Below are 72,089 nucleotides of genomic sequence, written 5' to 3' on the forward strand. Positions count from 1 at the left end.
ATATTATGCATGTTCGTTATTTCAAGTTTAAAACTGTTGTTTTTATTAATAAATAATTAAGTAATAAAAAAGGAAAGTGCATGCTGATGCAAACAAATTATCATTTTAAAACTTACTTTCTTGGGCATTAAGTCATAAATCCTGTCTCCATCCATTTCCAGTGTTTTTGGTTATACATGCTCTCAGAATACTTTTTTTTTCATAGTGATTGAGCAGACTAAAGACACAAGATTAAATTTTGAATACAAATCAAGAAACACAATGACATGGCCTTTGACCAGTAACCTGTAGCGATAGGGTTATATAATTAGCAAGCTACAAAAAAGCAGCAACTGAGTACAAAGGTTTTAACAAGAAGAGATACTTATTTGCTTTATTTACTGTTTATGTTTTCAGAAAAATAAATTTAAGAACATGTTTGTAAATAGTAATAATCTATATGCATATATAATATAATATAATAACCTAAATGTATCTATGCTTTACATAATATAATAGCCCACTAAAACACAGCTAAGACAGGTCACTTAGTAAAAACTAAAGGTGAGTTTTATATTATTGGATATGGTAACATGAGAGAATATGCATAGTGTTATTTTAAATTCTGTATTGTTAGCCAAACATGATTGGAAGGTCAATATAATAAAGAAATGTATATAAAATATTATGTTATGAGATTTAGACTGTTTAGACTAAAAATTTGTTGGTTGTAATTTGTAGTCATTTTAGAAAGAAAAAACATTATTTAGTAAGTTTTTTTATGGTGGTTACTAGTTTGGTCAAATTGAGAGACCCTCAATTAAGATATGAAAAATAACAAAAATTTAAAGTTTTACTGAAAACAAACATTCAAAATGTATTTAGGAGATTTTAGAGATTACACAAATAATATTTGAGATTTTTAGGAAGAGTAGCTTTTAACCATTGTATGAAAATCACTTTGCACTTAGAATAGTATCAAGACAGGCTCAGTGTTTTTACTAACCGATCTTTTAGTAAATATACTTCATTAAGAAAATCTGAATTTTTGTGTACAAATAACTTGGAGTCATTTCTAAAAATCTACCAACTTTTGTGAAGATACACCTACAGCATTAAAAGTTACAAATACCTAGTGTGTGAATGTGTATACATACATACTAGTGTATTTTATAACAATCTCATTGTGAAAGGGATAATACGTTAATCAAAATTGTTATAACATTGGTTATTGCCATAAAAATAATAAACTAACTTACATTAGTTTCCAGTTATTTCAACTATCCAAGCAAGTGAATAACTGCTATTGTGATTTATCATTATCATTTTGAAATAACTCAAGCTCAGCTGAGTTTGATTGGTTATTCACACATCATAAACAGAAGCAAGTGTAAGTAAACAAGTTTTACCAAAAATAGAGGGGGGGATTGTGTTTGCTTTACTAGATCTATGAACATTTCAGTAAATAGAAATGGTAGGAGATCCTTATTTTATATTCTAGTTTGTCAGAATCAGTAATTGCAAGAAACTATAGATTTTTTTTATTTGGACATCATACACATCTAATCTGACACAATGTTGCATTCAGCATACATCTTGAAATACAGAAATTGATATTTGTACGTTCTTTTTAACTTTTAAGAAATTAACTAATGTATAATACTAAAGTTTGAATTATCTACAGTTTGATTGCAGCTCATTGATATACATTCATAAAATAGTAAATCAATAAACAAAAATTTGAATGTAAGTCTACAAATGTGATGAATTATCCTTTGACCCTTGACCATAGGAAGTTCTGTCTTGGTAGGGTTAACTGAAATTACTGATTTAAAAATGTGAGTAAAATGGTGAACATTGCAGCATGACTTCATTACTTAACTGATCTCATAACTTTAATGTGATATATACTGATATGAATGGTCTCGCAAGAAACAAAACAAAAAGTACTTAGGCCTAATAAATAGCTTTTCTCACAGCTATTAATGAAATATCAGTGATGTGTAAATATTAAGTTTTTTAACAGTTAAGCTTATTGTAGACTAATTATTTAGTAAAAGACCGATTAGAATTATCTGTAAAGATTTAATGTTTGCTTTGGAAACAGAATTATGTTATAAATGGGTCAAGAGAGTTAATTAGTTACATTTGATTAGTTAGTGCAGTGTATTTCAAACCATATAAGCAAAAGAAAAAGGTGCAGGTCGGTACTGCCATAGGATTGCTTCCTCATTAGTAAGTAATTCAAAAGATAAAAATAAAAGTCATCACCTTCCCTCTAGCCAGCAGTATTATGAAGAAGAAAAACAATTCAAAATTAGTCCAATAAGTAGCTTATTTTTTGTTTGTTTAAAAACAAACATAATAGAAATATCTAAGTTACATGAATAAAATAGTAATAACGAAAAATCCTAATTTAAATTAGTTGATTATTTCTATAACTGTCAATTTATCTGTAATATAAATTCATCTGTTAAATTTTATGAGTTGATTTAATTGTAATTTTGATTAATTAGTTCATGGAAAGATCAAAAAACAATAATAGTTGGAAACATTAATTTTTTGTTCTGTTTTAATTTCTGCTCATATGTAACCAATCAGTTGCCCAGCTCTGCCATATAGCAAATGATTTAAGTTTTCATATTTCTGTGTAAAGTGATTCAAATGTGGGACACAATCAGAAAGGTAGAGAGATAAGTTGAAATCATTGCACTTGATGGTGAGTTTTTCTGGCCTGATGCTATTATGAATGGACGAAGGTGAAGTAAAGCTTTACCTTAGATTTGTAAATTAAAAGATAAGTATGATTAAGGTACTTGATATTATAGCTTAAAACACAATAATATTATGTGTGTGTGTGTGTATGTGTATGATGTTTATAGTGAGTTATAAGAGGCATGACTGTAACTGTTTGGTTTTTTGACCAAAATTATGCTAAAGAGACTTGAATAGGCAAAACTGCAATCCCCAGCAAAGGGTATGGTGAATAAAGGAATATATTAGGCCTCTATTTTCAGTTTTACTCTTGAAAGGTAATTTGTAATATAATATTATTACTTGTCTGAGACTAATGATGAATAAGCAAAATATATCTATTTCTGATTAAGTTAGTTTTGTGCTGAAGTGGCTAATAAAAGTTCAGTAAGTTAGTTTTTGATGTCACTTTCTAAAAGTGAAGTTGGTCATTGTAACATGGCACTGTAGGTATGTGTGTTCAGGTTGCACTAGAGGGAATATAGCAGTCTCAAAGTTTGTATAAACAGAATAGCTTCTGAAAGTCTGCTACCAAGTAGTATCTTTCACAAATTTTTTTGAGAGAAAACACAAATGAAGAAATAGTGCTTTGTTATCTGGTGGTCATGAATTCAAGTTTTGGTTGGAGAAGTACGTGTTCACTGATCACTTTTCACACAAAACATAATGATAAATATATTTTCTTGATGTTTTTAAAATAATGATTTTTATAAATCTGAACAAGAAGTTATACTGGAATTATTCATTTACATTAATTGCTATTGTACTAAAAATATGTTGACAGATGCCTTCTTAATACGTCTTCAGAAGTGATAATCTCTGTTTTTGCATTTTTAAATTTGATATATCATTAAATTTCAAGAGTGTTATTAAATAGGACATTCTGTTAAAGCCTTGATTGTTGGAAGTAGCATACATTTCTAAAATTAGAAAATTTGTGGAAGATGTGTTGAAAATTGTTAGTTAAATTGTCATGGTTTAATATACTTTTTAGACTTGTGTGCTGTTTTGATGTGTTGAAATTTTCTTTTGTTATTTAGGTTATGTGTTCAAACAGAAACTGTGTTACGTCAGGCTATTGGAGAACGAATTAAGCCTGTTTTATTTATGAACAAAGGAGACTTGGCCCTTCTGACATTACAGCTAGAGGCTGAGGAACTCTATCAAACATTCCAGAGAAATATTGAAAACATCAATGTTATTATTGCTACATATAGTGATGAAACAGAACCAATGGGGAGATATCAAGGTCTGTATTTAATATAACAAGGTTAAAAAATTAGTATTACAATTTGGATTATATTAGTCTAAGGGTACTAATGATAGTGTAAAAACTGGTATCCTTGTTTATTGTTTTGCAATTTGAAAAACATGTGAATGTAACATTTAAAAAATCCATTGCTTTTATGGTATGGGTGAGTGGTTTTTTTGTAGCCCATTTTAAATTATTTTAATGTTTTTAGTTTAATGAAAAGGCAATTGTTTCTCGAAGTTTGTTTTAAGAAGACAGTCAAGTCTGTCTTATTTCATCTGGCTGGAAGAACTGTGGTATTAGGTAAAAGTCTTGTGTTAGACGTTATTATGACATATTCTGCTTTGTTTCAACTTTTGGGTTTTTAGAATTGCATATATACTAAGTATTAAGTAAGCTTGTTATTTCCTACTTTTAATTTCTGAATTTCAGGTTGATCCAATGAAAGGAAGTGCTGGATTTGGTTCTGGTCTGCATGGTTGGGCTTTTACTCTTAAACAGTTTTCAGAACTCTATGCTGGAAAGTTTAAAATTGATAAGTTATGGGTAAACTGTGGGGAGGAAACTATTACAACCCACAGACAAAGAAATGGAGTAAAAAAGCTGGTGAAGGATACAAGAGAGCTTTCACAAATATTTGTACTGGACCCTATTTATAAGGTATGGATTTCAAGTATAAATGTTTTATTTACTTTCTGTATATGAACTTTATTCAAAATATTATAGTTTTGAATTGCTCCTTTGACTGTTTCCATTGAAATTATTAAGTTTGTTTCAGTAAAGATTAATTCAACCCCAATTCCACTTTATTACTGTTTGCAATATCTGTGGTTGTTTAAACTTTGATATTTAATATTTGAACAAAAATGGTCTACTGATATAGCTATTCACTTAACCAAAACATTTTCAGTATCTCAAAATTTTCAGTGTGTTCTTACTTAAGATTGCATTCTGTCCAACAGAATAAGTAACAGGATAGAAATGAAGCTAAAATATCTTATTAAGTAAGCCACCAAGAAGATCTTTAGAATCTTTCTCTAGGATTGGACTAAAACCTTGCTTCAAGATCTGAACTATTATCTATGGTTTTAAGAGGTTTTGTAATGCTGGAAGAGAATAAAGTTTTGCGTTTAGAAGTAACACAAATTTAGTGTTTCATAGATTAAATTTACTTTTCATATTGTTTTTATCTTAAGTAGAAACAGACATTTGTATTAAAAAACACTTCTACAGGAGCTAGGATGTAACATTGTCATTTCATAATGGCATTGTTTGGGTGGTTTGGTTGTAAGACAAGGATAATGATGATTGTGACTTAATGGCATAAGAAAGTTGCCTGATTTATGATACTGGTGCTTCTAAATTGTGATCTGAACATGATGACTATAAGTTGAAAATTGAACTTTATTCATTTTTGTCATTTACACTTTTTAATAAAAGTTGAAGGAGTAAATCATCAAATGTGAATTCACATTGGTATTCTTTTTTTCCTTTATTTGTTTAGGTGTTTGATGCCATTATGAATTACAAGAAAGAAGAAACAATTAAGTTAATAGAGAAACTGAATATTGTTTTGAAAGGAGAGGATAAAGATAAAGATGGAAAGAATCTTTTAAAAGTAATAAATTTACTGGTTCTCTAGTAGTGAAGTATTATAATAAACTTATGGCTATTACATAATAAACTTTAAAATATAGAACAAATAATTTTAATATTTTAAAATCACAAACTGCTTCAGTTTTCATGCATATATTTTGTGTTTGGTTGTTATATGTGAACAATGAACTGTTCAAAATATATTCCACAAAACAGAGTTAATGGAATTTGTATTATGACACAGTAAAATCACTGTTAGAGACTAATGTTAATTCCCCCTTTTATTGTCATGTAAAACAGATATCTTATGTTCTATAAGGTGATACGTAATCCATATTATTAAAATTCAGTCTTACTGTTTAAACATTTTGTAGCAATATTTTTACATTTCTACAATTTATTATGAAGCATAGTTACCATAAATACCTCTACATTAGCATTTTATGTTTAAAGTTACTGTTTGTAAAGTTCCCTAGTATCCTCTTCAACTGTTTTGAAAGAATCTGTTTTCGGACAACCTAAAATCCTGTTTGGTTTACCACTATCAAGAGTATACTGATTGGAATGGCTTTAGAGACTGATCAACAAAGATCTCTTTCCTTCATAACACTGTTAAGGTTATTCCCATTCAAATTTTGATTAGCCACATGCATTATTTTTCATTTATTGTAATTAAAACCCATCTGCTAGTTATTTTCTCAACTCAGTAAGTGATATAAATCCTTTTTTAAATCAACATCATCCTCTTCACAGCTAGAAACTTTAATATAATCTGCAAATTTTAGTAATTTATTGATCATTTCTTAATCTGTGTCATTGACATTAAGTCAAAATGAGCAAAGATCCTAAGAATGAGACCTGAAGTACCTCATTTATGACATTAATTCAGTTTGACTGAACTCCATTTGCATTAACTTTTTCTTCCATCCAGCACTTTTCTATCCAGTTATATAATTTATCCACACCTATAGAGTCAATATTTTACTTGCAGCAACCCTTTTCTTTCTATACGGAATATGTTTACATTGATTATTGTAATATAAAGTTTTCTTTAAAAAAATTTTGATAATTATATGAAAGCTACAGAGAGATGGCATGTGGAATTTAGCAATTTTCTCATGCATAAAAATATTTATAATCTTAAAATCAAAATTGCTTTGCATCTTAGATAGTCAGTATTTGAAAAGAAGAAATGCATAAACAAATTAATTTAAAAATTTGATATTTTATGAATGAAAGCCTTGTATTGTTTACTAATAATGTACAAAATTTTACAAGATGTGCATATATTTTAAAAAGTTACTGTTCAACTGCATTATGGTTACTTTGATAGATATGGGATGGATGAAATATACTCAGATTATAGTCAAAGTTAATTTTTGTAGGTCTCAAATATACATTTTAGAAAAACAAATTTATTAAATTACTACATTAGTACATATGAAACACCTGTAATTTATCTGGGTTTCAAATTAACAATATCAGGGTTACAGAAAAACATTGTTTCTGTTCAGAGCAAAGAAATAGTCATCACACTTCAACAGTTCAGGTTCTGACTTTCTCCTTCAAGCTATTTATAGACTGTCAAATTTGTGTAGAATGGAATGCACTCTTTTCTATTGGTTATAAACGTACTTAAGAAAATTATGTGGGATTAAACAGGAAGTTTCAAAGAAATAAAGTATTGGGAAGAGCCACTCCAGTAGATTTGCTAAATGTATTGATATCTCAGCAAATTAAAGAGATGGGAATTTGAGTTTCTAATATGTTAACGAGCGTACACGTTGTATGGTAGGCATAATATAAACTGAACAGTAAGGTATTCAGCATTTTTTTATTTCCTATTAAATTAAGGAATTTGAATTATAAACTACATTTTGATGCTAATTTTGTTGGTATGCAGTAATAGTAAATTAGTTAACATTGTGAATATAACTGAAGTTCTGTGACATGCTCTTTAACTTGTCTGTTGTGAAAGGGTTAAATGCTTATAGTAATTCAATTTTTATAGTGAAAAACTTTGTGAACTATAATTGGTGAAATATATATGTAAAAACGACTCATTTGGGTTGAGAAAATATTTTACGTAGAGGAGTGAACAAAGTTTCAACCTTCTTTGGTCATCGTCAGGTTCACAAAGAAAGAAAGAGGTAACTGACCAGAAGCTGACCACATATTTGAAATATTGTTGAGAAATATTTTCTCAACCCAAATGAGCCGTTTTACATATATATTTTTCTCTACAAGTGGGTTTTTTTGACATCACTGATTATTATTGTACAATTGTACGAGAAGTGTAAGTCTTTGTGTTTTCTTTGTGTATTTGTACTTATCTGTTACCATTATGTTTGAACTAGCATACCTTACACCACTATTAACAGTACCCCTTTCAAACATGTGGTCAACTTCCGGTCAGTTACCTCTTTCTTTCTTTGTGAACCTGACAATGACCGAAGAAGGTCGAAACGTTGTTCACTCCTCTACGTAAAATATTTTCTCAACCCAAATGAGCCATTTTTACATGTATATTTTTCTCTACAAGTGGGTTTTCTCAACATCACTGATTATAATTGGTCAGGAAATACACTATTTCAGTTAGAGTATCATATATTTAAGTAATTGTATGAAATAAACAGAAAATGTTTGTCTTCACTGGGATTTCTCCCTTTAATGCTTTTTCAAATATCCAGGTTCTACATGTAAAAAAATCAAATACTACAGTATTAATCATCTGTTCATGGACTTGGTTACATTGACTGACCCAAGATCTGCACACAAGCTGTACCTACTAATATATGCTATAACTCTGAATTTTAAAAGTATGTCTGCAAAAAGTTGGAAAGCTTTTAATAAACACTGCAAATCTTTTGTTTTTTTAACTCAAAATATCAAATATTTTAATTTAGTTGTTAGACGATTGATTTTTCTGTAAATTTGCAAAGCCTTTACTGATTCAGTTGGAGTGAAAGAGATTTTTATGCAAAGAGTGAATATATATTTCTTTTTAGTAGGTTTTACTTTCAAAACTGCTAGGGCTTTCCAAATGAAAATCAATTGTGTATTTTCAACAAGCACAACATAAATTGGAAGTGAGCACTGAAGTGCAAGATGTGCATTGCTTGTGAAATTTTAGACATTCTCTGATGAGCTTGATAAATTTATTGGTGTCTCAGCAAATAGAGAAACTAAGAGATTAAAATATTAAATTCATGATTATAATTAGTTTGAAACTACAACAGTATTTTTAAAGTTAATGTCTGAAGAGATAAAATTGAAGGTAAGACACTTTATGTGACACAGAACAAAGAAGTGATAATTTTGAAAATATTTTTGAAGCTCAAATATAGGTATTATAAATATATAAGAAATAAACAACATATTCATGCCAACATCACTGCCATACATTGATGATAGTTTAGAAAATGCAATTGTTAGTGGGTATAATCTCCATACTAGCTAGTACTATGATCTACCTATTTCTAGCAGATTCAGTATATATTAATAAAGCCACATTCTCAGAATCATTAATTAAGCAACTGCCCACCTTTTATGCTTCTGCTGTGACCTTTGTAAGATTAGTTTTCAACTGAGATACAAAAGACTTCACCTGTGATATGGTAGAGAAGGTCAAAACATCACAACAGTCAGCAAGAGGATGAGCAGATAGGAGCACTTTGAAAGCAACTTCAGGCATAATATTGTACTCGGATTGCTGCACAGCATCTGCTGAGGTAGTTCTAAATGGTTTCTGAATATCTTGCTTGTTATTTGGAGACTTCCATACTTCTTGTACTAGATTGTTAAGCTTGTGATGCACTGATGGACTTCAGTCACATTATCAATTCATTTTTTGCTGTTTCAATGCTAAAAGAGTGTGGAAATGCCATAAACATGTAAAATTAACATTCTGTTCAAATTAAGAAAGAAAGTAGATTGGGAATTTTTCCAATAAAACTTTCCTCCAGTGGCTCATGAGGAGCCTGTTGAATTGCGTATATAATTTTTAGTTTTAAGCTGATTGTGTGCAACATTTTAAGGCACATAAAAACAAGTTGTAAAACTTTCTTTCAACTATGTAAGAGTTGAGAGAATAAGCTGTTTACTTCACTATGTTCTCAAGCAATGAATGTTAAACATTAAGTTTAAATTTATTTTTTATTACAAAGAATCTCTTAAAAGTTCTTTTTTGTTGAAACATTATGCCAAAACGTTTAACACATACTGTTCCTTTGTATTTGTTATCCAAGTTTCAGTGGGGATAATTGTAGCAAATCTCTTGTTTTGTATATTTAAAATTGTGAAAGGATAAGGTTTTTTAATTTTTAAGGTCACTGATGCTATCATTGTTTTGTGGTTTAGTGAAAGATTTTGATGCAAAGTGATTTACAACTTGTGGGGCAGGATTATTAGTAAGAAAAGGTTCAAAGAGAAATGAAACAATAAAATTTCAATAGTTTCATGTTACAATTTGAAATTATTCTAGTAATTAAAAAAAGGAAAATTTAAATTTATGGTGGCTACAAAGTTGGTAAAATTGATGGACCTTGTATAGAGTTAATGTAGACAAAACATAAAACACAATTTTTTACATTTATTTAGGAGATTATAGAATTTATTTAAATGAAATTTTACAATTTTCACATGAAGTATTTTTAATTTTAACATAATCACTTTGCACTTGAAGAAGTCAACACTTTAATTTGTTTACAATCACTCGACAATTTTTAGGAAAAATACTTCAGTAAAAATTCTGAGTTTTTTATTTGCAGAAGACTTTTGCTAGATGACAGCTTGTAAATTTCTATGAAGATACACAAAACTTATTAGAAGTTATAGTATAGAGGGTATAAAAGTCAGTTTGGGTTCATGAACTTGGTCAATTTGACCTAACCTGTAGCAAGAGTGTTAGTTTGTATGTAAAAAAATGTTAAATGAAGATTGTAGCTTACACAATATGCTTACTGTATTAGAAATATTAATGTGGATTTTAATTATATAACATTTTTCCTACTTTCCATCAAAAATGTATGCTAACATCACAAATATGTTACATATTAGTGCTAAAATATATCTTTGATATTTTTTAATTCCTTTAGCCATTAAGAACTGTGATCCAAATGGACATCATCAAATGGTTCCAACTTCTGATAAAGGGCGTTTCTATACTTTTGGACATGTATTCTCTGGCACTGTAGCATCAGGCTTGAAGTGCTGTATCATGGGTCCAAATTTTGTACCCAGCAAGAAGGAAGATGTAGTTGAAAAATCTATCCAAAGGTGAGTTAAGCGAATAAGCATAAGTTAACCATATAAGTAAAGGGTTGGATCTTTTTGGCATGTCATGCAAATATCATGTTTTACAAAGATGAATTTAAAACTTAATTAATTCTATTGCTGTGGGTCATAGGTCAAAGATTATGTCATTGTGTTTGTTGATTTGCATTCAAAATTTTATTGAACTACTGATTTATGAATTTATGTCAGTGAGTTTGGTGTCAAACTTTAGATTATAATTCAAATCTTAGTATTATATATTACTCAGTTTCTTAATTTAAAAGTAAATATTAAAAACTTAAACATCAATTTTTATGGGTCATTTGGTATGTTGAATGCAGCAGTGGTTCAAATTAAATATTTGCAATGTCAAAATACAAAGTCTATACTTTCTTACAAATTAAAAAGTCAAACTGCTGTTATTAAAAGCAAGAATATAAAATAAGAACTTAGTATTATTTCTGTCTGTTGAGATATCATTCGTGTACTGAATCAAACACAGTGGTTTCACTTACCTCTTCTCATTTTTGGAAATGGTCCCTTATATACACTTTATTTGTGTATATGATGTGAATAATCAATCAACAACTCAGAATGTCCTCCTAGTGGCTTTCTTAGCCATTTTCATGTATTAGGATGCCATGGCATTCTTTCAAAACAAGATTTCAAGAAAGTATGTTGTGTCTTTCGTCTGCTTCAGAATTCCATATTTTTTAAGACTGAAATACAGCTTAGTTATTAAACTTGATAAATTATGGCAAATTTTTATGGTATTGATATAGTTATGCTTGTTTTGGTTATTCAGATGTGTATATAATACACCTAAAAATTATTTTGTTTCACATCCTCCACATGTGAAATTTCTCAATGTTTAGCAAGATACAAGAAGCAGCTATTGAGTATACAGGCTGTAAGAAGAAGAGAGAATTTTTTGTTTTAATTTTTCATCTCCTGTTCTATATTTCAAGAAAAATAAATTCAAGAACTTGTTTTTATTTATATGTGTAAAATATAATAATTGTAATGTGACTGTATTTTATAAAATACTAGTTGACTAAAACACAGCTAAAACAGGTCACTTAGTAAAGATGAAAGTTCAGTTTTATATTACTGGATTTAGTAACATAAGTGCATGTGTGCTGTGTTGTAACTGTATTTTCAGTCAGGTACAACTGTGAGGTCAACATATTAAATATATAATGTTATGAGATTTAAATTATTTAGACAAAACATTTGTGTTTTCATGTTATATAATTTATAGTCTTTTTAGAATGAATGAAACATAGTTTATACTTTTAAATTGTTTATGGTGGTTACGAGGTTGGTTTAGTTAATAGACTCTGTATAATTAGAGATAATAACAGACAAAATACAAAGTCTTACTGAAAACAAATGTTTGAAATGTATTTATGAAGTCTTAGAGATTACACAAACTCTATTTGAGATTTTTAGCAAGAAGAATAGTTTTTAAATATATCCAGAAAATCTCTTTGCATTCAGACCAGTAATGTAACAAACTCGATATTTTCACGAACCATTCTTTAGTAAAAATACTTTATTAGAAAATGATTTTTTTGTGTACAAGATTTGGATTGTTACTAACAGTCCACCAAATTTTGTGAAGATAAAGTTATAGTATAAGTACTTAATGTGCAAATGTGTATACAAACTTCCGTATTTTATTCTGAACCTGTTGGAAAAGGGTTAAACAACTTTTATTACCAATGTTTTGTCAGTACAATTAGCATCATAATTTAATGTATAATTAAAATTCTTATACTATCGAAGTTTTAATATTTCAATTTAAAAAAATAATTTTTAAAAGAATTTCCCTTTTTAATTTTATTATGATATGATGTGTAATGGCTCTCAGTTCTTACATTTACTTTATATAGTTTCAGTAATATAGCATCTATGCTGTTTAAGTAATGTAAACATAATCTATAATCAGTCAGGTGTACAGTTTTAGCGGCCTGACTTCTCTGTCAAGTGAAACATTGTACATATATCTTTAACATTCAATACCATAAGTTCTTATTTGAAGTACTTGTCTATTTCAAGCTTGCAACTGTCCTTTTGAATTTGGTGGGGGTAAATATTAATCCAGAAGTGATTGATATGTGTGTTGTAAGACAAGTTGATACTTATAACATTAATGTTTTTTAACATATGTATAGCTTATTCGGAAATTAAATTAAATTATAGTTGTTTATGGATATTCTGGTTTGGTTATTTACATTTTAAAACACATATTTGAAAAATACTTTTTTTTTTTGCCATGGAACTCTGAGAAAAACTAGGGCTAGCTTGCTACACATTTGAATTCAGAGCTTCATTCAACAAAATTGAAAATAATTATAAAAAGGTACACAACTAAAATTATGAATATGTGAAAACCAAAAATATAAAATAAAGTCATTATTGTAGGAAAAAAAAAAGAGTATTGACCATTTTATTTCATAATTTTTAAAGTTATATATATTTGTACCTTCATAATTCAGCTGGAACTAGTGTTAGGGTATAGAAAATAAATAAAATATAAACCTTTACTGTAAATAACATATATACATTTAGGAGGTTTTAGAGCTTATGAAAATAAAATATTAAAACTGTAAGATAAAGTATTTTTATTCTTAGCACCTATGGAAGATGTGCTATGTTTTTAGTAAAAACTGGTACCATTACAACGTTCAAAGAAGCCCACAACATGAGAGTAAGATAACACACCATCATTATCTTGTAGATGTAAACAGAAAATTATTGTGGAAGTGAAGAGTACATTAATAAGAGTAATAATTTGTTATACAAACTAACAATATTTGCGTTTTTGAGTATTTTAAGTGTAATAAATGTTTTTTAAACTAAGATGAATCATCCCTGTAAAATTTCAAGTCAAAGTGTGTATGTCACAACTTTTTAGTGAGTTATATTCAAAGTTAAACTACTTTTTATCATTGTATACAAAAAAGAACTTGGCATCAACACATTGTAAATTAATCAAATTTTAATATTATACAAGTTTTGAGTTGTTATAAAAATCCTCAATCTCCTCTGAAACAAGAATTATGACATTTGCTCTTCTATTAATTGATTAATCACCTGTACGTGAAGTACATAATTTAATGTAAATTACTAATAGATATTACGTGGTCACAGCATTACTTTTATAGCCTTCAATCTTGTTTGTTTATGGAGCTATAAACTAGAAAATCACACCAATTGTCATGTCCACCTGTTGCATTTTTCTTGATGTTTTATACTATACTAGACTCCCTGAGCAACCATCTCCCCAAGTATACCCCATCTAATGGCTGCCAAACATTACAGTTCTGACAATTTGCCCATCTTTACCATTATGAAATATTGCTCCAGGCTGACCAATCCTCTCTTCCACACTATGATCACTGAAATAAGTTCTGAGGTTTTTGTTGACTTTCCACATTGCAACTGCCTGCTTCTTGTTTTTTGTTAATATAAACATGAACAAATGTAGTCATTGTTATTGCAGTTTTTCTCAGTATTGGAGAACATTGAATGTCTTTCAGTTTTATATTACTCTGGTGTTTCTAATTAAATTTTATTGTTTTATTGCATTTTAGGACTTGATTTTTAAAATTCCTATTATAAAAAGTTTCAGAATAGATGGTTACATGAAACAAATGTTATACTAATCAAGTTATATAAAGCTACTATCCAGCTGTTACTCTTCTTGAGTGCACTTCACTGAAAAATTTTATTATCATTATTATTTATATTATCTAATTTAACCTTATCTGGTCTAAAATTTTCCAAGTTTTAATTACTTTTATTGTAGTAAATAAAAAAAAAGTTAAGAAAAACAAGAAATATAGCACTTAACTGTGTGACTTTTTTTTTGCTATTGATTGTTCTTTCATGTGAGCTGTAATACTTTTACCAATGCTATTAGTTTACAAACTAATGTTTTCTTTAGGTAAACAATGCACAGAAGAACACAGAATAATTAACAGCTGAGAAAGCTGGGTATCTGTCAGTATTTTTCTGGCTCTATCATCACGTGACTTGAGCATTTAGAAATTCATCGTATTTTTGTGGGAATTTTTTCTCATCAGATAAATTTTCGATCATTTGTATCATCACATGGCCTTCTGTTGGTTATAAATTTTATAGGAGGCAAACACAAAAGAAGCCACTTGAAAGAACAATGTTTTCACATACTCTTAGATAACATTACAGTGACGGATACACTGTGTATAAGTACTGTATCAGTCAATGAGAAAAACATCAGTTTATACGCTTTCAATTACACATGAGTTTATTGTAAAATGCTCCATACCATAGAAATTTCAAAATAATACCAAAGGCAAAGCCATCTGATTGTCTTGAGCTATCACTGGCAGATGAAATCAAAGTTATTCAGCCACATAATGCCAGATATAAAAGCCAGTGCAAATTAGTTGAAGAGTTCAATATTGATTAGATATAAATCCAGCAAAACTTAGGCTGAATATATGACAATGCTTAAAGAGGATCAGTTGTATTCACAAAAACACATTTGTTTTAGATTTGTGAATGACAACCTTGTAGCTTCAATATGACTTTGATATAAAAATAACTTGTGTGATAAAAATTCCAGTTTTTTGACCTACATTTTAAGAAAAAAGCACTTACAATAGCCACTACTCTGAGTCTTTTTTTATGTTAAACCATTGTCTAAATGGCTTGATAAGTTCAGTGCCAGACAAAACAATCACTGTTGAATGTGTTGATGTCAGTGTCATGACAGTTGATGAATGGAATGCCAAATTGCCTGCTGTTATAGAGGGATGTGAACCTAGAGACATCTACAATATGGATGAAACTGTGGTTTACCAGACAAAACATTATGTGTAAAAGGTGGGAGGAAGCAAGCAGAAGATAGACAAAGTATTGCATTATGTTGGAGTGATGTTGGTGAATTTGAACATGCTCTTGTGATCAGTACGAGCATAAAACCTAGGTGCTTCAAAATCTTAAAGTAACTTAACCAAGACTTTGTTACAGGCTTCAATAAGCACATGAAAGCACAGTATCTAAGTGCTATCTTGCTGCCACATTGCATAGTTAAGTGAATCTTAGCCATATCAAAATTGTGTTCTTGCTCCTTTGTTGATGACGGTGAAGACAGACTGCTACATCCCTTTGGCTCAACTGCTACAGCTCGTTAAAGACCATCTTCTCAATGTCTTTATTGACCCCAACAAATATGCCAATCAAGTGTGGTAGCCTTTTAACAGATTTAAATGGCTGAGGAAACCAAAAGGGGACATTCTGAGCTGTTGATTGGTTATTTTCATGTCATATATTGAAGTAAGTGTACATAAAGGATTGTTTCAAAAAAATGGTTATAAGTGAAATGGACCATTGTGTTTGATTCAGTGCATAAGCCATATCTCAGCAAAATAAAAAGATATAAGGTTCTTATTTTATATTCTAGTTTGTTAATATCAGTAATTTGAATTCCTACTTGGTAAGTTACTATAGACTTAGTATTTTTACATCAGAAATATCTAATTTTAACCAATGCTGCATTCAACACACCACACAACTCACTCAAATCTATATTTAGTTATGTTCTCTTAATATTTACTTTTAAATTAAGAAATTAACTCATATATAATATTAAAGTTTGAATTATAATATACAGCTTGATATCAAATTTATTGGTCCACTGCTGGGGTAGCAGTAAGTCTTCAGTTTTTTCAATGTTAAAATAAGAGGTTCACTTCCTCTGAGTGGACATAGCAGATAACCTGATGCAGCTTTGCTACAGGAAAACACTCAAACTTATTGATTCATAAAATTCATAAATTAGTAGTTTAGTGAAATTTTGAATGCAAGTCAACAAATGGAATGATAAGGCTTTTGACCCATGACCTGTTGTGAAAGGATTAAATAATATAGAAAAAAACAACAATCCAAAATCAGTTTTTTATGTAATAAAATATATGCACACATGCTCTGACTAAAATTTGTAAACTACTTTGAATAATGAAAATAAAGGCAATAAATTTAAAAATATTCAAAAATTATTGTTTGGAAGTACGTTGTGGAAAGACGTTTCACATATGACATTACAATTCAATATTCAAATATTTTACAGATAAACTGGTCAATCTCCAGTAAGACCACTTCCCTATTAAGACCACTTTTTTTCAGAGTCGCAGAATATGCTTGCCCTCTCAATTATGGGAGTGTTGTAATGTAACAGTTAATCCCTCTATTTTGTTGTTGGTGGATGTTGTTAACTAGCTGCCTTTCCTCTAGTTTATCATTGTTAAGTTCAGGATGGCCAGTGTAGATATTCTTCCTATAGGTTTGTGAGAAATTCTAAATTAATCATGTGCATATTTATTATTATAAAAGTAACTAAAATATAAACATTAAATAAACACTTATTAGGTTAGATTAAGTAAGATAAAGAAAAATTTTGATATTCTTCACAAGGTATGATTGTAAGCAGTTTCTGTGCTATGTCATTCAATACGTAAGGTGAGCTACTAGTTTACCTAGTGATTTACAACTTATTTGACAGGATTATTAGTTGGACATTATTCAAAGGAAAATAAAACAAAATTAAGTACAAAGAAATCTATACTTCTATGAGTATTAAGCTATTTAACACAAACAGTTTTAGTTTCATGTTACAATTTGCAGTTATTCTTGAAAAAAAGAAAGGCAGTGTAGATTTATTTTATGTTTCTATGTTGGTAACGATGTCATTCAAAGTGACCACAAATATTTTGAAGAATTCACAAATGAAACTTGACATTTTTCAGATGAATAAAAATATTTTTAATCTTACAATGAAAACCACTTTGCACATGGGGTAGTCAACATTCTGACTCCATGTACTCATGGATAAAGTTTTATAAAAATAGGTTATTAGAAGTTATAATTTTTTTGTCTACAGAAGACATTTAAAGTGCAATAAAAGTTTGCAAAATTTTAGGAGATACACAAAATGTTAAAAGTTATAGTGTGGGAATTTTAGTCATTTTGGAGTTACATGATTGGTGTAATAAACTGAGTCAGTATGGAGAAAATATACCTAAATCATAACCTGAAGCTTTCAATAAAATTATTTCATTCAAATAAATACTTTTTTCTAAAGCATAGCTTTAACTCACTTGACACGGGCTCAGTCAATTTGATCTACCACCAGACCTCTTTCTACGTGTTTAAAGTTGTTATAGATTTAATATTTATAACATTCAATATAGTTTGAATTCATAAATTCAACAGTTTTTAAGTTAAAATGATAAGTCTTTCACTATGAAAATCATGTTTTTAGCAAAGTATTGCAAAGTATTTGTAATAAACTACAATAAAGATTTGTCCACGAATATATTGAGTGTTTTGATAGTCTGTGTGCAAAGTGATTTTCATGCTAAGGTTAAAAATACTTCTCAAAAATCTCAAATTTCCTTTGTGTAATTCCTAAAACCTAAATACATTTCAGATATTTGCTTAAATTAAAACTTGGTTTTATTGGTATAACATAATAAAAAAGTTGTTTTATGAATGTTTTAATGTAAAACGCAAAAACTTTGTATTATTCACAGTAAAGGATACCCATGTCAATAGGGTTAAAATAAAGTGATACAAAGCCAGTTTTATTGTTATGGTTCTGAAAGTGTGGAATCTCCGTAACTTGTTTTAGATGAAACAGTTGCTTAAGAACAACTTGTTTTATAGAAATTATTATTGTTTTGGTACATTGACTAGTTTTTGCCATAGAATGTTTACTGACACTTCTGTTATAGTGTTACTAATATAAAAAATAAAGAGTGGAAGTCACCTAGTAGTATGAAAAGAAACTGTACTTTTAATACACTGTTTCAAGATTTGTATTCGCTTTTTAAGAAACCATTAAATTTTCAGTTAGTAATGCATCTTTTAAATTACAATATTTGGAATTTAAATATGTGAATTTATTTTGGTTTGAAAATTAGGTGATGAAGTTCTCTGTAAGTCCTGTTCAAGTTACTGTTGAACCACAGAATCCTGCTGATTTGCCCAAACTTGTAGAAGGCCTGAAGTGTTTAGCTAAGTCTGATCCAATGGTTTAGGTATTATTTATTTTATTTATTAAGGTTAACTTACAAAATAAGGTATGGTTTTTGCTATTGGGTATTTTGAGTTGAATTTTCAACCTATACATATATTGTTTTAATTTGATACTGAAATTTTCTTGTGTAAAGTTAATTACTTAAAGAAATCAAAGAAGAGTGAAATTTCTTTTAAGGATTTTACATAAATACAGAAAATTGTATTTACGTTTATGTCAAGGAGCGAAAAAATTAAATTAGAAATGCCAAGTTTTGATTTTATTAACAATAATTTAGCTGCTGCTTAATAAACTGGCATTTATGTAATTGCCATAAACTGTACTTCTGATTTGAATTCACTGAAGATGTATCTTCAGGAGTTGCAGAAATGTGTTAATTTGACTTTGTCACTGTGAGATGTTATTTTCATTCTGTATCTGTCATGGTAATCGAACTTTTAGTTTTTCCCTTATATCTTCATGGAGAGTGTATAATAATTGTTCTTAACACCTGATGTTAGTACTTTAGAGTTAATGTTTAATGTTTGTAATGTGATTTATTTTACACTGGGGTGTTTGGGAGTTGCATAAAGATATGTTTCAAAATAAAACTAATGTTGCTATAAAGTGTTTATGGATTTCATTAGAATGGATAACTCCTATTTTTATGGCTTTCTCCTAGTTTTCACACACTTGAAATGTGTGGTTGTTAAAAATTTGTGATCTACAAAAGAAAGTAGTATACTCACATGTCAATGATAGTAGTTTTGCTTCTTAAGTTTCGTACTCAACTCTTATTTGTAACTGAAAAAATTATAGAATTTAACAAAATTAGTATTAAAATTTTAAACAAATATGTAAATAAAAAATGTTTTCATTTATTTAACTGATTTTATTCATAGTGTATTATTGAAGAATCAGGGGAACATATTATTGCTGGATCTGGAGAATTGCACTTAGAAATCTGCTTGAAACAATTGGAGGAAGATCATGATAGAATTCCACTAAAAAAAACTGACCCAGTGGTGTCTTGTCGTGAAACTGTGTCTGAAGAATCCAAAATTATGTGTCTTTCAAAGTCTTCAAATAAGCACAACAGGTTGTTCATGAAGGTTATTCAACTGTCAGATGGTTTATCAGAAAACATTGATAGTGTAAGACTAATCTGTTTTATTCCAGTGTGTACTCTTATTATAAATATTGGGAATCAATAGTTTTGAAAACTTCTGATTATAATTTGTTTACTGGAAAAAGTGCAACTGGTTCAGAACTGACTTGTATCTTTAAGGTGTTGAGTACAGACTAGCATATCAGTTCTTGAAAAGATACGTGCTGTTGTGTGTTGGGGTTTTTTGAAACAGTTTTCAGTAGTGTTAAGGGATTGTTTCAGGTCTTTAGTGCCAAAGTGAATTAATTATCAGAAATTAGATGTGGAAACAGAAATGGTTATAACTAGTATTTCTTTTATTTATGCTCTGCTGATGGATTTTGAAAGGATTAGGTGTCTGTTAAGAAAAGTTAAGTGTTCATTTAGGTACTTGAGCAATGAATCACCTAGTTATTACCAGTTATAACCATTCACTTTAAACTCAAAAGCATTTCACACGTTTTGAAAAATATTTTCGTTTCCTACAAATGAATGATTGCTTTAAATAGATACTTCCTATAGTTTCTGTTGTTTCATTTTAAAAAAAGCAAAAGTCCAAAAATATCCGTGTTCGTGCAAAAGTGAATTACACCCCATCAAAGAATTATTGTCATCCATTTAATAAGGCTTCTTGTCAAACGTGCAAGTTCCTAAAAACTATTGACTCTTTTTATTGAAAAGCAAAACCAGAGGAACTTTAAAATGTTTAAAGAAATCTTTTGTTGAACACAGAATACCAATTACCTTTTTCAATGTAAAAAAATGCATACCAAAATGACTCTTGGAGAACATTTTTCCAACCAAGAATCTTCTATTAACACTGATAAAATATCTTTTTGTTGCCCAACACTTCAGTCAACCAGTCATTCTATTTACTCTCGTCAGCATTGAAACCTACTTTAAAACTGATAGAGAGATAAAAGAAGCTTAATGGATTGGTAACCTAAATAATGTTCAACTTGTTGGAATAAATCAAGAACCTGGAATCAGTAATATCCAATCATTAGCTTGTTCTTTGTCAGAAAAATACTTTTTTTTTGTGTAGTATAAATTCTCAATTTTTACAACTAATCTTTCTAAAAACTGTATAATAATTTTCCATGCTTGTCTTTAGAAGTTGATTTGTTTAACATTTCCTTTTTCAGTCAGTTTTTATGTGTCACCTTTATTTCAATTTAGCAACAGTTAAGTAGAGTTATTCTTGACCATTTTTAAAACATCTGTAACATGTTTTTACATACTTCCCTCATTTCTAGGTGTTTTGCACAAGAAATGAGGTACACTAACAATAGTACATTGTAAAAGATTCAAAACATTTGGAATCATAGGTGACCTTCATTACTTCACCCATCTTCCTTTATATATCACTCATTTGGTTATATCACCACTCCCAGTTTGTCCCTGAAGAAGGAAGATCTACCTTTTGAATGTGCTCAGGTTATAGAATTTTTATTATAAACAAAAAATATAATGTATATATCAAATAAATATAAGGTAATGTTGAAACATTTTTAGGAACAAAAAAAGTGCATTAAAAAAAAGTTAATGAAATTCACAGGTGTGAATATTTCCTATGTCTTCTTAGCTTTCTATTAGATTCCCTTGTTCATCTATGTGTGGTTCTTTGTAATTACTTTCTCTCTAATCTATAAATTACTGCTTTCACACCATTTTATGTATTCTACTAACATATGCCTGTTGGAAGAATTTATGGAAAAGTTCCTAGAAATAGTGATGAATAAATAAAAAATAGTGTAATTCACTCATTTGCTTGGATAATAGTATATGTGCCACAAAATTATCTAGTGGGCTCTTTACAACTGCATTTTGTCATTCCATTGAGGTACATAAACTGACATGAAAAAAATACAGATGTATAAATGGAACAACAAATGTACACCTAAACATGTTCCTCTCTCTCTGTGAATTTTTCACTTTCATGTTCCTATCTCCAAATATTTGTTTTTAATTGGTTAATTGAGGAAGTCTTTTGTGTATGTAAACTAGCCTATGTGGGAGGTTTTCTTTTTTCTTTCTCTACAGATTTAGAGCTTGTATTAAGTTAGTTAACTGGTGATACTTAATAACATACTTAGATAAGGATATCTCTGAGCTTTTCAAAATAGTTTATTACTCTTGAAGAAAGTTAAAAATCCATGTTGCAAAGTGAAGGATTTGTGGAAGTGTTAAGAGAGATAAATTGTATATGAGTTATTTGTTTCAGATGTTACAAGTTATGGGTTGGGTTAAAATTCCCTCACTAAAGGAAACATTTATACGAAGACTGTATCAATAATGAAAATGTCAAAAATGTCCTCTTAAAAAAGAAGCATTTTGATAAATAATTGTTTTTCCTAGGATTAACTATTCAGGAAACACAGAATAAAACAGACAGACAGACACACAGACACACACACACACACACACACACACACACACACATACATTGGCTGTTGCATGTATGAATATGAAGCTAAGAGTGTTATAATCTGATCTGTGTAGTGGTATTTTGTTTTGCCTCTAGATGTTATCAAATCTGTGTTCCATTAGTAATTGTTGAGACCACATGCTGTGACATAAAAAGTTGAAGGATTATAGTCAATAATAAAACCTCAAACAGAGAAGGTAAATTGTGAGAAGTAACACATGTGGCTAATTATATTCCCAAGCGATGATAGTTTCTTAACAACCATAAACTTGAGCTATGGAACAAGCATAAAAATATACAAACTCCAGTAAGTGTGTTATTGACAAATGAGACTTTTTGGAGTTTTACAGAATTTTGGGATTTTGATATAATTATTATTTGTACTTTGCACTAAAAAAATATTTAAAAATGACAATTTATCAATTTTTAGGTATTTTATGCTAAAATTATTTAAATAGTTAAATTTATATTTTTAATTAAATTTTGAAATTTGAATACAGGTGTACTTGCAGATTATGATAGAAGTAAGCAGTTATTAGATTTACATTCCAACCAAAACATAATTATTTTTGTATATTCAATGTTGGGTGAAACTGACCAGCAAAGGTTTAATACCTTTCTTACTACTTTGTTTCAAAATTTAATGGGCACTGGGCACATATTCATTCAATATCTTATTTGTCAATCTGTAAAATGTACAGTTAAGTGCTTTCTATAAATACGTGAATATTATTACATCAAGCAAATTGTAAGTTCAGTTTCATAAAACACTAGTTTTTTTTTATTCAGTTGTATTGTAGGTCAGTTTTAAAACTGTTTTCAAATATTTTGAAGTGATTAAAAAATTGTATATTTGAGGTTTATGTTTTGTCATTTCCTCTGTTTAGGGTAAGGTGACTCACAAAGATCACTTCAAAGCACGTGGTCATTATCTGACAGAAGAGTATGGCTGGGATGCCAGAGAAGCAAAAAAAATATGGGCTTTTGGGCCTGAGGGTAATGGACCAAACCTACTCATAGATTGTACCAGGGGAGTTCAGTACTTGAATGAAATCAAGGATTCTGTTGTTGCTGGCTTTCAGTGGGCAAACAAAGAGGCAAAGTATTTTTTTGAACTTTAAATTTATTTAATTCAAAGTTTATGTTGCTGAATATGGAAAATAAAAAAAAACATAGCTGGAGTCTCTCATTAGTGTTGAAGGTTTATAAAGTTTGAGCTTTCTTCGAGATTTGTTTGTACATGCTGTGTTCTCCTCAGTTCATTGGACTTATTTTTTGCATTTTAGTTGTTGGTATATAATTTATTCTTTGACTTTCAATAAAGCAATTATACTAAACTTTTAAGGTAATTGCTAGTAATTTTGTGTTTCTACCATATAACTTTTATAAATGTTCTTTTGGAGACTCATGAGAAAAAAATGGAATTTAATAACTTGACTTGTAGTGGGAGCTCAGTAGAACAGTCTTCAACTTTGACTACTTAAACACTGAGTTTTGAGTGAATTATTTACTTGTTCTGTTTCCTGACATAATTTTAAAATAGAGGATGGAGTATATTTTACTTTGCGCACGCACATACACACACTAAAGTCTTGTAAAATTACTATAATGACAAGCAAGCAAGTTTAGATTGTATCTACAATTGTCTTTGGTGTACACTTGTGGTAGTATGTGATAAGAAAGTATCGTTTAATATAATGTTATTTATGTAAAACAGTAATTTGTTCTTGTTTGGTTACTCTTTAAGTAGTTTACTTTTGCAATACCAAGTTCCTTTTCCCATAATATTTTCAAATTTAGACAGTTATGAGAAATTTCCTGATTGTTAACCTCTTGTTCATCAAATAGATGGCATGTGGGAATGACTTGGATTCTTCTATTCTTTATCTGCATGACATACCGTATTTTATTGACCAAATGTCAGTACCATGTGAATGATGTATGGGTGAGGACAATCAGTTGTTGGTAAAATGAAATTTCATTGGCTGTTACATGCAACAATATTTATTCGTTATAATTTTTTACAAATACAGTAGTAGATGCTTTCATTGTTTCAGTATGGTGTATGTTCAAGATGATGAGTTGAGAAAAAGGTATAAAAGACAATAAGGAAAAAACAAAAGAAACTGACATTGGGAACATATTAATGCTTATTATAAGCTGTTCATTTTTTGTTCTAATTCACTGATAGTGCAAGTTCCAGAGTTTTAAGAGGTTATGCTTCATGGATTTCAATCAATCCTGTGTGTTTGTCTCATGCAGAGTTTAGGTAGTTGACAGGTTGTAAATTACAGTATCACATCTGCATTGATCCAAAAGTATTTTCATGTTTTAGTTATTAGTAAATGCTTACTCTAAGAATAAAATTTTTTTGGTTGCTTATGGTTAAGAATTGTAAATTGTAACATTAAATAAAGTTGTTGTTTTTTTTAAAAACAAATTTTGAAAATTTTAAGAATGAAATTTTGTTGCTCCTCAGAACTGTACATTTGAAATGTCAACTCTTTTGCAAGAAAATGTTTTCCATTATTTCTTAGTGATTATTTTTTCATTTTTATATTGCTACTGAAATGAATTAATAATTAACATGATTCTTCATGTTCACGTAATTAAAAGTTTATTATAGCTGTCAACAGCTTACACTTAAAAACACTACATTACTTATTTTGAATCACTTCTACATCATTATGGAGTTAGGTGCAAAATAAATCTTTTGTTAACTTATAACATTTCAGTTACTTAGTGAAATGGCCATTATTTGCATTATGTCATGCTATATATCTCTAAGTGATTTTATCTTTTCATCTCAGTACGTTTTTTTAGTATTATTTCCAATGATTTAGAGATATTTCAAACTGTAATGTTATGAGGTTGAGCTGAGAATCCAGTTTTGTAATGTGATATGGTGTATTATTTTCCTAATAATTTGTTACTGCATACTTTGTGGATTGTCATCCATAGATAAATATGCAGATAAGATCTTTATAAATTATGTAGGATTATATCAGGTCATCCCTTAAGTGATTTCCAATTTTAGGTTCACAGAAAGAGAAAGGATTTCAAATGCTTTTAATGTTTTTTAATCAATAATGAATGTTTCATTATTATTAATTACTTCCTGCCAATGAGTCACAAGCTTCTGAATGCCACTTCTATAAAATTCTTAGGGTTTGAAGGAAAAGACATCTTCATGTTGGTTTTGACATCTTCATGTGTTCCAAGCTCTCTTCCATCAAGATACTTCTGTAAACTTTAGAATAGATGATAATTAGATGGGGTAAGGTCTGGAGAATGATGAGGATGTGGAAGTTTTCCTAGTTTAGCTCTTCAATCTTTGCATATATGATCCTTTCTGTAAGGGGTTGTGCATTATTGTGGTGTAACACAACACCTTCATGATTGATCAAAGTAGGCCTCTTTTCTTTCAGTGTGACATTCAGTCGCTCTAACTGTTGACAATAGAAGTCTGTTGTAATCCTTACATTGAGTGACAGCAACTCAAAGTGGATCACACAAACAATATTCCACCAGATGCTTAACAAGACTTTCCTTGGGTGGAGGTCCATTTTGGGCTATGCTTTAGCCAGTTTACCTGCACAGAGCCATTGTCTGTGACACTTAACATTTTTATAAAATATCTGTTTTTCATCTCGAGTCACTAATGTGTCCAAAAAAGGTGAGTTACATTTGCGAGAGTGTAACAAAGTGCAAATGTCCATTCTTGCTCTAAGGTTGGCTTCTGTCAAATCATGGGGGACCCATTTTCCAAGTTTTGACACTTTTCCAAGCTGTTGCAGATGACAATGAACTGTTGAATGGGTTAATTAAGCTTCTGTACTAGTTCTTCAACTGTTACAGCACAATCTTTATCAAGTGCAGCCAGCAGCAAGTCATCATTAAACTCAACAGGATGACCTGAATGCGGCACATCACTTACGCTGTAGGTACCCGATCTGAACTTCTGAAACGACATTCAACATTTCCTTTCATTGAGAGACTCCAAACCATAAACACCTTGAATGTTTTGTGCAGTATCTGCTGCACTATTGCCTTTTGTAAACTTGTAAAGCATTATATGCCTAATGTGTCCAAGGATCATCTTCATAATGATTTATTTGATTAATGATCTAAAAAAGTGGAGTTGGGTTAGTTTCTTTTATTTGTCTGAACATTTTTTTTACATGTTCTACTACATGTTATAGTCATTAAAGCCTCATACAAAGACAGAAATGATGAATCACTTTCTGTATTAAATTTTTGGGCATTACTTATGGGATGACTTGATATTTTATGCCTCTTCCTATTCTATATTTTTATTAAAACTGTGATAGGATGATAAGTGTTGTATTTACTGTACCCATCTACATACCTCACCTTCTCAAACTAGATGGTAAAAAAATAATATCTACATGTTTACAGTACTAAAGAAATTTAGTGGAGCCAAATAGTGATTTGAGAAAATAATGTAAACACTATTTTCAGCTTAATTTTTTTTTTTTTTTTTTTTTTTTGTTAGATGCTGTAGTTGTAGGCTTGAAAATGTCTTTGCGTTTTGATTCTTTCCATTTCTGTACTTTTTTATTGATTGTTATTTCCCTTTTTAAATTAACAATTTTTAATTAACTTGTTTTCTAAGCTTTTATTGTCCATTTTAGGAGAATAAAGTTTAAGCTATATGCATGCATATGCATTCAGTTGAACATTAAATGTTTTTCAACAGTTTACTGCTGCATTTTTTTTCACTTAACTGTTATTTACTGTGTCTTGTGGCTTTGTGTCTGAGGTTTTATGAAACAAATGTTTAACAAGCAAAGTCTAAAATTAGTAGAATAAAATATTAGATTAGAGAAGTATACTATGGTTTTCATATAGAAATCTCACTGAAATAGTTGCAAATGACCACTAGAAACAAAGTACAACAGCAAACTCAAGATATGATGATTTCTTAATGTGGCAATTTGCAATTAATGTGCTACAAGTTGCACTAATTGAAAAATTAGTGCACATTAGTAAAACACCAGCTTTTTTCATTGGTGGAGAGTGAAGGACTTAGAGAAATTCTTCAGAGAAAAAAAAAGGAAGGCATCTGAATTAATTTTAAAAGTAAGCTATAAAAACACTCTGTAGTACATTCATTACTCTTATCTAGGTTTCAGTACAATGTTCATTGCTGTTTTTCTGTTGCAGCTTCAATAAAATGAAGCATTTCTAACCAGTATAAAATGGTGTTTTAAATGGTTTCACCATTTCTTAGATGCTTGAATGGCTTTGAAAAGTGTATTTTGGTACCAAAGAAAAACTCAGAAAATTTAAAGGGTAGTAATCTTGACTTTCAAAAATGAACTTAAAATTGGCCTATAGCCTTTGTAGGAGTGTCTAGTACCTGTGCATAGATTTTCAGTGTGTGAATGGCTTCAAAGAAAACAATTGGTCTATAGCAATGAGAAACCTGGCTAAATCTCTCCTCCTTTTTCGAGAATCAATGTAAAAATAGTACTTTGACCTGTGCAGGGGATTTCTTTAGTAGGTTTATTCAGGTTTGAATAAAATATTCATAGCCATTTTTTTCTGCAGGCTTGTGAAACAACAATAATATGAATAATAACAATAATACAAAACACAAATGTATGGATTTTGAATATTGTCTTACAATTAGAAAGTCAACTTTTTTGCTTTTATCAATGTTTTAGCAGCTCCAGGAATTGAAATAGAAGGTGTTGAGTTCTGTTTCAAGAACAGATATACTTGTTATGATAGGTTTTGCTCATGTGTTTTATTAAAATTTTTGTGAACTTCTAAAGTGTTATGAAGCACTATCATAGTTCATGATATTAATGCAACTCTGCACTTTACAGAAAACTTTGTCTGTGTTTTGTATGTGACATCTTGCTAACAAATAACAAACTCATATGAAAAAGTAACTTTTCAAATAAAATTAATATAACTATTGAACAAAAGATAATTTACACCAGAAAAGGATATAAGTCTTTAGGTCTTCTTACAACAAGTAATCATTTGTGGGAATAATGTTTCATAACTATAATGTGCTATGATTGGTTTGTACCTGCTTACGCTTGACCTCACCAACTGCTGTAAAATGAGAGTCACCCACAATATAGAAATTATTATTAGTATAAATTATCATGACATTGATCACATCATGATAAGGCCAGCAACTAATAATAATCATCCAGATTGATGTTTTACTTCTCTCTTGTACTGAGAATTGTTAATGCAGCAGTCTGTAGGAAATTCTTTTTGTTGGTTTTACATTTGAAATTATTATTCTTAATTGCAGAGTGTCCTTTCTGAGGAAAACATGAGAAGAGTTCGTTTCAATATCTATAATGTGACTCTACATGCTGATGCTATCCATCGTGGTTGGGAGCAGATCATTCCTACAGCTCGTCGCTGTTTGTATGCATCTGTGCTTACAGCAGAACCCCGCCTCATGGAACCTGTCTACTTGGTGGAGATTCAGGTAAGAGTTTGGTACATTTTGAATGAACACAAAATTTATATCTGTGTAAAGAATATGTAGCCCATGGTTTTGGAGATTACCTGCATAATTTCAAGCAGTATTTTTTATAAATCTTTGGTTTACAACATATATGAGCAAATAGGAAATAAAATGATGAATGATTTATTACCTCATTTTCTCTTGAAAGTAAAAATATTATTTTTCAACTTCTGTGCATTGTTCAGGTTATCATTAAGATTTTTTTTTTATTTCACTTTAACTAAAATGTTTCTTCAGTGAGACCTGATTGGACTAAATTGCAACTAAATTTATTATCAGGCACTTAAGTAAATATTTCTCTAAAGATGTGAGAAGAAACAATCAGATAAATATTGATTAGTAGATACATTTAAATTAAATTGTTTCTTTCTAATGTTTTGAATGAAATACCCTTCCATCATTATAGAAAAGTTAGGTTTGAAAAGTTTTGACATTTCCTGACCAGTTTCTCTAATGCTGCAAATATGTATTGGCTTCAGGGAGACATCTTCCTGAAATATTGAAAATGTAGTTTTAATTTATGAATTTTTCTAATCATATCTGTGCTTTTGTTTATTAAGACTTGTCTTGAATGCGTGTGAGTTATTAAGGATGGTAGAATCTGGGAGAATCTTGAGTTATGCTAAATGGTTTGTAAAAATCAGTACTGATGGTAGCTTAGTAAGCTAAAGCAGTTGCATGGTTAAAACTTGTAGGTTCTTGTCAGCCCAGTTTCAGTTTTCATTTCTTCAGAAACATTTCTAATGTTACAAGATGATGTGCTGTTATTTAGTTCATATAATTAGTACTTGGAATCTGTGCTTCTAACTTATAGATTGCTGTTAGTGGATTTTAAACTTCATGTCAGAAAAAATTCTAACCAAAATGATAGTAATGGAAAGTACAGGGAATAATTAACCATTTTGATGTGAATTTTAATACCTGTTATTGACATGTATGAACTCTGGTAGCTGAAGTTGAAGCAAAATTTATAGTTATTTTGTTTAAAATCTGATACTCATTTCTGTTAATGGAAAGTTAAAAGTAAGTTTTATCACCATTAAGAAAGCCTTAGCAATCTAAATATCATGTAATCAAATTCTTTATTGTTTTTTTAATTTTCCAGATATTTTAGATTAATTTCTCTGTCAGTTTTTTTCTCTTTTTACTTTCCAGAATCTTATTTGTGGAAATAAAGCAAATTGTATTTAAAAATGTAATTACAGTATAAACAGATATCCAGTATTGAACAAATACAAGAGACAAAGTGAAGTGTAAATGTAGCATAGTAGCATCTCTCCCAAAGATAGGAATTGGAAATATTTCTTGAAAAACACATAAGGTGTGGTCTGTTTCTTTCATTGGTACAATTATAGGCAATTATCTGTTTCAAGTGTGTTTTGCATTTACAAAGAGGCATGAGCATGAAATAAATATTAAACTCAATAGTGAAAGTAGTTTTTTAAACATTAATTGTGTGAAAACACTACTTTTTTACTAAATGTTTTACACAATATAAAAACCTGTGATAGTTCAAGTTTAATCAAGTAAGATTTATTTTTAATGAGTACTTCCTAGTAAGTTTTCATAACTTTGTCAGCTATGTTCTTTTTTAAATTTTATAGTAAGGAAAAATAACTTTAAATTGTGTTGCTAGTTAGTTTTGTTTTTTTCATACAGCTTTGGAATGCTTTGTATGAAAGTAAATTTCTAAGACACTTCTAGTATTGCATAATATAGTGTGCTTTAAAGTATCAAAATAATTTCAGTTTTCATAGTATAATGTGAATTGCTGGTACTTTACTGTGGAAATATACCTTTATAGTGTCCTGAGGTAGCTGTTGGAGGTATCTATGGAGTACTAAATCACAGAAGAGGAATAGTGTTTGAAGAGTTCCATATTACAGGCACTCCCATGTTTATTGTTAAGGCATACCTACCAGTGAATGAGTCATTTGGTTAGTAGTCCTTAAATTTGACTCACTAGCTTGGCAAGCACAGAATGTTTGGTGAATCATTTACTACTTCTAGCTTAGCCAGTGTTTTAACTATCGATATTAGGATTTGCTTTACTTGACTGCATTCCATACAATTTCTGTGAAATGTTTCTACCAGTGAAAAAAAAAAAAATTCTTTGGTTAATATGATTTTAATTTAAGCACTCTTTCAACTTATATTGAAACCTGTAATATTTCAACCATTGCAAACATTGTGTTAATTTATCAGGACAGGTGAAAACCTTTCAGATATTTTGTGCATACCCGTGTATTAGATTCCCAAATTTAAATCAACATAATAATTTGTAACTATTTCAAAAGTTATATACCATATATTTATTGTAACTGCAAAGAAAAATGAAACGAATGTTAAAACTAGCATTTCTCACAGTTTCAAGGAGACTTGGTTGTAAACAAGAGACATTGATTTTTAGGCTTTTTTGAACATCTCAAAGCATAAGCTTATATTTGCTTAAAAAAAACAATCTTTACTTTAGAATCCAATTCCTCTGATTTTGTTTCATACATTACTTTTCATTCTCTTTCTTTAATTTTATTTGTAAAGTCTTTTGTCACATCATTTATGACGTGAATTGAACAGCTAATGAAGATGAGCTTTGAAAGCAAAGTTTAAACAGTACTGGGTAGAGCAAATTATAAAATAATTCCAATGAACTGTGGATAAACTAGTATAAAAAGAGATTTATAGTTTTGTGGGATAGTGATGTAGCTCCTGAAAAAAAAGTAGTTAAAGGAAAGTTTAAAAAATGTAATTTCCATGGATTAGGAAAATTATCAAATATTTTTTACATTCATATTTTGAAATATGAAATAGAACTTTCTAATTAACAAAAAAATAAATTCTAAGATGAAAATAAATATTTTTAGAATTTTCTACCTGGTGTTATTTCAGAAAGCAAGTAAAGAAGAAAATTAAATATTTTATTTTACAGGTTTTACAGCTGATCTTTGCTCCAACACAGGAGGTCAAGCCTTCCCTCAGTATGTATTTGACCACTGGCAGATCTTATCTGGTGATCTACTGGATGGCAAGTCCAGCCCTTGGCAAATAGTGATGGATACTAGAAAACAAAAAGGACTGAAGAAGGCTATTCCTGAACTCAATCAGTATTTGGATAAAGGCCCGGCATGGCCAAGCATGCTAAGGTGTGCAACTCGTAATCTGAAGGTCGTGGGTTCGCATCCCTGTCGCGCCAAACATGCCTGCCCTTTCAGCTGTGGGGGCGTTATAATGTGACGGTCAATCCCACTATTCATTGGTAAAAGAGTAGCCCAAGAGTTGGCAGTGGGTGGTGATGACTAGCTGCCTTCCCTCTAGTCTTACACTGCTAAATTAGGGACGGCTAGCACAGATAGCCATTGAGTAGCTTTGAGCGAAATTAAAAAAAAAAGTATTTGGATAAGCTATAAAGTTGCTGCAATTTAGTGTTTGTACTTTTTTTTTTTTCCAAAACATGATTTGCAAATAAAACATGCAGTTTAATTAGCAGAATGTACAACAGTGTAAAACCATGAAAAGGGGTGTCCCTGGCAGAGTGATTTTTTTAATTTTTTGTCTAATAAATCCACACTAATACTTCTCTTACAAATCCTCAAAATATGATATCCCTCTCTAAAATCTATAACGAAAACACAGCAAGTTAGTAGGATACATATGCCATAGTAAATTTATCAAGATAGTTTGTAATTGTGCATGTTATTAATTTTTCTTTTTATCTTTTTTTATGAGGACCAAATAGCACGATTAGTAATTACTAAAACAGCTAATAGGTCTAATGGAGCAATCAGGTAAAGGAAGTGTAGAACTTGTGGAATTTACAATTGGAGAACGATTTGATGTGTGTCGTAGCAGAGTTACAGGCATATATGGTTAAATGCCAATTGCAATTAAATTTTTGGACTTTCAAATTAAAAAAAACTCTAATGTCTGTTTTTTAAAAAATGCACATATCAGCCTGCAAAATGTTTCAGTTAGACAACAGATAGAAGGCTTTGGTATTGGTTCTTCGAGACTTAAAAGAAAATGTTGCAATTTCAAGTTTACTACGATGATTGTTAAACTGCAAATCTACTAAGTTGTTGAAAAAAGATCTGTGCTAGATCGCATTTCGGTTATTCTAAGAAACAGAATAATATGGAGATTTATGCTTTGATTGGATTAGTAGATATTTCCATGTATTGATCTAGGTTCTGTCACTGAGAAACTAAACTTTTGGAAATTGTTTCACTAAGAGAACCTACAATTAATTTTGTGTAATAAAGACGTGTGTAGATTTATGTAACAAATTGGTATAAAACCTTATATTGACATGAATTTTAGTGTTAAATAACTGTTTTTGCAGTATACATAATATGAGTTATAGCTCACATGCCAATATCTGCTGGAAAATTACATTTATCAGATAAATGTAAATAAAAGAAAAACTTAAGTCACAAGTAAGGTTGCTTGGGAAAAACTTCAAGCTGTTATAGATAACATGCTACTGGAAAAATTAAAAATTACGTTGATTTGAATTTAGTTGAGTAATTATTGAAACACTGAATAGATTATCGGAATCTTTACTTATTGCTGAAAAGTTAAATGCCACAGTTTATTCAGATATTTCCACAACAATATTTGTAAAGTGTTACGAAACTGAATATTACAAATTCTTATTTGTAAGTTATGATACCAGCTTTGAGATGACAGTTTTGAAAAAGCGCTAGTATCGTATTTCAAGAACATTACTTTTGAATAAACCAGTAATTGCTGTAATTATCTCTGTAAATGAGCAACTACATTATTTTTGGATTGAGGAGAAAACAATTTATTTTCTGTTTGATGGTCTAAAATATTCTTTTTATAAAGATCAGAAGCTACTGGATATTATACAACGCCATATTGTCATGTGGACATAATGTAAGTTTATAACCTGCTTTATTTGATGTGTATTGGTTTTGTTTCTGATCATAAGGTGTGCATAATACCCATTGTATAAATTTCCAGTTTTCTGTTTCTGTGATGAGCAAAGTGGCAGGAAAATACTCTACTGGTTAGTATGATGTTTAGTATACTTAACAAAACGCGTATACTAGACTTTGTGACGCAATTTAAAATTTACAGAAATACCAAGAAAGAAATCTGCTAATCAGTTGGAAGTGATACAGATATTAAAACAAAATGGTTAAATTTATTTGTAAGCAAAAAATTGTTTTTATAAATTCATGATTATATACAGCGTCCCTGCTATTCACTCTTGAATAAAAATACTTTCTTTGGGGGAGGAGGACTTTAAAGTTGTCACTTGTTTTAGAAATTATACTGTTCAGTTTTTTTGCAAATCTAATTGTACTTTTAGAAGTTCTCAAATATTTTATACTCGAAGAACTGTGAAGTGATAGTGGAATTAAGCAGGAACACTTTGCGTGCTTTATGATTATTTTTGTCATTCTAGAGTATTTTGTGAATGATATTCCTTTTACTTAAAATCTATTCCCCTTGTATCTAATAATTTGGATTACGGAAATTTGTAACTAGCTTTAAAAACATAGCATTGCTTGCGGTTCTTTTATGCGGATTTCCATTTTTCGTGTGACAATAAGATAAATTGGAGCAAAATCTGTATGATTCACAACCTCATCACATGTAAACGAATAAATATATATATATGACATTATACGAAGCATATATACGAACTTGTGGTTTATAAATGTATAGAGTTAGTTAACACAAAGTTGAATGAAAATAATTCCTATACATTTCACTATTAACACTCCAGGGCGTTTTTTTTTTCAACAGTGTGCAAGTGTTAAGAAAACAGCGATCGATGTCTCACTGTGCGAAATTTCAACAACGTACAGTATGCACACGTTACTAACAGTGTAAAAACCTAAAATTTTAGAAATTGCCAGTTTAACAGTGTAAGGTGTTGTTGTTCCAATTAAGCACAAAGCTACACAATGGGCTATCTGTTCTCTGCTCACCACGGGTATCGAAACCCGGTTTTTAGCGTTGTAAGTCCGCAGACATACCGCTGAGCCACTGGGGGCAACAGTGTAAGAGTGGAGCTACATGTCCACATTGCTTCTGTCCATTTTAACTCTATATTAGAGTTACCCTAAAAATGCTTTTAATTTTTTCTCGTTTATGGTTTATATTTCATTATTTGAATATTACCCCAGTTGAATAGTTAAGGCGTCAAACTTTATATCAAGAATTCCCAGGTTCGAAACCAAACTAAAACACAAAGATAGTGCTTCCCAGAACTTCATTGAAGGCAGTAGCAGATTACCAGCCGAAACGTAGATTAAAAAAAAAACAACAACAAATAAATTGATTAGTAATTAGAACTTAGCTGTAAAAGAATTGGTTAATGATTAATAACTAGGATTAAATAATCGTATATATTAGTAATCATGACAGTGATTTTTCATGATGATAGTTTGGTTTTGCATTTTGCGCAAAGCTACACGAGGGCTGTCTGCGTTAGCCGTCCCTAATTTAGCAGTGTAAGACTTGAGGGAAGGCAGCTAGTCGTCATCATCACCACTCACTATCAATTATTGGGCTACTTTTTTACCAACGAATAATGGGGTTGACCGTCACGTTATAACGCTCCCATGGCTGAAAGGGCGAGAATGTTTGGTGTGACGGGAATTATATTCCGCGACCCTCAGGTTACGAGTCGAGAGCCTTAACCATCTGGCCATGCCGGGTTGATAGTTTGGACAACTATAATTCAATTTGACTGTTTTTTGAAACTGTCCATGATTTGTCAAGTGTACTTGGTTGTCCATTTTTTGACATTACTCGTATGTGTTAGATGACACTCGCAATAACTTATTGACAGGAACGCTGTTAAATAAACCTATTTTTTAAACTGATATTGTGTCGTTTTCTTGCTCGTGTAAGCTTGTTTTGTTTTTGCTTTGTTTTTTGAATTTCGCGCAAAGTTACACGAGGGCTATCTGCGCTAGCCGTCTCTAATTTAGCAGTGTAAAACTAGAGGGGAGGCAGCCAGTCGTCACCACCCACCATCAACTCTTGGGCTACTCTTTTTACCAACGAAGAGTGGGTTTGATTGTCACTTTATAACGCCCCAATGCTGAAAGGGCGAGCACGTTTGGTATGACAGTGATTCAAACCCGCGACCCTCGGATTACGAATCTAACGCCTTAACCCAGCTGGCCATGCCGGGCCCCTCTTTTAAGCTTTGATCTCCTAAAGTTCCCTGGATGTCTCTTTGTTAGCTGAAATTGTTTTATTTTTGACAATGATTTACTGTTTGAATATGTTTCTGTCTCTTTTCTTCTGTTTCTAAATTTTCGTTTGGCTTTTTCTTTGTTGTTAACCATAAAGCCACACAAAGAATTATCTATATTTTGTCTACAACAGGTATCGAAATTCCACTTTTATCGTTATGTACTTCGCTACGTGGGGCATTTTTTTTAAAATGTCCTAATTTAATTCGAAATGAATCTCAATAGATAAACCTTGAAACTTAGCATTTTTTTTCATGAAAATGTAACTTTATAATGAGACGTGTAGTAAAATTACTGACTTAGAAATCCCCATTCATGGTGTGTTCTACTTCAACCCTCTACAACTGTGTAATTAGCATTTTATCATCGGTTATGTTTTTTTTAGACTTTCAGCTAAGAATGTTTGTGAAAGAAATCATAGAAACTATTCGTCGTTTTCCTCTTCCAATCTGAAATATTCATGTAACATGCTTTGAATTTGTGCTGCGTTTTAATTATCCAAGCAAACAAAACCTGCCGTTTCGTTTAAACTTTCGGTCGTATCTGATGGTAATTTTAATAAACGTTGCATTGTTTCGATTATCTTCTACCAGATACAAAGCTCCAGTAAGCAGCAAGTAGCAGTTTTCATCACTCAGTAATTCGTTTTGTGCACCGCTCTGTCGCATCAACCATGAGAATTTTTTTCTAAGAAAATCAAAACTCGTTAAAAAATACTTTATCCACGAACCCTCCTTTTCCATTAAAGACCTGTCATTTTAAAAATAAATGCCGATGTTAAAAGCAAAAAGCTCCCCCAGTGGCACAGCGGTATGTCTGCGGACTTACACCGAAAAAAACCGGGTTTCGATATCCGTGGTGGGCAGAGCACAGATAGACTTCAGTGAAGTTTTATGCTTAATTCTAAACAAACAGTTAAAAGAAAAATACTTGTTTTAACATGAAAGCTGTTATTACCTTTAATAAGTATCTTCTGTGGTTTAAAGACTGGGAGGCTTACGAACTAAAAGAGCTAACATTATGTAAAGAACAGATGCTTAAAACAACACTGAAATATTTTTATATGTATTAAGAAACAGTCAAAGTGATATAAACGTGAAACCTCAAATATTAAAATAAAAAAATAAAAAGTTTTTCTAATTTAACTATTTGATTGTAGTTAAGCGCAAAGTCACTTAATAGGCTATCTATGCTCTGAGTATCATGGGTATCGAAACTCGATTTCTACCGTTGTAATTCCGCAGACATACCCCTCGTTGTGGATTCCTTGGCCTTGAATTCCTGTAGACGGGCGACCTTGGGGTGGCCACCCTAGGATCAATCTGCGGGTCCACATGAGCTAGAGTCAACCAAGTACCAGTGTTGGATGTTCTCAACATATTTTGTGGACATTGTATCTGATGCTGGTGTTTCGGTATAACGCTCACAAAACCATGGCACTGCTGCAGTGTCCTTGTTTGGCATTGTAGTGCATCCCCTCGTAGGGCTCCATGGTGGGTGGAGTTAGTGGGCACTGAAATATTTTTTGAAATATTTCACATTCATAGGCATCGTGATCCTTACCACTGCAACGAGCACAAGTCAAGGAACCACAACGTGACGTCTTTGAGTAACCAAACCGCTGACACTGGAAACATCTGGGAGGGTTTGGAATGTATACCCTGCAATTAAGATAAACTGCTTTGATGGTGGCAAATGGACATGGTGGTGAAAATATCAGAATGAGGACATTGGTCGGCATCGTAATTCCATCCTTGCAAGTGAAGATACGCCTCACTGCAGAAACACCTTGGGTGGAGAAACCACCAAAAATCTCTGACTCGGGGGTGTTCTTCAAATCCTTCTCAACCGTAACTCCTCGTGATGAATTCAAAGTAGCATGAGGTGTAACTTCAAAACGTATATCCCCAATCGTCATTTGATGCAAGAGGGGTTCACTGTGTTGAAATGTGGATGTTTCCACCAATATATCACCAGGTCGAAGCTCCTTTACTGACTCTGGAGAGCCAGCAAATCCCTCTAGCCCATTCTGAATGAAAAATGGAGACGTTTGCCCGGAATGTTTGTCTGAAAGATAATGTAGTATAAGAAAATAAGGTACAACAGGTGTTACAGATGTTGAAGATTGCTGCTCAGAATCTTTAAGATGTGGCTGTTTACCTATGGACAGATTTTTTCACTATTTTATTTAAGTTTTCATTTGGAGGATCCACAATAAAGAAGAAATATTTCAGTGCCCACTGAAATGTTGTGGTTCCTTGACTTGTGCTTGATGCAGTGACAAGGACCACGATGCCTGTGAGTGTGAAATGGACTCTCATTGCGTTAGTTGCAATGGCTCTCACCTATCCTACTTTCGTTCTTGCCCTAAATGATTGAAAGAAAAAGAGCTGCAGCATTTGAAAACGATTGATAACATTACTTATCCCGAAGCTCAAAAGTTGCTGTTCACCACTTCATCTCGAATGTATGCTGCTGCACTTCGTTCCACTACTACAGTGGGAGTGCAGACAGATCTCTCTGTGCCTCCAGAAGAATCGTTCTCAAGCCAAATGAAAAGTCTTTTGACTTCCATGGTTAAAAAGTTGATGAGTCAACTTCAACACCCTTCTCTGTCTCTAACATTTATTCCAGCAAATCCTAAGATTCACTTCCTTTAGTTCCGGGTACAGGCATTTCCTCTGATACATCTTCTCCCACCCTGAGATGCAAAACGATCATTCGTTCATGTCCTCAGTCACTATAATCCTCTTCCAACAGCAAAGACCTGCTCAATCGACCCAGGACAAGATCCATGAAGATCGATAGGCTTCCCTCGAATAAAGACTGTTTGTTTGATTTTGAATTTCGCACAAAGCTGCTCGAGAGCTATCTGTGCTAGCCGTCCCTAATTTATCAGTGTAAGACTAGAGGGAAGGCAGCTAGTCATCACCACCCACCGCCAACTCTTGGGCTACTCTTTTATCAACGAATAGTGGGATTGACCGTCACATTATAAGCCCCCACGACTGAAAGGGCGAGCATGTTTGGTGCGACGGGGACGCGAACTCGCGACCCTCAGATAACGAGTCACACGCCTTAACACGCTTGGCCATGCCGGGCCCGAATAAAGACAGTAAAGAAAAAAGACGTGGTCGTAAACAGAATGGTTCTCTACCCAATTCGCCTACACATAAATAAAAATGATTATCTTGATATAATGGAACTGTCGAGGTTTACGTTCTAATCTGGATGACATCAAAACACTGATTGCTTCCTACCATCCTGTATGTCTTTCCTTACAGGAAACATTTCTGAAACCTGCCGATACAATCATCTTTCAGTAGTTTTCTTTGTACAGAATGACAGCCTGTGTGATAGACAAGTGCATGGAGGAGTGGCACTGTTAGTCGATCAGCATGTGTCTTTGCCACTCGACACACCCTTGGAGGCCGTAGCCATCCATGTTTCCTTGGGTTGTACCATCACAGTTTGTTCTCTATATCTGTCGCCTGAAGATACCTGTAATCAATCAGACCTTAATGCTCTCATTGAACAGTTGCTGTCTCCCTTTTTAATCCTGGAGGACTTTAGTGGACATCATCCCCTTTGGGGAAGTTCTGATATTGATAAAAGGGGTCGCTCTGTAGAGCGTATGCTCTCTGATCACAACCTTTCTCTTTTCAATAGCAGTTCTTCTACTTATTTTCATGCACCTAGTCAGTGTTTTACTGCTCTTGATCTCTCAGTTTGCTCACCTTTTACTCTTCTCCCATTTGTATGGAGGGTCGACAATAATCCATGATGCAGTGATCATTTTTCTATAATTTTGAGAGAAACTGGCCTTGGTCGATGCCACCCGACCCGTGTGCCCTGGTGAAAGCTGGATCAAGCAAACTGGATCTCTTTCACTGCTCTCACAGAATTTGATCCTGCCATCGTCTGTAAGCCATCAAGCTTACTGTGTGGTAGCAGTAACTGACTGTATTATACAAGCAGCTGTTTAATGTATTCCTAAAACCTCCACACGTTTTCCACAATGTCCTCGTCCGTCATGGAATACTGCCTCCCACATGGCATGGAAGGCTCAAAAACGGATCTGAGATACTTTTCGTAGATATCCCACACTCTAGTATCGCATCGCTTTCCAGCAGGCCCGTGCACATGTTTGGTGGGTAAGACGTCGAAGCCAGAAGAAATCCTGGATAAGTCCACAACCAGCATATTTTTTACCACCAGTTCCAAAGTCATGTGGGACAAGATTCAAAAGGTCAGTGGGCAGTATAATCCTGTCTCCCTCTCTTTCTTTCTCTCTGATGGCCAGGAAGTAATTGATACCTGGAGATTGCCGATATTCTAGGTTAAAGCTTTTTACTGGGTATTTAGCACTTCTGCTTCTTAGCCATCAAGACTCGGTTATAACAATCACCTCTTTCCTTTCGAGCTAATTGTTTCTCTGACTATAATCATCCCTTTACGCTGGTGGAACTCAAACTGGCCCTTCATCAGTCTAGCAGTACATCTGTTGCAGCTGATGATGTACACTATGACATGCTGCGACATCTATCTTCTGCTTCTCTTACTAATTCTTCTGATTGTTTTTAACTGGATCTGGCAGGGGAATGTTTTTCCTGATGCCTGGTGCTAGGCTATTGTCCTACCTTTCTCTAAGCCTACGAAGAATCCCAAGATTCCATCAAATTACCATTTGACGAGCTGTCTCTATAAGATCTTAGAAAGAATGGTTAATGCTCGTCTTGTTTGGTTCCTCGAATCAGATAACCTGCTCTCGCTCACCCAGTGTGGGTTCTGATGACAGTGCTCCACCATGGACCACCTGATTTGACTTGAAACGTCAATCAAAGAAGCCTTTCTCAAGTGACAACATCTTGTATCAATATTCTTTGACTTTGAGAAGGCTTATGACACAACATGGAGGTATGGCGTTTTGCGAGACCTCCATATATATGTGTTGTGTGGCCATTTGCCAAATTTTTGTTAAAACTTTTTAATGGACAGGAGATTCCAAGTTTGTGTGGGTTCGACACTTTCTCGTTCTTTTCTACAGGAACTTGGAAACCCTAAGAGCTGTGTTTCGAGCGTCACACTTTTCAGTATAAAGATTAATGTTATCACTGAACAACTCCCTCTCATTGTTGCAAACGAGCTCTATGTCGACGACTTTCACATCTCATGTCAGTCGTTGAACATAAGGTATATTGAGCAGCAGCTACAGACTGCCCTCAATCGCTTACTGATGTGGACCACAGCACACACCTTTAACTTCTCTCTCTCTAAAACCGTTTGCATGCACTTTTACCGCCAATGGGGTATTCACCCTGATCCTGGACTCTGCATTGGTGAAGTTGTGCTGCTTGTGGTTCCTGAGACCAAGTTCTTGGGGCTTACCTTTGACTGTAAGCTGACCTTTATACCACACATCAAGCAGCTACGAGTCAAATGTACAAGAGCACTGAACATCCTCTGTTTCCTCTCTTCCACCACTTGGGAAGCAGATTGATGTTCTATGCTAAAGATATATCGTGCTCTTATTCGATTGAAACTCGACTATGGATCATTGGTCTATGGCTTTCCAAACTTCCCCAGCTCAGAGCTTATACATAGAATCACATGAACCTTCTTTGCACCTTCGCTGTTTGCAACTGTCTTTGCTATATGCTTCGAAACTTCGTTCCTTACCAAAGCATCCCACCTGGAGTTGTGCTTTCCTTCCTCGGTGGGTCATACTTTTTCAGAACAGACAGTCAGCCATTGGGTCTGTCCTTGGATAACATTGCTGTATCCACTGATCAGCCCATCCCACCATGCCCTCTTACAGTCCCCAATTGTGACCTGTCTTTAAGTCATTTGAGAAAAGTAGACATTCCTGACTGGAAATACTGTTTGTTATTTGCTGAACATCTTTCGAACGGTCCTACCATTCCTATTTATACAGATGGTTCGAAATCAGGTAACTATATGGCATCTGTCTTGGTTTGTTGTGGTTTGGTGGTTGCACGCAGAAGCACCTCTACAACATCTGTGTTCACTGATGAACTGTATGCCATTTCTCTTGCCCCCGATCACATAGAAGCTAAGCAGTACTCTAACTGCACTATTTTATACACATTCGCTTTGTTCTCTTCTGGCTCTGAAATCGCTTATATTGGACTTTTGCCGTCTTGCTTCCGTAAGAATCGGAAAGAGGAAGTTGTTCTAACTGGACTACACATTGGTCACACTTTTTAACCCATTGTTTTCTTTTATCTGGGACTGTTGTACGAATGTGTTGTCTGCGTAACACTCAGGTCACAATAAGCCACATTTTTACTGTCTTGCCGTCGTTATGACTCTCAACGACGACACCATTTTAAACATGTTCTGATTCAAGGTTTAACTATAACGTTAGAAAGTGTTATTGGTGATGGTGACACTGCTCACCTTGGAAATGTTTTTAGTTTTTTAAAGGCCATTAATCTTTTCAATGCTATTTAAGTTTTGTAATTTATACATCAGACCTTTTTTAATGTGATTTTCTTATAAGAATCAAATTCCATCTAGCTTGATTTGAAATAAGAAAATGGCCGTAACGTCAAATAACTCGAAACCAGGACTGCAAAGGCCAACTTCAGGTGACTAACACTGCTGTTTGAACTGCCCGTTAGTCATCCTGGCGAGTTATAATTAAAGTTTGTTGCAATTCTTTTAAAACTTTACTTTCTGAAAACGGCCATAACGTCAAATAACTCACAACCGGTATTGAAAAGACCAATTTCAGGTGACTAACGGTGGTTTATGAACTTACCTGTTAGTAATCCTGGCGAGTTATGATAATTACAATTATGCTATAGAAAGTTCTTTACAATTTGTAATACTGTAGTTTTTCTCTTACCATTGGTTTTAATACTATTTATGTTTTTTTAACTTTGTTTTGTTTTACCTTAATTTCTTTTTATGAATTTTATTAAATTTATTTTAAGTTCTACTTTTTACCGGATGATAGCGCAGGTAGCCTAGGAGCTTTGTGCTATTAAACACCAAACCAACCAACCAACCAACCGCAGACATACCTTTGTTCCACGGGGAGGTATTAAATATTTTATACAGATTAGGTTGGTTTATGTTTACATGAACTTAGCTGGCAAAACTGTTATTAAGTGTTATGATAATGCTATATGAAAACGATAGGTTTCTAAAAGGCTCTATAGGTATTCTAACATTATAATTAATTACGTATTGGTGATATTTATGAAAGTTTTTTTGACAAAACATAACATATACATATATATATATTCTTTACACACTCTCCATATGTTGATTGAAAAATAAATCAAATGAGAACAAGGGAAGCAACATGTGGGAAATGACTGGTTAGTTTAAAGAAACGTGTTCATAACAGCTCGGATATTATGCAATAAGATAAAATATAGAAGAGGTGAGCTGTTAAGCCAGCTCTTGTTTCCAGTAAAATAATAATTTGATTGACACGCTTTATATAACTTAAGTTATTCAAATGTTCCTACCCATAATAAAACAAGGTATAACATATGGTGTTTCGTTTCTTGGAATATTTTTCCTACACTTCACATGTTTTCTTTTCGCTTCTCACATCGCATATACTTCCAGTTTTGAATTTTAGCGCAACTGTTAAGTGGGTGAAAACCCAAAGCAATATATGATGTTCAATACAAATATACTTATGCTGTATTTTTTCTTCTAAATCCTACGGTGAATACATGTAAAATTACTTTTCTTTATAATTGTTTATTTTTGCAGTTCGCGCAAAGCTACACGAGGGCTATCTGCCCTAGCCGTCCCTAATTTAGTAGTATAATACTAGAGGGAAGGCAGCTAGTTATCACCACCCACTACCAACTCTTGGGCTACTCATTTACCAATGAATAGTGGGATTGACCGTAACATTATAACAATCCCACAGCTTAAAGGGCGAGCATGTTTGGTGCACCGGGGATTCTAACCCGCGACCTCATATTATGAGTCAAGCGCCCTAACCACCTGGCCATGCTGGGCTTCGTTATAATGACAACACAATAGTTTGAGATTTGTTCAATGGTTCCTGTTAGTCCAAATGTTCAATATATTTTTAAAGTCAATAAATTACTAAATTTAGTTGCTTAATTTATAAAAATTACTAAGCTATTTACTGGTAATTGCGTTATTAACAAACATAAATGTTTGTACAATATTTTGAGATGCATTTTACTTACACATTGATCCTATATTTATATAGGAATTTCATAAATATGCATCATTGATACTAATAATTTGTTATTGTGAATTATTGAGCCGAAAAGTTCTTTAAAATAGTAAAATTAAATAAATAAATGTAAAGCCCACTGTATGGAGCCCAGCCTTATTCTTTCGATTTGCAGTTTTATTGATCACAGATGAGGTTAGAATGTCTCAAGCAGCAATAATTGAGTGACCAGTGGTAAATGGAATGGTAGACTGACTTTACATTTATTTTCTAATATTCATAAATATGAATGACAATTAGCTGAATTCAGTGTGAATGAACAAAATACTGGAAATGAAAATGAAAGAAGAAAACAATATTAGCAGAAATATATACTTGTACGGATTACATATGGCGAGTAATTCTATAAATATCTTGATCATTCTTTGGACAAGATAAGAACTAAAATATTCGATTGCAATTACTTGACCTTTTTTTCAATGAAGAGCCTTGTCTCATAGAATGAAATTGGTTAACAAAATTGAATCTCGTGAAGACTCTTAATCAGCGATTGAGTGCTTGTGTGATGTTTTTTTTCTTTATATTAGCTAATAGAGAAAAGAGTAATTGAAAAGAAACACTGCAAGGCGAGCCAAGTTAGGAAGCCAAAAACCATTTCCGGTGTTCTAACAGCAATCCAATAAACTCTTAGAAGGGGACACAACATTTAATTTGTTAAAGGAAAGGGAATTACAAAAAATAAAACACAAACGGAGTCTATCAGGTGCTATTACCTATGTCGTTAAAGCGCATTTCATTCCTTTTTCGTTTGCTTTAGTAATTTTATACTGGAGAAGCATTGACGATTAAACAGAACAAGAAATTTTTCACGTTCTGCTATTTTTGTAGTTGAGCAGTGTTTTAGAGCAGTTTGGTAATCTTTCAAAAATAGTCAATTAAACTTACATTAGACTTTTTTTTTTAAACTTAAGCACAGAGCTACACACTAGCTGCCCACTCCCAGTGGCTCAGCGGTATGTCTGCGGACTTACAACGCTAAAAACAGGGTTTTGATACCCGTGGTGGGCAGAGCACAAATAGCCCATTGTGTAGCTTTGTGCTTAATTCTAAACAACAACAATAAAATAGCTATCTGTACTGTGCCTATCACCGGTATTCTGAACCGCATTTTTAGCGTTATAAGCCTTACCGCCGAACCACCGGTGAACTGCATTAAACTTCCACTTTTTTCTTTCAGGTTTCTATTACAGACTCTAAACAAAAGTAGTTTTTATTGAGAGCCATATTTTGTCTCTGAACCCGAAGAGGCCTTTCTACTAATACCAGATGTCGACAATTGTTCTGTATGGTGAAAAAGAAATCTTCATCTCAAAAGCTATTTAATAATAAAAATAACAATAATATTTGAGTTATGATCAATTTATGCAACTCCTTCTTTTACACTTAGTGGCCGAATTAAGAGAGGGTCGAGGGTTCGAATTCCCTTCACATCAAACATGCTCAACCTTTCAGCTGTGGGGTCGTTGTAATGCCCCCATTAGTAATGGGTACTAATCCCATTAATCGTTGGTAAAAGAGTAGGCCAAGAGAATTGGTGGTGGATGGTGATGACTAGCTGCCTTTCCTCTTCTGTTACACTGTTAAATTAGGGACGGCTAGCGTAGATAGCCCTCGTGTAGCTTTGCGCGAAATTTAAAAACAAACAAACAAACAAACAAATATCAAGAGAGAGAAAAAAAAACCTGAATTTTAATTTGATTTTTATCAAAGTTTTAGAATATTGGATTACAATGTATTGCCAGGTTTTGGTTTTAAAGAAAATGATGTGAAAACTTTAAAGTTATGATTTCTCCAATAGAGTCCACTTAAGCTTTTGTAACAATAAACTATTCATTGAAACTTTGATAAAAAATACTTTTTAATCCCAATTTCCCCAACACTTTAGAAGTAAAGAATGCTTACTTGTAATTGGTTAAACTCAGAAATTGTTACAAAAATCTACTAAAAACTAAGTAGAAATGACTTATCGTATAGAACTCTTGAGATTTTGTTTACAAAGCGTATCTTGGAAAATACATATAACCTACCGACGCACTGAAAACAACAAAATCTGGCGTATATTGTTTATATATTTTTTATAACTTGCATGCAAGTCTAAACAAGGTTTATCAACTCGTAACCATTCCTAATATTGAATAGCAGAGAGCATGAAAGATAACTAGTTAACAGCACCCACCTCCAACACTTGAGGTACTCTTGTCAGACCAAATGGTAAGAATTGACCATTACACGTATAACGCACTTATGGCCCGAAAGGGCCAAGCTCATTTTCACAGTAACTAGACTAAAAACACCTCCGCTAACTCACAGTATTAGCATGCAACCAATAGGTTACGATCGTATCCTTGCTTAAACACTACTGTTAACAACACTTTGATATGATAGTGGATTTATTTTATATTTTGACAAGGATATCTTCTATAAGATTTTTAAAAAAAATATCTAATAACACGTTTTATGTTTGGTTCTGTATAATTACTGTAGTTATTTTGTATGTGGTTCTATATATCAACTTTCGTTAAAGAATTACTTCACAGAATGAACGAGTGTATACGTTTAATTACTAATCTGGTTACCCTGCCTCATTATAAACATTTGCAGGAGGAATTTATTACTAACCTAACCTCCAAATTACAGACCTATTTTTATACTCCTCACAACTACTGAATGGGGGGGTCTCTATATTGTATCATGTATATTAGCTCAAAATTACAAATTTCAGTGCGAGGTTGCTAGGCTAGACACGGAGATGTTATAATGACAGATTAAAAGCTCAATCTAGGGGGCTGCGGGCCATGCTCCTCCAGAAAATTAATATAATAATACAATTTACACTTTCTATACAAGTGAAATATGTAAAACTGTGGGTGCTACAGCACCTCTGGTTGCGATGCCGTTGAGCTTTATATGCATAATATGCATAGATAATGAACGATTTCACATAATAGAATAGCTTGCAATGAGATCATATTTCTGTTCACACATTTTGAGTAACTCCTATGTTAGTAATAACCTGATAACCTCTTAAGAAAGAGATAGAGTAGCATGCAGCATGAATAATTGGAAAAATATCTTCAAAGCGGTAATCATAGGGTTAGATAATCTACGATCTCTAGTTTTTATTTGAGAGTTTTATCCCGGAAGCTTGTTACCCTAAGACAATACCACACGAATTCAAAACGGAAATAATGTTTGTGTTACTTTATTCTTAGGTAAGTATTCTTTCCTGTAATAGTAGACTCTAGCAATTAGCCAAAGTTTTGAACCATGTATGATTGTTTGAGCCGCGATATAATGCTGAGCACGTTCCGCATGTTCAGCTAAATTGACGTTATAAGTGTTAACAGTCAGTCTCCCAGTCGCATACTGTTGATTGATTAATTTTCTTCTGGTTAGAAGTTCAAAGATTGAATCTTGGTGTCCCTGAACTGCACATTTAGCTCTCTTGTCGCATAAGATGTTGTTCATAGAGAAATACTAATTACCCTTACTGTATGTTTCGTGATGACAAGAAACTCACTTGAAGTAAAAGTGTATCTCCTGACGTCTGGTATGGGTATTAAAAGTTTTATTAACCTGAAGATCATCTAAGAAGGTCGAAACGCTGTTCTCTACTTTATTTTAATAAGCGTTTTAATACCCATATCAGCCGTCTTGAAATACGTTTTTACTGTATGCATATTCGTCTGTCTACTTTTTGGTTTGCTTGTTTTTACATCTTTTATTATCCATCCATATACTTCTCTCTCTATACCCTCTGCTTACTTATTCTTCTAATTTCTCTTATTTATGGTGAGACTATTTTGATCCTTCATTCTAGGTTTTCACCTTTCATTCGACTCTTTCTTTATATCATTCTTCGTTTTTCTGTTTCTCATTATTTTATCTGATAGGCTTTCTTTTCACTTTCTGTCTCCGTTTCTCGGTATTTATTGGGATAACCAGAAATTTTGTATGCATTTCATAGTGGATGGTATGCGACAATGTACTAAGGGTCTAGTGTTTATATAGTGCGAGTTATTTACTCCAAACATTCAATCAACTTTATTTTGAAACGAAATACATCAAGATACCTTTTGAAAAGGTGTTTTTGGACAATGATTGTTTTATGCATAGAGCTATTTGAAAATGGTTAATCAATTCCCTTCTATACAAAGAGAAATTATACAATACTTACTTTAAATCCCATGAGCAATACAACATCTCAAACTTTCATCCATTTAGTTTCAGTTTCAATTTGCTTCGCAATAAGAGGACTTTGTATAGTTTAAGCTAATGACAGGGTATTATAGCAAGCATTATAAGACTTTGGTGCATTAAATTTGATGATAAAATGTTGATGCGACATAACTGTAATTCAAGACAAGGCAATAAACTGATTAGGTATTTAATTAGATTTTGAGACAAAATACATTAGAAGTTATGTTGGGAAAAGCATGATAATTAGTAATAAACTTTGTATTTTATAAGAAAAGCTTTTTTTTTTTAATGAAACGTTAAAATATGTGCCACAACTAACACACGAAGTTACAAGATTTTTTTGTGCTAATGATGCAACATTTAGACAAATCTTGGTTGGTTCGTTACAAGGTTTTTTTGTGCTGATGATGCAACATTTAGATAAATCTTGGTTGGTTCGTTAAAGTAGAGTAGTTAATCCACACAAGTGTGCCTTTTCAAATCTATGTACACTCAGCATTCTTCTGAAATATAGTTTAAAACGCCTACATTTTAAAATGTTTAATATGTTACACGGTGAAACAAGATTTCTAAGAAGTACTACTACCTATAATATTTTATATGTTGTATCATACCACATTGACTAAAAACTTTAGGTTAGGATAGGAAACGTACTAAGCTACTGATATTACGGGGAATAAACAATTTGACGTACACTATACTACCTTATCTTCAGCCCACAGAGAAAACGAAGCTTTAACTCACAATGGTTTGTATCTCGATAACACTCATTGTTTTCTTGTTTAATTAGAGCTCAGTTCGATCGTTTGTGATGTAGTGAACCTAGAGAAGTTTTCAAACCATCACAAACTAAAACACAATGGGAAAAGTGACAACAAACCCCCAAGGGAGCTACGTGGAGGATATCGACGAAAACAGCATATAAGTTAGACAATGATCCTGCTACATTCATTATGTTTTGTTGTGAAACGAATATAGTGGCGACCTTTTTCAGTTTTAACAGTCAACCACTTTGTTTTAGGGAAGGAATAAGACTACAGCTCACACACCAGTGCAGAACAAAAATTGATCAATAAAATTATATGTTTCATGAATGACATCATATTAATGTCCGTATTAGGAACAGCATTTATATATTTCTACACAACTACACGATAACAGAAGTAATTTTCATAAATCATTTTGTCCTGATGTTGTAAAAAGAAAACATATATGAAAAAATAAACAAATTTATAAGCAACAACGTAAAAAAGTAAAGTTTACATTACAGAATCCATTACAAGGAGATTAACATAATTGTTTCTTACAGCTTCACGGTCGGTAATTTTAACTAATGTATCACGTGTCTAGTAGCAATAAATACAAACATACGTGCTGTCACATTAATCTTGTTTCTGGAAAGAAAGATGGAAAAATAATTGATTAAACAATTATTTCGGAATTATATTATATAAAAATGCTAATGTTACAGCGTAGTTCTTCTATTTGTTAGCTCAGTTCCTCAGGAGTTTTTTTCCGTTTTGAAATTATATAAGAAATAATAAGTAAACGATGGTTGGTTTGATTGTTTCAAATATTTGCAAAAAGTTACACAACGGCTAGTTACGTTAGTTGACCATGATTTTCAACTGACTACTTACATGCAGTAAAGCCAGCTACTCAACAGGATTCACTATTAACTCCTAGACAGCTCTAATAAAATAGTTGGATATAAAGCACACACAACTCCAAATTGGGAAGCAAAGATTTTATTGTAGCAAGTGGATACAAATCAGGAACCCTCGGATATTCAGTCAGGCACGTTATTCGCTAGGCTACTCCTGTCCTAACATTACTGAGAAAAATAATATTTTAAATCACGACTTCATTCATTTTCTACAACATTTATAATTATTAAACAATCTTACATCGTTCAGTTATTGAAAAAAAAAAAGTGTTGTAGATGTTATTACCGTTATTCAAGCCAGTGTGCTTGTTATTGGTATTTAATAGTAGAAGAAATAATAATAGTTTCAGTAAAGACATACATAATGAATTCTATACACACGTGAATGTATTTTAAATAAAAGATACATTTTTTTTTCACCACATTGCGTACACTGATGCCAAACTACGGCCATGTTGTCAGGTAATTATGCTATTTGAAATAACAATAAGTTATTGTGCGTTATCGTTACAACTCGTCAAAGCAAGCTACCTACGTAAAGTAGAACTAAAATTAATTCAGTAGATAATGTGATTTGTTTAGTATACCACTCTAACTAGGAGTATGCAGTGTTAATAAAATAAAATAAAAACTTAAAATCCTTAGAACGCATCAATTCAATATTGTTAACTCTATTATCGATGTAATCCCAATAGTATGTGATGAGGTGTGACCAACTTTGAAAATTTAGGTTACTTCGAAACTCGTAAACAAACAAAGCAAAATAAGTATCCATTTTTTATTTGTTATATGAGAACTGGAAAACAAAGAAATAAATATATAATGTATAAATCGAATATTTCAGGAAATAATCTTAAGGAAACTAAAATGATAAAAAGAATGTAATATAACTTTATTTATATAGAATCGTATTTAGGTAAAAACCACACACAATAAATTACATAATTACAAATTTGAGTGAAAAAGTTTCGATTTTGAAAAACATGACTAATATTGTTAATTTCAATCTTAAGAAGAAACATAACTTTCAATGAACTTCTTTTCAATGAATCAAACAAAAATGAGCTTATAAAATTGAAACGGAAGACAGGGCCGCCTGAAGAAGCGCGAAAATCAGCATTGCAATTCCTAATTCGTGTCAGTTTTACAGGGTCAGGGGCGACGAATAACTTGACCAAGGGCCGTCTTTGACAGAACAATAAATCAATATTTTAAAGTCTAAGTATAAGTAGGCCTTATTAAAATTGAGAATCTATTGACTTTGTCACCTTTTGTGTTTTTTAAATCTTATTTGAATAGTAATTGAGGTACTTAATGTATTTTTATTTATGATTACAAGTTTCTAAACGTGCTCGTTTCAACAACACATGTACCACTCCTGGTTTATAAATTACGAAACTTTTTTTTTTTTTTATTCTGGAGGAAATATCTATATTTCGACAAAACTTTTTTCATGTCATTTACTTGAAACGTGGTTAAACTGAAAACACTGTTTTAGTGTTAGAATATTTAATCTTAAAATGACACAGTTTTCAGAGTAAATTACGCTAAACATACGGCTTGTATATCTGATCTTTGTTGTTTGTATTTATTCACTGCAGAATTAGTACACAGAAATTAGTTGACAATACGATTTCTGTTTCAAGTTGTGAGTTTTGAACCTCCACGTTTGGCAAAAAACTGAGCATTAAAGTAGTTCTTACTTTAAATATGATATAAATACGATCGTTTTGTTGGAATTTCGAGCAAAGCTACACGAGGTATATCTGCGCTAGCCGTCCCTAACTTAGCAGTGTAATACTAGAAGGAAGGCAGCTAGTCATCACTACCCACCGCCACCTCTTGGGCTACTCTATTACCAATGAATAGTGGGATTGACCGTAGCACTATAACGCCCACACGGGTGAAAGGTCGAACATGTTTGATGTAACGGAGATTCAAAGCCGGGATCCTCAGAATACGAGTCGAGTCGAGTGCCTCAACCATTTGGCTATGCCGGGACTATTTTTGGTGGTAATTGTTCACTTCAGCAGTATAGTTTATGCTTAATTAGCTATTAAAATACACTTAATTTTTCTTTCGCGTAATTTTTGAAGGTAGAGAAATAATCGTTTATGTCACTAAATTAAAAGTATACCGAAAAACAAGCAAACACCTATCGTAACCTCTACCTCCAAATAAACTTTTATTCAGTGCATTTTGTCTAATTAAGTCTGGCATGGTGTGATGTTTAGGGTACTCGAATTACCATCCGTAGGCCGCAAGATCGAAACCATTACCACGTATATTATCGCCCTTTCCACTGTGGGAGCGCTATAATGTTGTAGTCTATCTCACTATTCGTTGGTAAACAGAAACCAAAGAGTTAGCAGTAGGCAGTGCCTTTACGCTCGTCTATAGTCTCAAAATTAGAGATGCGCACGCATCCCTCGATTAGCTTTGCACGAAAATTCGATAAACAAATAAATCCTTCAATAATGAACACCATACAAATGTTAATTGTAGAAAGTATTATCAATGAGACGAGGTAGTGTTGAATTATGGAACAAATAAACGTTGATTGTTGAACGAGAAAATCACGTTACTTTATTCTGTATTTTTTTGTGATCCTAATAACTGTCAATATATTTATTTAGGGACACAAAGATAAGCCCACACATCTGTATCAAAATACTTACTCTTATTACAAATGAGCGATACACTGATACAATGGTCTGGCATGGCCAGGTGGTGAAGACACTCGATTCGTAATCCGAGAGTCACGGGTTTTAATCCCCGTCACGCCAGACATGCTCGCCCTTTCAGCCGTAGGGGCGTTATAATGCCACGGTCATTTCCACTCTTAGTTAGTGGAAAAGTAGCCCAAGAGTTGGTGGTGGGTGGTGATGACTAGCTGCCTTCCCTCTAGTCTTACAGTGCAAAATTAGGGGCGGCTAGCGCGGATAGCCTGCGTGTAGCTTTGCTTGAAATTAAAAACAACAACAACAAACACTGATACAAAGAAAACAACAACTTCGGCGTGGTCTGTCTGCTACAACAAGAACGTTTTTTGTTCCTTATGGTATTTTATCTAACCCAGAATATGGGGCATACAATACTTAGTTTCAGTGTAGCTCTTGACAAAGAAATTATATTTTTAATGACGGAACATGAACAATGCTTCAAAACAAATACTAAAGGGAATATTAAAAAAAGAGAAACATTTACTGACCTTTTTAAACTGAATATTTACTTTTCGATAAAAAATATTTAGAATATTCATGTAGTCGCATGTCCTTAAGGAGTGAGAATAGATTCTTTGTAAATCAATTAGTAAGCCTATATGAGAAAAAAGTTCAATATATAAGTCAAGATAATAAAGCATTTCTAAACTCTCTTTTAGATCATTTATTATTCTTATGGGGAATTAACTTTGAACATTATAAACCTGAATTTTAATTAAAGTTTTATGGATTTAGAACAGTGTTAATGTGGCACAGAAGTTTTCAGCACATTTTTTTTATTGATTTAATTATGTAGGTTTACTCAAAATCTAAGTGCCTGAAATCGTATGATAATTATGGTTGTAAATCACGATATTTAGTTATTAAACAAGAAGAATGTAAGTTACTTTTGTACTCCACGAAACGCACAGAATATTACAATTCAGCTCAGTTAGATAGTCCAAAAATAAATTTAGGTAAAAATAAATGCTATTAAGCTAGACGTTAGTTAGTTAGTTAGTTATCACCATTAGATTCCATCAAGGAACATAGGGCCGCAATCGCTTGCGGATTCTTTAACAAGTATTTAAGTGAGTAGGTTGTTAACCCGCTGCACCGAGCCGTCCCTTTCCTTCTTTCCTGTGACAGTTTGTCTTTTTGTTCTGAGCTTTAAAAACGTATTTTTAGGTAGACACAATACAATCCAAGTTTTTCTGAGATAGTAGGGTTAGACAACGTTACGGAAAGCGTAATACAGCTTGTGCCGTGCGTAGTTAGTTTTTCGAATAATTTGATATAACCGTAAATAGAAACGAAAGGCAGTTTTGCTGAAAACTAAGTCGGATGTGTTTGTGGAATAGAGATTTTTTTCTTACTTCTAGTTTCACTCTCAGTCGGGAGCTTCTGGCACAATGTAGTGTTTGGTGAATAAGTGTTTCAATAGCCTGTTGCAGTGGATTCCAACAACACGAGCGGAAACATATAGTGGGTACTTTAAGCAGAAATTTTTAAAGAAGGTACTAATTTTGGGCAAAAAATAAACGAGAGGCAAAATCATGCTGGAAATACTGTTACTATAAAAATAATATTGTTTGACGGTATCTCTGGTTGTTTTTGTGATTCTCAAATTCATTTTATAGATATATGAATGTAATTTGGAGATATATTTGCATTCGCTGCACCCTTCCTTCATACTCGCTAGAATAATTGAATACCATAAAGTGTTTGCAACTCTTTGTGTAAATTAAATATATATTTTTCCTTCTTTCATTCAATTACATTAAAATATTACACACAACTTATTTCATTCTTGTATCAAAAAGTGTTTTTTTTTATAGCAAATCCTCATGGAGGATATCTGCTGTGTTCATCGAGGGGATTCGAAACCCCTCATTTGAGGGTTTTATATCAGTAGACTCACCGCTGTCTCAGCGGAGGACTTCAAATATGATGAAAGTATTACTTAGGTAAATAATAATCTATATAGTTTTCCACATTTACCGTTACCGGCCATTACTTGAGCCAACAAAACAATGAAACGTATAACCTGTCTCCAGTTCTACAAATATTTAAGGTTTTTTGAAAACAACAACAACAACAAAAATGCACCACATGTTTGACTTTGTTTGGTTTGTTTTTAATTTCGCGCAAAGCTACTCGAAGGCTATCTGCGCTAGCCGTCCCTAATTTAGTAGTGTAAGACTAGAGAGAAGGCAGCTAGTTTTGATTTTTAAAGCACAAAATAATTTTTGTCTACGAATTGAAAATATTTCTTTCAACTATTATCTTTATACTCCTGAAACCCAATTTGGACGTGAAATACAGCTTGGAATAAAACCTGCTATAACGCTTGGATCCTAAGGTAATTTTGTTTCAACTTCGTTAATCAAGTGAAAAAAATTGTCGTATTTTCTTAACTCTGCAAATGAGATAGCTTTAAGACTCTAAAGAGTACAGTCAGGCTATAGCTATATACCAAACTGATGAGTGAATAGCGGCTACAAGAACTATTGGTACTACCACTTATCGCAAATAGAACCGCCGTTCCAGGACACAGTCACTGTCGGCATCTCACAAAAACCGATATATTTATTTTACAAAACAAAGGCATGTCACTGTTATTATACTTATTACTTTCTATAAAAGGTACTGTTATTGTTTACGTAGCAGAAGATGGTCAATAAGTATCAAAGATATATGAGCAGTTCCATCCTGGTTACAAAATATGGACCAAAACTAACAAGTGTATAACGGTTTAAATATTATTCACCATATATATATATAGTTTTTTGTGTGTGACGGTAAAAAAAGGCCCATACAATGTTTGAGATAAACTAAAACTTTCTATGCAATTTCGACGATGAACGTTTTAATATGAGCCTATGCTCATGATACAAAAATCCGCTGTCTTCTATTTTTGTTCGTTATAAATCCGCTATAAACTCGGGAGAAGCTATAACGATTCTTTTAATTGTTGTTACATAAAATCTTATTTCGACCTTCAAATTAAGAGTTTTGTCGTTTTCTCTTGGACCTTTTTATTGTTTATTATTATTTTGTTAAGCACAAATGCACACAATAAATTATTATTTGTGCTGTGCCCACTACGAGTATTTAAATCCGGTTTTTAGCGTTTTAAGCCTTCAGGGTTGTTTACCTATGAGCTACTGGCAGACCTCTCGAACCTGAGAACGAAACTGAATAATTAACTAAAGTTTCAAAAATTACTAATGCTACAACTAATTGTTCAAAACTACGGAATCATTACTATCAATAATTATATGTTCATTAGTTTGCTTATTTTCAATAATTTTAGGCTAGGCAAAAAAATAACTAGGCTGTGAAAGTATATATATATTGCACACACAGTGAGATACAGAAACTATGGTCAAATAAGTGTTACAAAATGTTTCGAACTTTAGATATGAAATTTTGTACATAAACGAGCCAGAAATTTAGAAAAAAATTATAGATACTTTTAGCAAAAATTGGTAGCGTGACTTTTTAACATAATTTTAGTATGCCCTAAAATGTGATGACATCAGGTCCAAATCTTAGTTTCAACAAGCCAAACTGTGAAACAAAATGTACTAAAACTCTTTTTTTTTTCAGTTAAAATTCTTATTTAGTGACATAGTACTGTCTACACTAAGAACATTTTTTACCTCTGTACATAGGCCCTCCATGGCCAGGTGGTTAAGGCACTCGACTCATAATCCGAGGGTCGCGGGTTCGAATATCCGTCACACCAAATATGCTCGCCCTTTCAGTCGTGGGGGCGTTATAATGTTACGGCCAATCCCACTATTCGTTGATAAAAGAATAGCCTAAGAGTTGGCGGTGGGTGGTGATGACTAGTTGTTTTCCCTCTAGTCTTACACTGCTAAATTAGAGACGGCTATTGCAGATAGCCTTCGTATAGCTTTGCGCGAAATTCAAAACAAACCAAACTAAACCTTTATGCGAGAAATATAAAAACCTATTTTCTGAATCAATCGCGCCGGGATGGCCTAATGATTAGCATGCAAGGGTGCAGAATAGAACGTTCGAATTTCTAGGCAAGAAAAGCCTTTGAATACTGTTAAGAGTTTCAGGTGAGGTTTGTTATAACGGTAATAATTTTTCTACTTGTCAGTTGCCCTTCCTCTTGTGAGTATTGAACAACTAGGGACAAGTTGAAACAATCCCTAAGCGTTTCTGACCTGATTGGTTAGCCCATGTGAATATGAAATGCTATTCAGGACAAAAAAAAAGAGATCAAACACATTAGAAACATGATCCTGTTTATTCTCTCTCAAATTTAAACATATAATGTAAAACACACCTTAATCATTTCTATTATAGTTTATTTTAACACAGTCTCCCAATAGCACAGCGGTATGTCTGCGGACTCACTGCAAAAAACCGGGTTTCGATAATCGTGGCGGGAAGAGCACAGATAGCCCATTGTGTAGCTTTGTGCATAATTCTAAACAACTAAACAAAACTTTGAGACTGTTAAAATATATTTTAATATATATATTTACTGATATTATCTAGCTTGACCCCGGCATGGCCAGATGGTTAAGGCACTCGACTCATAATCCGAGGGTCGTGGGTTTGAATCACTGTCATATCAAACGTGCTCGCCTTTTCAGCATTGGGAACGTTATGATGTGACGGGTCAATCCCGCTATTCGTTGGTAAAAGAGTAGCCCAAGAATTGGAAGTGGGTAATGATGACTAGCTGCCTTCCCTCTAGTCTTACACTGCTAAATTAGGGACGGTTAGCGCAGATAACCCTCATATAGCTTTGCGCGAAATTCAAAACAAACCAAACCAAAAATATTGTTTAGCAAGCTATTCTGTTTCTCAATCTCGTTATTTAAAGTGTTAACACCATTAGACTTAAGAATATGTGAACTTATTGGTTAAACTCAAACTATAATTTAGGGTGGCTAGAGGGTTTGTTTGTTTGTTTCAGGATTTCTTAAGAACTATCATTTCAAAGTCATCTGTATTTTATTTGATATAGTAGAATTATTGATTGGAACTCTTATAGAGTACTATGATTTCAAAGTTCAGTGTTTTTTATTCCGTAAATGGACGCCAAATAGGAAAACCTCGGATTCAAAAACAAAATTACATTTTATACCAAAAAGGAAAATATCTATATGTTCCTAAGAGTTTGTGCATCACCAGAAACATAACTACTGTCGTATTCCTTACGAAGATCAAAAACAAAAAAGTTGGTGTCTCATACTAAGGTATTGGAGTCTTTTTTGTGACATTTATACCACTACGATAAAACTTTCCAAAACTATAATAAACCATCTTGCATAGTCGAGGCTGAACCTTAGAATAACGACATAATACATTTTCGAAGAGATCCAAATGTAACGCTCGTCCACTTGACTGTAACCTTTGAACATCTTTCAAATATGTCACGTCAGTGACAGAAAAATATCAACTGAAATACGTTGCTTAGCCAGTTGTTCTCTTCGATGTGTATTTTTGCAATAACATTGATGTAGATTATTATTTCTTTTCATTTAGTTCTTATCCACAGATTCAACTAAAGATCTTCATTTTGGCATTCTCTATCCAGTTAGAGAAAATACGAAAGAGATATTACCTTGAACGCTAGGATTAGTGAATGAAATAATAACTTCATACAGCGTCATTGTAGTGATATGCTTTTTGAGGTTTCTTACATAAAATATACTAATATATTTTTTTGTAGAATGTGTACGGTGTTATAAACATCTTTTCCCATGAACTTGACTACACAGATTCATTTTCGCCCGCTTTTGTTTGCAACGTATACTAAATCGTGAAAGCTTATTATTTATCCAAAGGATAAGAAAAATAATGTAGAATTTGTTCTTTTCAGTTTCACTGGATAACTTATTGCTTCGAAAGAATTATAGCAGTTGTTCACATGAGATTTTTGTCAACGCTGATCAGGGCACCATAACACTTTACTACAATAGCGGTTCCTGTGTCATAACACTTATTTCTATAACTTGTTTTACTATATCCCTGGATCCTGTGGTATAACATTTATTACTTTAACTTGTTTTTACTGTAACCTAGATCCTATGGTATAACACTTATTTCTATAATTTGTTTTACTACATCCCTGGATCTTGTGTTATAACATTTCTTTCTGTTAGATAATTTACTACAACACCAAATTTTTATCACAACCGTTCTTTCTATAAGATATTTTACTATAGCGCTAGTATATGTTTATTAATAATAATTTCTATACAATTTTCTACTATGTTATTGGATTATGTATTATAACACTTCTTTGTGTAAAATGTGTTACTACATCACTAGTATATGTATTATAATACTTCTTTCTATAAGATTCTTTAATATAACAGCGGTTCATGCACTACGTCATTTTTATTTACTATAGCACTTATTCCTGTATTTTACCGTCTAATTCTGTACGAAATTTAACTTTGTTAAATGTATTATAAAATATCTTTATAATATAGCTAAGTATTAGTTTTAGTCCAGTCCACAAAACTGGTAAACTATAGCACTGTTCCTTACGAGGATTATATCGGTGTCTCCAAATGAATTATTTTCAGTAGTAACTTCACACAGAAGAAGCTTCAAAACATTTAAAGTTTTGCAGAGTACCTAAAATACAGTACGATCTTCACAATAGCTTGTTACACACATAGCAGATCGACGAGGAATGTACTACTGAAAACACAGATAACCTAATGTATTTTAGTATTATCTACATTTATTATACCTACATAATGAAATATGTTTCCTAAACTCACTCCAATATACAATACAACAAAATGTTGTTCTCATAACAGTTTCTGCTGGGCTTGAAACTTATTCGAACACAATGGTAAAACTAATTTTTCAATCCCCCCCCCAAAAGACAAATGATTTATTAAGAAAAACTCTTCTATTTTAGTCCGCAACGAGTGACATATGTATTGTCAGAGTAAAGCATAGTTAAAACAGGTTGTGTACATTTAATAGCTATTGTACTTACAGTTATCCTAATAATGTTACAGAAATAAGAGTATACTTCTACTACAAGTCATTGTGGTCTTGGTACCACGCAACGTTAGGCGAAGTTATTCTGCGAGCGTCAATCTATAACGATTTGTTTGTCCTTTAAACATTTTTTATACTCTCCCTTTATTTCTCTCACCCTAGTTTGGTATGGCCGAGCGGTTAGGGCGATTAATTCGTAATAAGCGAGTCGTTGGGTCAAAGCTTGTTACCGAACAAGGTCGCGCTTTTAACTGTGAAGGTGTTATAACATAACAGTCAATCCCACTGTTCGTTGGTAAAGAGTACACCAAGAGTTCGAGGTGATTAATGTAACTAGCTGCCTTTCTTCTAGTCTATCGCTATAGAAGTAAAGCCCTCGAGTGGTTTTGCATGATAATTCAACAAAAATAAAACATTCATATTAATAGCAACTGATAAAAACTAAAGAAAAGAAATATATTTCTGTCTATTAAATCTCTAGGAACTCTAAAGTTGATTTGAGAAAAATGTTGGATTATGGTACATTCTCCCCTAATTAATTATTTATGAATGTAAGCAGTAATTATATAATTCGCATTAGTTAATTTTATTAAAGAAAATCTGTGTATGCGTTATTTTACTCTAATTTTCAAATTAATTTATAAATTAATTTGGGATATCAGTCATAAGCTAAGTAACGATTATTTATCGTCTAAATTTGTTACCATTGCTCTATGTTTTCTTATTATTAGGCCTGGCATGGCCTAGCGCGTTAAGGCGTGCACTTCGTAATCTGAGGGTCGCGGGTTCGCGCCAAACATGCTCGCCCTCCCAGCCGTGGGGGCGTTATAATGTTACGATCAATCCCACTATTCGTTGGTAAAAGAGTAGCCCAAGAGTTGGCGGTGGGTGGTGATGACTAGCTGCCTTCCCTCTGGTCTTACACTGCTAGATTAGGGACGGCTAGCACAGATAGCCCTCGAGTAGCTTTGTGCGAAATTCCAAAACAAACAAACCTTATTATTAATAACTAATACTGTTTTTTCATATTTACCGCTGATTTATATCGTTTAATATAATAATGATATGTTATGTATTATGAGGACTTTATGTTTTATTACAAATGGCCATTTTATCAAGTGTATCATATATTGGGTATTTCGTTTACTTTAATTAAACGTCATTATCATTAATAATCAAACGCCTATATTTTGTGTCTATTTAACTGACTTTTACCAGTTAAGGTAACAGTAATATAGTGTTTCTTAGTGTACTTACTGATAACTTTGCATTTGAAGAGTTATTACTGAAACTTACTGATAACTTGTGAAAAGGACATCTGAAGAGTCATTACTGAAACTTACAGATAGCTTATGAGAAAGACATCTGAAAAGTTATTACTGAAACTTACTGATAGTTTGTGAGAAGGACATCTAAAGTATTATTACTGAAACTTACTGATAACTTGTGAGAAGGACATCTGAAGAGTTATTACTGAAACTTACTGATAGTTTGTGAGAAGGACATCTAAAGTGTTATTACTGAAACTTACTGATAACTTGTGAGAAGGACATCTGAAGAGTTATTACTGAAACTTACTGATAGTTTGTGAGAAGGACATCTGAAGAGTCATTACTAAAACTTACTGATAGCTTGTGAGAAGGACATCTGAAGCGTTATTACTGAAACTTACTGATAGCTTGTGAGAAGAACATCTGAAGAGTTATTACTGAAACTTACTGATAGCTTGTGAGAAGGACATCTGAAGAGTTATTACTGAAACTTACTGATAACTTGTGAGAAGAACATCTGAAGAGTTACTACTAAAACCTACTGATAGCTTGTGAGAAGGACATCTAAAGTGTTATTACTGAAACTTACTGATAGTTTGTGAAAAGGACATCTGAAGAGCCATTACTAAAACTTACTGATAGCTTGTGAGAAGGACATCTGAAGAGTTACTACTAAAACCTACTGATAGCTTGTGAGAAGGACATCTGAAGAGTTACTACTAAAACCTACTGATAGCTTGTGAGAAGGACATCTGAAATGTTATTACTGAAACGTATTGATAGCTTGTGAGAAAGACATCTGAAGAGTTATTACTGAAACTTACTGATAGTTTGTGAGAAGGACATCTAAAGTGTTATTACTGAAACTTACTGATAACTTGTGAGAAGGACATCTGAAGAGTTATTACTGAAACTTACTGATAATTTGTGAAAAGGACATCTGAAGAGTCATTACTGAAACTTACTGATAGCTTGTGAGAAGGACATCTGAAGAGTTATTACTAAAACTTACTGATAGCTTGTGAGAAGGACATCTGAAGAGTTATAACTGAAACTTACTCATAGCTTGTGAGAAAGACAGCTGAAGTGTTATTATTCAAGATTACTGGCTTTGTTAATTTTGATTCAAAATAATCAGCTAGTTAATTTACCAAAATTTACATTCCAGTATGTTATAATTTGTACGTATAGATAATGATTTTCACGTACGTTCTTTCTCTTATACTGAAGTTAGAGTTAAAACCATCTGTAATACTAGATATACATAGTTGGTGAAATAAGAAACATGCATATATGCATTAAATTCGAGCTATTAACGTTCTTAAGTGTAATTGATTTTTGGTTAAGGAATTGAATTAATCTATTTATGCTGGTGACTGGTAAATTAATTTTCATTACGAACTCCAATAAATAACATTTAAAGGAAAGAGTTCAAAAGAAAATTCCCAATCAAGCTAATTGTTAAATTTTAATTTTGTGTTGGTATTTTAATTTTATTACTGGTGTATAACTCAAGCTTATAAATCAGTACCAACTCCCGGACTTCAGGAGAAACATCTCAAGCAATTAACTCTGATTACAACGTAAACACTAAACTCAGTCAATGGAAACAGAAAGATTGTTTTCATTAAAGGACTGTGACATTCAACCTGATAGATGACTAACCAACAATTAAAGTAGTAATCCATGTGCAAGTTACCAAAGTAAAAAGAAAAGAAAATATTTATAAACAAACTAATGAAAGTAAAGTGCCACACAAGTAATACAACAGCTTTAAAATACTTTTTTGTTTGAGTTTACTTACAAATTATTAGGAAAGTTGATTAAAAACGTTGTGGCTCGCTTAATTATATGAATCTCAAAAGACAGAAAAAAGAACTAAGAAATGAATCCTATGGGCGCCCGTTTTCTAAAGACAGGTATTATTAATTCAAAACTACGTTCTGGGTATGAATGTCTTTCACGTCAATGCAGACCAAAACTTAGGGTAAAGAACGATCCAAACAACTTTATTTTAACAAAACTAGTATGTGACTGCATTAATAAAAATAACATATACCAGGGTTAATGAACCTTAGGTATGACTGGATTAAAATTAGTATTATATAAAACAATTTTAGCAGGCAGTCGTTTATTCAATGATATAAAATATTACTTTCTGGGAGGAAGAGGGGCCCGACATGGCCAGGTGGTTAGGACCTACAGTCTGAGGGCCGCGAATTCAAATCCCCGTCAACCAGATATGCCCGCCCTTTAAGCCGTGAGGACATTATAACGTGACTGTCAATCCCACTTTTCGTTGGTAAAAGGGTATCCTAAGAGTTGGCGGTAGGTGGTGAGATTAGCTGCCTTCCCTCTAATCCCTCGTGTAGCTTTGCGCAAAATTCCAAACAAACAAACAACTTTGGGAGGTGGTGGGAAATTCTATAACATTCGGAATCTTAAGAGTGAGGTGTATGTATGTGAAGGAAATAATCCTGGGATCATTTTTTGGTGCTGTTTATGTTGCTCAGAGTAGCTATTCAGGTATTTTATACTATCAAAGTGGCTCACCTGCGTGGTGTGGTTATGCTATTTCACCAGTATTTTACTACTGCTCTCTCCTGTTATTCTACCAATAATATTTTTTCTATTCACTGAGATTAATAATCGTATTATCCGTTCCTTACCTGACCTAAGGTCAATCTCCTCCTTCTCGTCGTCGAGATTTTGCACCACAACGAATCATTTTCACTTTCTTCCCCATTCAAAGACAAGTCATTCTTATACACAGACGTACTTCTGTTTCGGGTGTTTCTCTTCCGCTGAAGCTCTTCTCACTAGTCTTATGGCAAACTTGCTGAGCAGTTGGTGTCCATCATGATCGCATCTGCACCTCCTATTTGTAACACCTTGGACATTCTATTACTTTACATTTTCAAATTAGTTTTGAATACGACCTCTTTTCTATTTTCACCAGAACAAACACTCAGATATTCTAGCTCGTTGTCTCAGTAGTTCCTCTGAGGCTTCAAAAAACTTTAGGACTTTTGAAAGCTTTATAGATACTGTTCTATACCAATGCCATGACCACTGTCTGAATTAGGACAAAAAATCGCCCAGTAAAACCAATAATAATCTCTCTGAGTATTATTCAATTATAGAACTATGCATACCTATGGATTTATCATAAAATAACGCGCATTTCTAAGTATTTTCAGAAAAGAAGGACTAAATGCCAAAGTCGATTCTTACAAGATGCCCTATTATTTGCTGCCGTTGAGTCAAAGGTGGCTTGTTAAAGAAGTGTATATGACACAAAATTAGAAAAAAATACAATAATTATAATGAAGCTTATATTAGTATATAATAAAACACAAATATAAAAGCAAAAATATGGCCAGTTTAAATAGATGTGTAAGAATTTGAATATTTAGGAATAAACTGTCGATTATACTAGGTTATGCAACAATCTAGTTTAAAATATCAGCACAAATGCGGTAATTGTTTAGACAACAGTGTTGTACGAGTAGTACAATGTTCTACACTCAATTCTTCTTGCTTATTCCAGAGAATGTAACATCTAAAAGTGTTTGCCATTCACGCGTGTGTGTTTTACTTATAACAAAGCCACATCAGGCTACCTGCTGAGTCCACCCAGGGGATCGAATCCCTGATTTTAGCGTTCTAAATCCCTAGACCGCTGTAGCATTTGTAAATTGTACTATAAAATCAAAATTCTTCCACTTCTTCTGACACTATACTTTATTCATTAACATAATTCCATAATTTTTCTGTTTCATCCGCTTACTTAAAGAAGTATAAAGATACGCATGATTTGCTGAGAATATTTTCGTAGTTGTCAGAAGTTAAATCAATAGAACTGGGATTTTCTGAAGAATTAATCTGATACGACCAAATGACGATAAGTGATGAGATAAAAATGGTTTTCTTCGCTGATTATTGAGCTGACAAGATTATTGAAAAGAAGATAAGAGCTTGTAGCAATCGAGATTCGATAGTTCAAGTGATTACTACACGAAGAAAGCTTTTCCTGAACGTGGGCTGAAACCTCATACTATCTCATAAAATCTTTTGGTGAGTAGTCTTGGCTGAAATATGTGTTCACAGTATCCGAACTCATATAGTTAAAAAATAATAACACAGTATTTCGTGTCAAGAATTTAGCAGTAAACGGATCAGATTCGTAATTTCTAAGCTCCTAGATTCTGTAAAGTTTCCAGATTCACAGTCTAAAGATGTTGTAAGTTATCTGGATTCACGGTTTACATCTTATACGTACTGGCAGTAATGTTATCTGTACTTACAGTCTACAGTTCATAGATGCTAGCTGCAAGTTATCTGGATTTACAGTCTACAGCTGATGTAAACTGATAAGAAATTATCTGGTTCCACAGTTTCTATCTTAGCCAAACTGTTAAACCACATTTATTTATTGTCTTCAAATCTATTATACTTTGGTTGTACACCAGCTGAGTTCAATATATTCGAACATTTTTGAGCTCTATAGAAATCAGGATATATCAGAATGCGATAAAATAACAGCATGAAATACAAATATGACATTTAAGACAAATTATAATAATGATTAAATAAAGAAAGTTTTGTTAGAGTTGAGAGTAAGGCAATGCCTTACTGATAACGTAACCTTGATAAAAGTTATGCTGTCGGGCTCGGTGTGGTCAAGTGGTTAACGTGCCTATATTGTGAATCAGAGGGATCATGTCTAGCGACTTATTCCCCAGTTTGGGAATGTTTCTTTCCTTAAAAAAACTAAAGTCATTAACATGTGTTTTTGTTTGTTTGTCGAAAACTATGCACTTAAGAGTTGAGTTGGATGCTGTTGACGGCTTTATTAAAGTTTATAAAAATGTGTAAATATAAAATATTGGTTTTAATTATTTATTAAATTTTAAATAATACACAAGTGCTGATCGTTTATATTTAGCTGTCTTCTATCCACTGTATTAGTTTAAAATTATGTACTATGCTCAGATAGCCTTTATGTAGCTTAGCGCCACACTTCTGAGACGAACAGTCCTACAATGTAGGTTTTGGTATCTATACAGTTTTAATTTATTCAGATGTTTTATTTGAGCTGCTGGTTTCACGTTCTGGTGAAATTTATAAAGCACGTCAACGAAGTGACCACAATTATAAAATAACGTTACAATGGGGGTGAATGAAAACAACAGTTATGACGTTGATGAAATTTGTACATTTACTTGTATGATTTGTCGGCTTTCACCAGATGTGGAAACGATTAGTTTGGTGAAAATTACAAATGAGCAGAATTTAATAGACTGTGAAACTAGTTTTAAGACGTACAGATGCGGAAGGAATAGAGAGATTACCCGCGCTATTACATATCGTTCTTATCACATTAACACGTTTCATTTAGCTCTTGCTAGCAAGCAATTATTTATTCCCTCAGAATGATGGCGCCCAACTTTTTGTATGTCTTCGATCTCATCGCGTTAACCTTATTCACAAAAATTGCTAATACCTCATCATTCGCACGAGAAAGTATTAAATGTTATTATTATTTTCATTTCTTACTAACTTCATTCTCTCACTTTTTCATTTCCACGATATTCATCATTAGTTTGTTGTAGAGACGTTTTATTCCTTGTCCGATTACCTCTCGGCTTGTTCCTATTAATCAGCTACTGAATGTCGTAAACTCACCGCGGACTATTTCACAGCTTTCTGTAAACCAACTCAACTGCTCAGCTTTATACTTCATTTTTTTAATCATCTAATTTCTTCCACCAGCAGCAACTTTACAAGATTCGGGAGTAAAAACACAAAAATATTGATAAGTTAAAATACAATGTTAACTAAAAACTTTACAAAAAACATGAATTAGTCAAAATACAGTGTTGACTAAAACTTTACAGAAAAATCAAAATATCCTAGTGAGTAAAACTTTTAAGAACATTGGTTAAATTGTAATACAGTGATAGCCAAAGCTGTACATAAACATTAATAATAATATATGATAAAAATGAAATGTGTTTTAAAATTTACAACAATTTGTTACAGTGGTTTCTAGAAATCCATCAGCTATTTGTTTAAATATTCAGTTTATATGTTATATAACAGTTTGTTAAGCCCAGAACCTATTTAAAATGAATGAAATCTTTCTTTAACATATATGAATATGCTAGCTTCGTCATAGCGTTATAATCGTCAGTTCCTCTCGTTGACGATCACTGAGGGAACGATCAGATCTTTGACCATAATTTCGATGCATTTCTGTTTTTAGTTTTATTTTATGTGACTGAAGTCCTAGATTATAAATTTAAGAACTAATAATTCATCGTCAAATACTTTAGCTGTTATGTTTTGATAAAAAGTCTTACAAAAGAGAAAAAATCAACACTATAATTTACAGTGTCATTTAAATGTTTAAATATTACTGGAAAATGTTGATGATGTTGATGCATGATAAAGTTCATGTTATCAGTAATGCTTGAGAAAAACAAACAGTTTTGGTCCTATTTTAATAGTATATGTGTTTAAATAGTTCCAAAACATGACTAAAAAGTTCAAACTAGCAATAGTAGGGAGGGTGTTTAGATGCTAGTAGTTTCAAACAATATTGGGCTGCTACTTTAGATAGTACATACCCAGAGACACGTAAGAATCAGTGCGAGACTGACTACTTTTCTAAAAAAAACACAAAGAAACAGCAAAATTTGTTTTTTTTCCTTTATCGACTGAAAGAACCTCTCACAGAAGTTTCTACAAATCTTGCTATCCCTATCAATGTTATTAATATAATGTGTTCGCCACGAAAGTTAGAAAAGTTTGTTACATATATATAAAGCTTAAGGCTGCGAGATAATTTCATAACAAAATACATATAGAGGTAAAAAATGTACATCACATAACGTTGTCCAGGCTTATCTACAAAAACAAAGCAAGAAAAGAACAGTTTACTTCATGTGGTGACAGGACGTCTACAGAATATAAAAAAAGATGCAAACTTTTAAACAAAAAATACAGTATGTAACCAAGGAAAAAGGTATGTGACGTTCAGTTTCCTGGCTAGATCTCTGTGAGTGTACAGTAATTTGTATTAAAGGCTAGAAGCGAAAGATTGAAACTAAATTAAAAAAAATTTTGCTCTAGAATTTTAGATTGAACATAAATACTGTTAATTTACGAGAAATTTTAAGCTGTAGTTTGTTGATTGGTTTGCCGGACTGGGAATTCGAGGATCTTAGGTTTGCATCCCGTTTTTGTGATCGTAAGATCTAACTATTCGATTAAAGTATCCCAAGAGTTACGGTGGACGCCATTGGCTACCTGCCTTCCTTTCAGTCTGTGGAAGCAGATATACTTTATATAGTTTTGCAGATGAGCACATCTCAGCTAGTAATTAATCCATCTCAATACTTTTTAAAGTGACTCACCAGGGTCAGCACCTATCATAGCCAGATGAAGTCTAGATTCTATGACAGAATGAGCTCACATATATTCAAAAAGAAATGATTATAAATGCAACATTTATCACTAGAGAGTGTGATAACACGTACGTAGATACAATGAGAGTTATATAATGAAGGTATAGAAGAGCATTGGACAAGCCGTTAAGGAGTACCAGCTTGATTGTTTACAGTAACTTTAAAACATGTTTGGTAAAAATTACATAACTGGCATGAATTTATTATTCAAAACTTTAATGAGCGTTCAAGACTGTAAGCTAACATATTTATTGTCTTTAAAAACTTCATGGATAACCTTCAGCCCATAAGCTGTTCATAGCAGCTGTGATTACAAAGCGTCAACGTTAACAAAAGAGAAAAAAAACAACTTCATATGCAGTAATGGATGCTGCTAGTCATCGCTTGGTTCGAATTGATAAGTCTTGTCTTGATGACAACAAGGGGAACAATTTGTATATAATTGTGTCATTGTCATCTTGGAGAAAGGTGGGAGTATTATCATGATTTGATACTTTTTTCTTTATATAGATTTAGTATGTTTGTAATGCTGAAGTTAAAGGAGCAGTGAATATATTATCATATTGTAAAGTTTTAGAGAAAATGCCTATATTGGTCAAGACCTGCAGAGAAAAGCTTTCCGAGTAACTACTAGAAGTAATCAAATAATATAGAGCTAGTAAGAACATTTTGGGCTGCATAAGTTATAATATTGAAGAAGTCGAACAAATTATATAACACAAAATCTCAAAGTCGAGTCATTAAAGTAAAAATGTAAAGTGAAATCATATCCAAGTGATTTAACACGAATAAGCAGAACTGAATTTCTATTTAAAAAAAATTATATTAAACTGTTGATACACAATACGGGTCTAGCTGGCTGATATCAACGATACGTGGCATGAACACAAAAGACAGAACTCAGAGTCAGGTTTCTGAGAAACATATTACAGAAAAGTGGCATAGTGTCCGGTGTACCGATAGCATGTTACTTTTGAAACTATTTCTTGCTCTCATAGAAATAATGGGGGTCAGGGCAGGATATAAAACAGTTCTTGAAATTGGATAACATTTCCAATAGTAATATTTTAAGCTTTTATATGACAATAGAATAAATAACAATTTCAATATTTAATATATATATATATGTCTAATTAATATTATGTCAGGCTATAAAGTCATGGCATGGCGTTTTCATAAACATACTTGAGCCCCAAAATAAAACTGTTCTGAGGCGATTTAGAACGTCACTTATGAACAAACATCAGAACATTTACAGCTAATGTGCTAAAGAACCACCTGCTAATTCCATTAAGTATGTTGATGACAACTGTGCAGTAACTAAAATAATTAACACCGAAGCTATAGCTTTACTTCTTATTAAAACAGGGACGAAACATAGCAAACATCTTTTCCATTCTTGTCCTAATGTGTTTGGTAATACTGTGTAATTACTACCAACAACTTGTTTATGTGCTACTGTTATTTTATCCATAAAACTTCTTTGCAACTTTATTGTTTTTAAACTGTGATAATAGCCTACGGTAGTTCTTAACAGAATGTTACACAGTGAATATTATACACTTTTATATCAACATCCCACAATCTAGTAATCTCATAAACATATTTGGTTTAACAATGGAACACAAAAGATTAACGTATGTTTGCAAACGTATGGTAATATGAAGCCTGAATGTGTTTCGTAAAAGGTAGTCCAAGTGAAATTTGTATTAAAGAAACTACCCCTCACATCTCCCCATTTGAACTTTCATTGATTATTAACTAAAAAGGTTAAAAAATCATGGTCCTGGAATATAAAAATGGTGTTCTTATACAATTGCTTTAACTCTTGACATTATGATCATACCTCTCAAGTGCTCTTCAACACGTTTACGATTTATTTAAATCACGATTATGATTAATATAAGTGTCATCAGTTTGGGACAATGTTTCCAAAAAGTTCCAGTAAAGCTCTATTCATGTTTAGTACAGTTGTATTGTTTCCCGATGAATATTTCAGATGAATTAAATCGAACCCGTTTTAAAGAATGAGTATCGAACTTTCGTCATGACTACAATATTATAAACTTTTATTTTAAAGCTATTTACTGTTTACTTATAATTTAAAAGTATAGATCTTGTGAAGCATTTAATTCAAACAGATAAAGAAGTTACAAAGAGGAAAATTTGAGGAAGAAAAATTAAGAAAATAAAATTAAAAAGAACGAAAACAAAATAAAGGATTAAAACATAATAAGAAATTAAAACTAAAGTGATTTTTTATTGGATTAAATCATCTTCCTTTGCTATGGGAATAAAACCAGCCTGTATAATTTTAGGAATGTTTGTGAATTTTCTCATACGAATAAATCTCAACAATGCCCCAAACTGACTCGCTTACCTTTCTAATCGACATCCACGTTTCCTGCTTTTGCAGAAGGCTTCACTCGACATTTCTTCCTTGATTAGGTAAGCTGCCACACGGAAATTTTCAATCATTTCTGCGATTTCTCCTATAACTTATCTTCGTTCCCAATTTTTATTACCATTATTACTTGATAAATCTTAAATTTCAGGAACAGTAGATATGGCTTTGATATGGATACTTTTGAGATAACTGGAATTCGTTTCGTAGTTTAAGATAGCGCGAAGTTGTGTTACAGAAAAACTTTTTTATTTATTTTGTTATTCCTATTTATAAATTAGACATTTATCTAATTAAATAAATCTTTATGTTTAATGCATGTATTTGAACACTAATATTTTTAATCAATATAAATGTACACGTATGATGAAAATATTTTTCTGACAACTTTATAAGAAGAGTAAGAATATATTCTGGAGATAACTTCATACACAATAAGACACTCAACATTGCATATGACCTTCTAGTGTTGAATGTGGATTGGATTTTACTTTATTCTCTTGTATACGATTCTTCTGATTGTTTTGCCTACCGAAAATGGCTAATAACCATTTCAAAATATATATATTCAAAAGATACTTTTAGATATAATTAAACGTTTAAAATTTAAAAAAATCGGATGGTATAGTTGAAAACAAGGAAAAGGAAATAATATTGTATGTCATTGTTGAAAGCGAATTTTTTGGAAGGTAGAACAATGTATAATATTCGTTAATATTAATTATGTCATCACTTGAACAGTTACGACACAGTCAGATTGATTGTTTTATGAATGTTTGTTAGACCGTTTCAGAATCTCTTAGTATATTTGACAGTATTTGTGTCACTACTTTTTTATGAGCTAACT

The 72,089-nt window shown here is 32.3% G+C and overlaps 1 pseudogene across 1 annotated transcript; it reads left to right on the forward strand.

Moving 5' to 3' along the window:
• Positions 1-2,724: 2,724 nt before the first annotated feature.
• LOC143232774 (eukaryotic translation elongation factor 2-like) lies at positions 2,725-35,875 on the forward strand (annotated as a pseudogene). Its single transcript, XR_013017726.1, has 12 exons — positions 2,725-2,738; positions 3,774-3,982; positions 4,418-4,645; positions 5,490-5,603; positions 10,678-10,772; positions 13,493-13,568; positions 18,829-18,945; positions 19,826-20,077; positions 23,386-23,595; positions 28,797-28,979; positions 30,823-30,955; positions 31,948-35,875. The product of XR_013017726.1 is annotated as a eukaryotic translation elongation factor 2-like (transcript).
• Positions 35,876-72,089: the final 36,214 nt, after the last annotated feature.

The sequence above is a fragment of the Tachypleus tridentatus genome, chromosome 1 (genome assembly GCF_004210375.1).
Source record: "Tachypleus tridentatus isolate NWPU-2018 chromosome 1, ASM421037v1, whole genome shotgun sequence".
In the NCBI taxonomy this organism is placed as follows: domain Eukaryota; kingdom Metazoa; phylum Arthropoda; class Merostomata; order Xiphosura; family Limulidae; genus Tachypleus; species Tachypleus tridentatus.